At 40.3% G+C, this 72,089-nt stretch overlaps 2 protein-coding genes across 2 annotated transcripts; one reads left to right on the forward strand and one right to left on the reverse strand.

The window, feature by feature from the left end:
* The first annotated feature begins 25,091 nt into the window (after positions 1-25,091).
* On the forward strand, positions 25,092-43,465 carry CTSO (cathepsin O). Its single transcript, XM_054030466.1, has 8 exons — positions 25,092-25,295; positions 30,394-30,502; positions 32,431-32,564; positions 35,472-35,639; positions 36,637-36,758; positions 38,312-38,475; positions 38,985-39,077; positions 41,470-43,465. Exons 1-8 carry the CDS (start codon positions 25,113-25,115, stop codon positions 41,502-41,504), a joined length of 1,008 nt encoding a protein of 335 aa, XP_053886441.1. The 5' UTR covers positions 25,092-25,112; the 3' UTR covers positions 41,505-43,465.
* A 1,498-nt stretch (positions 43,466-44,963) lies between these two features.
* Positions 44,964-59,221, reverse strand: TDO2 (tryptophan 2,3-dioxygenase). The gene is made up of 12 exons (XM_054030464.1): positions 59,119-59,221; positions 58,630-58,738; positions 55,953-56,043; positions 55,060-55,130; positions 52,473-52,600; positions 50,248-50,434; positions 49,838-49,945; positions 48,613-48,724; positions 48,235-48,292; positions 47,744-47,823; positions 46,938-47,028; positions 44,964-45,937 (listed from the first exon to the last, which is right to left on the reverse strand). Exons 1-12 carry the CDS (start codon positions 59,151-59,153, stop codon positions 45,784-45,786), a joined length of 1,224 nt encoding a protein of 407 aa, XP_053886439.1. The 5' UTR covers positions 59,154-59,221; the 3' UTR covers positions 44,964-45,783.
* Between the last annotated feature and the right edge of the window lie 12,868 nt (positions 59,222-72,089).

A 72,089-nucleotide genomic window follows, 5' to 3' on the forward strand; every position in this document is an offset into this window, starting at 1 on the left:
GTACATTTCTAGTTCACCAGGAGAGATTTGATGAGATTATGGCAGTGTTTAAAACCCTGTCATTTTCATATGTTGACTTAATAAAGTGAATTCATAATAAGATTAAAAAGAGGCCCAAGAAAATGTAATAAATACCTGTGCAGGTATTTCAGTGCTGCCAGTATTGCTCTTATGGTGGCACAAAATCATGGCCTTATTCTTCTCACCAGTATTAGGAAATAAGGGGAACTAGATCAGGTAGATGAAGTGGGATAGGTGTGGAAGCTGGTTGAGCATAACACTCTGCAATGTGATCCCCTTACTTGCTGAGTCCACAGAAGCCCCTTCATCCTAATTATGTAAAATCAAGGTTCTGAGAGTCAGAAAGGGACATGACCAGGACAGAATGAAGAGAAAGTGGAGAGAAGCCACACTGCATGGTGCCTGGGGGCCTTGTTACCAGAGGATGAAGCCTTGTTACCAGAGAATATGATGTGATTGACAAAGCTTCTAAGAGAATCAGTTCTCACCTGCAGAGGCTCAGAGACCCAGTGGGTTGGAAGCAGTGATCCTTTTGGGTCCCTGGGCTCTGCAGATTTGGTGCTTCATAACCCCCTCCACTGAGGTTAGGAGGAAACCTCTACTCCTCGCTGAATTTCCTGTTTCCTCTATCCCTCTTTCATGAATTTTCCCTGGGAAGGGGATAATATAGACCTCAGAAAAGAACAAACAAGTCAATTTTATTTATGTCTGCAATTCATCTAAGATATTAAGCCTGGTACAGTACTAGAAACATTTTTAGAAAGCTCACTGATCACACAGACCAAACAGAGAGGCATATATGGTAAAATCAGCTACTGTAATGCCCAGCAGCACATCTGAGATCAGAATTTAAATCAAAACCTACAGGTTGTTTGTGCTGGTCGATCAAGCAAGATCTTTAAAATAAAGAACTCATTCAAAAGCAAGTGTGTTGTCCATGGAGGTAGAATATTGAAAGACAAAAAGACAAACCCAATGAGTCATAGGTTCTAAGGCTAGAAGGGACCATTGTGATCATCTACTTTGATTTCATGTATAGCACAAGCCATAGACCTGCCCCAAAATAATTTCTTAAGCAGATCTTTTAGAAAACCATCCAATCTTGGTTTTAAAATGGTCAGTGATGGAGAATCCATCCCAACCCTGGATAAATTGTTCCAATGATTAATTAATTTCACCATTAAAAATGTTCACCAGTCTGAATTTGTCTAGCTTTAACTTGGAGACATTGGATCATGTTATTCCTTTCTCTTCTAGATTGGAGAGCCCATTATTAAATATTTATTCCCTATGTAGGTACTTATAGTCTGTAATCAAGTCACCCCTTAGCCTTCTCCTTGTTACGCTCAATAGATTGAGCTCCTGGAGTCTATCAACATAAGGAATGTTTTCTAATCATTTAATCAACTTGTGGCTCTTTTTCTGAACCCTTTCCAATTTATCAACATCCTTCTTGAATTGTGGGCACCACAACAGGACACAATAGTCCAGCAGCAGTCACATCAGTGAAATTTCAAAGGTAAAATAATCTCTGTGCTCCCACTCAAGATTCCCCTGTCTGATTATCCACTATGACCCCCAAATATTTTTCAGAGACACTGCTTCCTAGCATAGAGTCCCCCATCCTGCAAGTATGGCCTACTTTTTTGTTCCCAGATGTGTACCTTCAGACTTGTCAATTTTTAACGTTCTCTCTAAGAAGTTCATGACCTTAAAACCAACCATTTCAGCTGCAAAGGGTTAATAATTTGTTTTCCAGACCTGTTTAAAATCCACAACATAGACTTCATTATTTAACTATTATTGACCTTAAAATGCATTCTAGTTTGAACATGGATAGAGTTAAATGTGAAAAGACTTATATAACACTTAAATGTTCTGGCTGTTTTAAAACTCCAGTTATGTAACAGTTTTCTGAAAAAACTAACACAGAATGCTACAAGAATAGTGTAACCTTTTCTCGGCAGTTTCCATAGCAACCCACTTGAACATCATTTTAAACAAACTTCGGTATTCTTTTTATTACTTTGAAGTTTATCTTACTGCTTTGGTTTATAATGCAAGATAAAATGTTGCAAAATATGAGTTAGATAACCCTGCTACTAAATTTTATTTGCATATAAACAATAATTCACTGATGTCTACACAGATATAGTAAATACACAGATATCTGTGTATGTAAGAAGCTATGTGTATGTATGCTTGTATATATAGCAGGTGAGAACAGTATGGCATTTTGACCCCCACTATTTCCTGAGTGGAGCATTCAGCATGATAAAGCTTAAAGAAAAAGTACTGTATACTAGTCAGTCAGCTCACATCCATCCCAATGAAACTATTTTAACAATAATTTTATATCCTCTTTAGATCATTTTTAACACACTGGGAGATGCCACTTACTGGTAATTCTTCTGCAAGTTATGGTTAAAATATATAGTTTTTATAGTACTTTGAAAACTGGCAATCTGAATAGTAAAAAAAAATGCTATCCAATGGCCTTTAATCGGATTAGTACTATTAAACAGGGGGAAATCTTTGCCCATATATCACTCACTGAAATACAATAATTATTCAGTTCCTGTTTCCTGAAATAGTACTGGACATATTTTTGTCTCCTGCTCTCTCACAAGTTCTTGTTCAAAAGAAGCTGAAGATAAATCATTTACAAATCAGCAACAGTGTTTCTAAATCCAGTCCCAGCGAGACTCCATCATTTATTGAAGGGCTGTCCAAAAATGCATTACCAGCTCTAATTTGATGTTTTACTTTTAGGTAAGTACAATCTAAGCCATTACTGGGCCACCACAGTTTGTCAAGTTAACTTATTCATACAGAAAGTGTTTTTCCTAAAAATGAAATAGTAACAAAAAAGTTACAAAATATAATCATTCCTTTCAATTATTTCTCTCACAAGTTACTATGAGTGTGAATAAATATCTTACAATGATGTGCATATTTAGCAGTATGCAGGACACATTCAGCAGATATAAGTTTACACTACTACTATGCTTAGGCCTTGGCTACACTTGCAGCTGTACAGCACTGTGAGATAACCTGTCTTCATAAAGCTGAGTAGGGAAAAGCGCTGCAGTCTGTCCACATGGACAGCTGACAGCGCAGTGGCGTGGCCACACTTGCAACATTTGCAGCTGTGTTGGGAGTGGTGCATTATGGGCAGCTATCCCAGCATTCATGTGGCTGCAACGTGCTTTTCAAAACGGGGGCGGGGTAGAGTGTGACAGGGAGTGTGGGGGGAGAGAGTGTGCTTTTTGGAGCGTGTTAGCACTCTATTTTGCAAGTTCCGAACTCCCGGCCCCCTGCTCATTCATTCATTCACTCACTCAAAGCATACAACAAATTGTTTGCTTTTTCTCTGAAGTATGAGCTTTGAAACCGGCACTTCGCATTCGTTTACACTCACACCCATGAGTCGTAGCCACTCCGCTGTATCTCTTATGCTTCTTGGGGAGGTGGAGTACCTGCACCGGTATACCCAGGGAGATACAGCGCTGTAAGTGCCCTGCCAGTGTGGACATGGAGTGAGTTACAGCACTGGGGGAGGCTTTACAGTGCTGTAACTCGCAAGTGTAGCCAAGGCCTTAGACTCATGGTGATGCTGCTGCATCCTCAGACTCTAGAATAGATGCAAAGACCCAGCTGCACTGGAAAGGACCAAAGTGGGATATCAAAAGCCATGTAATCTCCCTAAGAACAAATCACTTGCAACTAATCAGTATTCTGGGGCTAAACTTGCATTTGAATCACTCTATTTTTTCCTTACAGTTACTGAAGACCATTTCACAGCCTGGGGCCTAACTCTGCAATGAATTGAATACATTCATAAAAGATGCTTGATGTGTCAAGCAGTGTGTGCATATTAGATTGTTATGGTCTCATCAGATTCCCCTTTCTAGTGCACAAAAGTGGTGTTTTAATAACAAAAGGGCCATTCCCACACAAAATGATTATAGGCCAAAACTCACTGAAGACATTCTTAATGTACTTTAGGAAAGCTAGACAGGCAAAGTTGAGATATATATAACTAGGGTTACCATTCGTCCGGATTCCCCCGGACATGTCCGGTTTTTACATGTCCGGTTTTTTGAGCTAAAAATAGCGTCTGGGGGGGAATTTTTAAATGTCCGGACTCCCCCCCCCCCCCATGCAGGGCGCGCGCGGCTAACAGGGCAGCCGGACGGATGGTGTCACTTACATGGGGCTCCGACAGCCAGAGAGACCCCTCCTCCCCCCGCAGCAGAGCTTACTCCCTCCCTCCCTGCATTCCCTGCCTCCGGCAGTCTGGAGCTCCTCCCCGACTGCTGCCCAGCGTGCCGGGACGAACGGCTCAGGCAGTTCCTGAGCAAGTTCACAGAGACGTTAGGCGAACCGAAGGCCAACAACAAGGGGACCAAGGGGGTCGGAGAAGGGGCAGGGAGGTTCTGGAGGGGGCAGTCAAGAGATGGGGGGGGGTCGGGAGTTGGGGGGGCTTTCTGGGGGTGGGGGTGTGGATAAGGTTTTGGGCAGTCAGGGTACAGGTAGGGGGTAGGGTGCTGGGGGGCATTTGGGGGGGTAGTTAGGGGACAAGGAACAGGGAGGCTTAGGTAGGGGGTGGGGTTCTGGAGGGCAGTTAGGAGCAGGGGTCCCAGGAGGGGGCAGTCAGGGGACAAGGAGCGGGGGGGGTGTCAGGGGGCAGAGAGCAGAGGGGTTTAGATGGGTTGGGATTTCTGGGGGGGGGGCTGTCAGGGGGTGGGGAGTGGGAGTCCCAGGGGTCTGTCTGGGGGTAGGGGTGTGGATAAGGGTTGGGGCAGTCAGGGTACAGGTAGGGGGTAGAGTCCTAGCGGGCCAGTTAGGATTGCGGGAGGGTTTCAGGAGGGGGCAGTCAGGGGACAAGGAGCAGGGGGAGGGTTGGAGGTTCTGAGGGGGGGGGAGTAGGAGGGGCAGGGGCGGGGCTAGGGCAGGACAGGGGCGGGGCTAGGCCAGGGCTCCTCCCATCCTCTTTTTTGCTTGCTGAAATATGGTAACCCTATATATAACTTACCAATGACTTACAGACCAGTCTCTGTTTAAAGTTTGCCTTTGCAGTTAAGCACCATAACTGAGATTGGGCAAGAGTCACCCTTATGTCTATTACAAATTGATTCGTCCTTCAAAGAGTGTTAATCTATTTCATATTTTGACTTGCATAAGAGATTGAAGAATTCTCCTCTTCTCAAGACAACCAAAAAAATTAATCAATCAAAAGTAGTATTAGTGAACCTTTTAATTAGTGCTGTAGAAAGTCCAATTGCATTTCATGCAGATTTTGCAGTTAGCTTGCAACAAAGATTAGTTTCAAATTGTAAAGGATTGCATTAAGCATAATTAGAAACATCACACTCCTAAAAAACATAGCAAAACAAAACAACACTTTTGAAAGAAAGAAAGAAAGTTATTAGGAAAATTTGAACATATCGGTGGTCTGAGATGGCAATGATTTTTAAAACTCTGGCTGAAATGACTGGAGTGAAAGTCCAGTTTGAGACAAATACATTAGTTTTATGTATATTTGAACAAATATTGAAAAATGTTTCCCACAAATATTTGTTCAAATCTTCTAAAGAGGTTTTGTTTTTACTTCAGACATGTTGGTGCCCTATTTGTGATTGTTTTTCATAAACATTTGTGCAAATGAACTTGGCTACCACAAATGAACAAGGAAAACAAATTTTAAGCTTACATGCTCAAATGTTCATATCAAGTGAATTTAAAAGTTGGTTTCTGCAGGAATTTTTGCAGAATTGGAGTTATAGAGGGCAGAGTTGTGATCTGGGAGTCTTAAGTGGAAGAAAAAAATCTTATGGCAACCTTAATCAGATCTGCTTATAATGCATCTTAAAAATATTCTCCATTCTCAGAGCTGGGCTTAATTAAGTACCTCTTACTAGAGCAGTTATTTTTCTTCTGGCCTGACCCCAACAGTCTTTAGTTCCACATGCTTCAGGATAGAATCAGCTCCAAATTACAATGCACAGTTAAGGCAAAGAACATCTCAATTATTTAACTGTTGGGGCCAGTCAGTCTGAGCTTTTAATACTAGGGTTACCATACGTCCTCTTTTTCCTGGACATGTCCGGCTTTCCGGCACTCAAACCCCCGTCTGGGGGGAATTGCCAAAAAGCCGAACATGTCCGGGAAAATGGCAGCTCTGCTCCTCCCAGACTCTTCGGCTCTGTTTAAGAGCCGGGCTGCCCGAGCGCTACCGGCTTCGGGCAGCCCCCCTGCCTCCAGACCCTGCGCCCCCAGCCGGGCACTTCCCCGCCCGGGCTCCGGCGGCGCAGGGTCTGGAGGCACGGGGGCTGCCGGAAGCCGGTAGCACTCGGGCAGCCCAGCTCTTAAACAGAGCCGAAGAGGAGCAGAGCCTCCAGCCGCAGCTCTGCTCCTCTTCGCCTCTGTGTAACTGACACGGTGTCAGTTACACAGAGCCCAAGAGGAGCAGAGCCTCCAGCCGCAGTGGCTCTGCTCCTCTTGGGCTCTGTGTAACTGACCGAGCGCTACCGGCTTCGGGCAGCCCCCGTGCCTCCGGACCCTGCGCCGCCGGAGCCCGGGAGGGGAAGTGCCCGGCTGGGGGCGCAGGGTCCGGAGACATAGGGGCTGCCCAAAGCCCGAGCGCTACCGGCTTCACGGTTTGCTGGGCAGCCTCCAGACCCTGCGCCCCCGGCTGGGCGCTTCCCCTCCCAGACTCCAGCTGCACTGGGGAAGCGCCGGCTGGGGGCTCAAGGTCTGGGGGCTGCCCGGCAAACCCTGAAGCCGGTAGCACTGGGGCAGCCCTTTCCCCCTGGCTGGGAGTGGAAGGGAGGAGGGGGCGGAGTTAGGGTGGGGAAGGGGCGGGGGCTAGGGGTGGGGGAAAATGGGCGGGGCCAGGGCCCGTGGAGGGTCCTCTTTTTTTATTTTTGAGATATGGTAACCCTATTTAATACTGAAGAGAATGTACAGGTCTGTTGCATCTTAGGCGCATTTAACATGTGCGATTTCAGCTTTACACGGTCGGCAAAACCAAAACAAAAACAAAAAACAAAAAAGAGAAAAATAACAATTTAAATACTTTTTCTGTAGTACGGGCAATTCTGCCCGCCATTACACTCAATGTAATTTTGACTATAGGCGATTTTTGCTTTAGGCGCTGACTGCGGAACGTAACCCCAGCGTAAGATGAGACAGACCTGTATTCTGTATTTTAGGAATTACCTATTCTTCCTGCTAACCGGAAAATAGGGGTAGATAAATTACATCAACATTTGCTATGATTCATGTTGACGTAATGGTAATAAATTACTCAAAGTACATTTAAATTGCACTCAAATAAATTCCACTGCCTAGCATCTAGTGTAGTCCCTTAAATCTATATGATGTGGGTGTAAAAAATCTGATTTGGAAGCATTTTACACCCACTTTGCATTCACTTTATATGGGGGGAGGGGTAAATGATGACACAAAATGCCTGGCAGTGGAAAATCAGCCTCTTAATATTTAATCAAACATTGAAGATATAGCAAAATCATGTATCATCAAACTTAAATACTACTACTACTACTGCACTAAGACATTTATTAGAGCAAGTTGTATCAGACATAGCTGCAGAGGGTTGAACAATAAGGTGAGCACCCCTCTTCAGTTCTTAGAGGCCTTGAACTGATGACGTCTGAACAATCCACAGAGCTGATGCATTGTTTCAGGGTTAGGAAGTATCAAAATTGTTGTTGCACCACCTGCTGCCACCTGAGCTAAGGAGTGTTATTGATATTGTTTCAGGCCAGTATACAACACTCTTCTTCAACCATAACTAAGAAATTCAAGTTACATTAAATTATACAATAGGAAATCTAACACCAGAAATGAAAAAGAAACAGTATCTCTACACGGTAACCTGTCAACAGACAGAGCAGTGGCTGAGTCAAAGACAGATGGCCACATGCCATGAAAAATAAAAAGAATGCTTTATCTTAAATAGACAAGCAGGAATGTATTCTGATCATAATTACACATTAACACCTGTCCACATAACCAGACAAGCCTGATGTTAGGGTGCCATTTTTGCTTAATTGGCCTCTCAGAATTGGTAAGACAACTCCCACCTGTTCATGCTCTCTGTATGTGTGTATATATATTTCCTCGATATATGTTCCACTCTATATGCATCCAAAGAAGTGGGCTGTAGCCCATGAAAGCTTATGCTCTAATAAATTTGTTAGTCTATAAGGTGCCACAAGTACTCCTGTTCTTTTTGCGGATACAGACTAACACGGCTGCTACTCTGAAACTTGACAAACGAAGAACACTCATACAAATACATTTCCATAAGCAATATGCTCCTTCAGGTATACCTGTGTTAACTAGAGCTGTTTGGAAAACAGAAAACATGTATTGACAAAAAAGAATTTCTTATTTTTAACTGAAATTTCAAACATTTATGACCACCTCTAATATTAAGGATTTTCCCCCTCAAAACCTAGCATCAGCGATTCTATGGAAACAAATGTGATGTTTCAAATGTCAAATTATTTTATTGCTGCCCTGAAGCATCCAATAAGATGGACTGAATGGAGTAACCTCTTGTTTTATACTTTGTTTGGCAATTAAAACATACAAAAAGAAAAAAATTGAGACAAAAAATGAAAATATCAAATTATTTCTCTATTAAGATGGATATATTTCTTGAAAACCTTTTTTTAGGAATGACCTTTTTTAATGTTCTCCTAAGTCTCCCTCAAGACAGAAGGTTGCAACTTTAATAAACTCCCAGCCTCTCAGCTAGAGGACCCAATTGCAACAAACCTGAAGTAATAGGTTTCTTCTCCATCATGGGAGGCATGTGCAGAGACAGTTGTTCTTCTAATTTTCCATCTGTTCAGTTATACATCAAAACAGCAAATAACGTGAGCTGATTGGTGCTGAGAGCTTTTGAAAATCTGGCTACATCATTTAGGAATCTAAGTGGTAAAAGAGCTCTTTTGAAAATGTGACTTTCAGAGCCCCTACTCTGTGGGCAAAGCCAAAGAGCAGTGCAATATATTCAGGAACCAAAACAATGCTGATGGATCTAAGTTTAAGCTTGATAGATTTGACAATATTCCTTTAAAATTGGGATTTTAAGACCTAGTAACATAGGAAGGGTGGAATACATTCTTAAAATGTTTAAAATAATCCCAAATAGAGTAAATATTCCTCAGTAATTAATGGAACTTTGTTTCTTTGTGGAATGGTTTCTGACATCATCTAATTTTTTCAAAACAATGTAATTTAATCTTCTGGGAAACTTCACTTGCACTACCATTTAGGGAATTATACTGAAAGCTGAAATTGCTGTTTTGTAAGAGAAAGACTAGAGGCTGTAAAAAGATTTTACCCTTCCCCCTAACAACTGAAGCTGCAAGCCAAGGTCCATAACTAAATAAATACATAAGACCTGATTCTACTCTCTAGGACGGGGTAGGCAACCTATGGCACGCGTGCTGAAGGCGGCACGCAAGCTGATTTTCAGTGGCGCTCACACTGCCTGGGTTCTGGCCACCGGTCGGGGGGGCCTCTGCATTTTAATTTAATTTTAAATGAAGTTTCTTAAACATTTTAAAAACTTTATTTACTTTACATACAATAGTTTAGTTATATATTATAGACTTATAGAAAGATCTTCTAAAAATGTTAAAATGTATTACTGGCACACAAAATTTTAAATTAGAGTGAATAAACGAAGACTCGGCACACCACTTCTGAAAGGTTGCCGACCCCTGCTCTAGGACATTGATTTTACACCAGGGCAATTTCATTGACATCAGTGGAGCTATTTTTGTTTTACAGCCATGTAAATTCAGAATGAGGCCCACAAAATAATTGTGAGAACACATATTTGTTTACAGCATTGGAAAATGCATCAATTTTACAACACAGTCAATGTTTCATTTTTAATCATTCTGAATATTGTTTAAATCCAAATGTATGCAACAAACAAAAAAATAACCCCACAATTGATTTGGCTGAGTGGTTTTCATGCTGTTAAAATTTATATGAGCTTAGTTCATTGTGGTACTTCCTTCTGAGTTGTAGATACGCTCAAATTCTTATTCATAAAATGATTGCATTCATTTCAGTGAAGGAAAACCTATCTCAGCCCCTGGGAATTCTGCCTTTCAGTATAGTAAATGAATATTTGCCTTTAATTTTGGCTCCCACTTTTTAATCAGTGTAATAATTCTGAGCTCTTTGTATGAGGTGCATTTGTATTACTTGTTTTTTCCAAATAGCAACACTTGAATAACGAATAGCCCAAAATAAAGATGGCATTCAACTGAAAGCACAGTCATTGAATAACAGAAATAAGGACCTGAAGGTACCTCATGGGTCATCTAGTTTATTTCCTCACCTCTCAGCAGGGTACTATAGGTGTAAATGAATTGTTGGGGAAAGTATGGTATTCAATAAGAAATTTTCAATAGTTTTTTTTAATAGTTGCGGTGGCTGTAGTGCCATAATGTAGATTCTTCCTACAGCAATGAAAGGGGGTTTTCTGTTGTTGTAGGTAATCCACCTATCCAAGTGGCAGTAGCTAGGCTAACAGAATAATTCTTCTTTTGTTCTAAGTGTGTATACACCAGGGTGAGGTTGGCATAGCTGTGGCTCTCAGGGGTTTGAATCTATAGCAAGAGCTAAACATTACCAGATCCACAGAGGTCACCCTAACATCCTTTCAGTTACAGCTTTAATTTTAATCCAGATCCATGTACTCTGGCTAACCTTGAAAGATATTAAAACACACAAACAAAAAATCCACCCTACATTAAAATACAGTATAGTATTAGTGCATGGATGGCATGCTTGTTCTCAACTTATTCTCAAAGCACAGTGTCACCCAAACACAATGGTATGGGTTAAGTTTGGAATAAGAAGCCTTAACTAAGAATTTCCTACATTTAAGTCAGATGTCTAGTGTTCGTTTTTTAAAATTGTGTTTAATTAGAGATACACTACAAATGACGCTCATTGAAACCAGTAATTTCTTGCTCAAGAACAGTCAGAAGAAACATGTCTAATATAGTTGTTCAACTGCAATTACCTAACACAATGTAGAACTTAAGTAGAGCAAAAAAAAAAAAAAACCAACAACCTTGCAGCAGCAAGTCGGAGTCCAAGTCAAAAGACTCGGGCTCTCAAGACTTGAGCTGTGGGGCTAAAAATAGAATAGACATTCAGGCTTAGGCTGGAGTCTGGGGTTGTGATGCTCCCCTCCTCACCAGGTTTCAGAGTCCGGGATTAAGGTTGCCAACTTTCTAATCGCACAAAACCGAACACCCTAGCCTCGCCTCTTCCCTGAGACCACGCCTCTGCCCCAAGGCCCTGCCCCATGTTCACTACATTCCCCCTCCCTCAGTGGCTCACTCTCCCCCACTCTCACTCACTTTCACTAGGCTGGGGCAGGGGTTTGGGGTGCGGGAGGGCTTTAACAGGTGGTGTGAGCTCTGGGGTGGGGCCAGAAATTAGGGGTTCAGGGAATGGGAGGGGACTACTGGCTGGGGAAGCGGATTGGGGTGCGGGAGGGCGTGAGGGCTCTTGGGTGGGGCTGAGGGTGTGAGCTCTGGGGTGGGCTGGGGATGAGGAGTTCAGGGTGCAGGAGGGGACTGTGAGTTGAGACAGGGTGCAGGGGGGTTGAGGGCTTTGTCTGGGGGTTCAGGCTCTGGGGTGTGGCTGAGGATGAGGGGTTTTGGGTGCAGGAGGGAGCTCCAGGACAGGGGTGGGGCAGAGGAGTCCAGGGCCTGGGAGGGGGCTCTGGGATGGGGGTGGGGGAAGGGCTCCATCTGGGGGTGCAGGCTCTGGGGTGGGTCCGGGGATGAGGGTTTGGGGGTACAGGAGGGGGCTCCAGGCTGGGGGATGGAGCAGAGGGGTTTAGGGTGTGGGAGGGGGCTCTGGGCTGGGTGAGGGGTTTGGGATGCAGGGGGGTTGAGGGCTCCATCTAGGGGTAGGGATGAGGGGTGCAGGAGGGGGCTCCAGTTTTGGTGGGGCTCAGGGCTGGGGCACAGGGTTGGGACGCAGGCTTACCTCCACGGCTCCCGGTCAGTGGCATAGCGGCGGGACTAAGGCAGGCTTCCTGCCTGTCCTGACTCTGCGCTGAGCCCCGAAGTGGCCAGTGTGTCTGGCTCCTAGGCAAAGGCATGGCAGGCAGCTCTGCGCGCTGCTCTCACCCTCAGGGACTGCCCCTGCAGATTGCATTGGCTGTGGTTCCTGGCCAATGGGAGCGCAGAGACGTTGCTTGGGGCGGTTGCAGTGCACGGAGCCCCATGGCTCCCTCTCCCCCACCTAGGAGCTGGATTTGCTGGCTGCTTCTGGGGCGCAGCGCAGAGCCAGGACAGGTAGGGACTAATCTACCTTAGCTCCACAGCACCGCTGACCGGAATTTTAATGGCCTGTACAGCAGCACTGACCAGAGCTGCCAGGGTCCCTTTTTGACCAGGTGTTCAGGTCAAAAGCTGGACACTTGCTTACCCTACCCAGGATCCAGCCCGAGCAAGGACTTCTACACTGCTATTTTTAGCCTGGGAATGTGTGTGCCCCCATATCCAGTTGACCTGAGGCTCTGAGACTCGCTGTCCCGGGTCTTTTTTTGCTGTGTAGACATACCTATTAGTCTTGTCTACACTGAGAATAAGTCCCCGTCTCAGCTTTCATTCATGATTCATATCATGGAGCTTGATATTGGGTAAGTGTCCGGGATAAAATTCTGACCACATCTAAGTCAATGGCAAAACTCCCATTGACTTCAATAAGGCCAGGATTTAACCCCAGGAGTGCAATTTTGGTTTACCTTGTGTACACTCAGAATTTATATAAGTGCAACTGCATTGGTAACTGGCATAGGGCATATTCTCAAAACAGGCAAGGCATTAGGCCTGGTTTACATTACAGAGTTAGGTCAATGTAAGACAACTTATGTTGACCTGTAAGTGTCTGCACTACAATGGTGCTCCCGCCAAAGTAAGTTGCCCACCACAGTGACTTAACTCCACCTCCACAAGAGGCATAGTACTTAGGGCGATGTATTTAGGGCGACGAAGTGTCTGTGTAACACTGCATTACGTACATCGCCAGTTGGCTTTCAGCTCCGCACGGGGTTCACAGTTGCTCCCATTCCACCCTGGTGCTGACAGCCCAACCTGGGGTGAGGAAGGGGCAGCTGTGAGCCCCGGACCCAGCTGACAGCTTGGGCTGTCAGCACAGGGTTGGGGGGGAGCCCCAGCTAAGAACCCCATGTGGAACTGACAGCTGAGGCTGTCAGTCTCAGGGCTGCCAGGCTCCAGCTGTCAGTGTCCCACAATGCCTCACTTCAGTCGGTGGAAGCGCTTCTGGTGAGGATGTGTACCACCCACAGAAGGAGCATAGTGTGGATGTGAACCACCACTTTAATTACTGTGGTGGCTGTACGTCGACCTAACTTAGGTCGACTTAATTTTGTAGTTTAGACAGGACCTTGGACTTACTAACTCATTACAACAAATATTCTTAGGAAAAATTGCTCAGGGCTTGTCTACACTTGGACAGCTGCAGTGGCACAGCTGCAACAGTGCAGCTGCGCCACTGTAGCAGTTAGTGAAGATGCTGCCTATGCTGATGAGAGAGCTTCTCCGATCAATGTAGGTACTCCACCTCCCCGACCTGCAGTAGCTATGCTGAAGGGAGAAACCCTCCTGTCAACATAGCACTGTCTACACTGGGGATCAGTGTAGATAGATAACTATCCATACCCCCGAGTGATGCAGTTATACTGACATAAGTTCCTAGTGTAGACCAAGCCACAGTTTGCCTCCAGGTGTGTCATTTGGGAGTTTGCAGGTGGACATAAAATGTCCCTTCTTAAAGGTTGCCAACAGTACAGTACAGTACAAAAAAAAGCAATTTGGCAAATTTTGCACATTATTTTAACATCTTATTTCCATGAGATTGCTGTTCATAAAAGTTAATAGACCTGGTTACTGCTGCTTAACTCTCTATCAGAATTGAAGGTAACATTATCTCACCAAGTGCCTTAAGCAGTTGCTATTTAACACAGCTCATTATTGGCTATGGGTTTAACACCTTCTAACAGAGCATATCTCATCATCTCAGACATAACTTACTGCATTAATTTGTAAATCTACCTTTCTGTGTCATTTGCTATGATAAAGTAAAAACTGCATATAATTCTTATCTTTGATCTCCTCACACTCTGGCCATTAACAAATCTTAGCTGAAACTATTTAAAGCTCTGGGTATTTTCTAAACAGCAGCATTTTAAAAGAAAATAGGCTACAAAATATTTATTTTTTGCCCTCTGCTGATGTGGAATTGCTCCTCTTCCCCCTCCCCTCCACAATGCCCACAACAACAACACTGTTCTGAGGTTCAGGACAAGACAGAAGTGGGTCCTTTATGTCATCAAGAAGTTGGGCATTCCCCCTTTGTAATCAGACACAGTGCTTGGCTCACAGCAAGGTACTAGCCTTAAAACTGTAACATCAGCTTTACATGTTCCTAAAATGTAATATTTATCAGGACTCTCTCTTTCCACACTATGAAGCTGGACCCCTGAAGTGAAGAGGACATGGCTTTCCAGGAAGGTGAAAGGATATGGAAAAACACCAATAAGATCAATTAAATGCTGAAACCAACCAAATATAATTTTACACATTTCTTAAACTAGTTTTTCTGTAAAATATTGTGACATAAAATACACAATAGAATGGTACAGTAAAAAGGTTTTAATGGTGCTTGTTTGGGATTATCTGTGTAATTGATGCATGGCTTTCCTATGTAATACAGTCTATACAAACTCATGTCAAGAAGATTTTATATCACACCATTATGTAACCCTCTTTATGGGTTTGATTCTGCTCTTACTTATACTAGTGAAATTCTTTTAATTTCCATGGAGTATGTCCAGATTTACACTGGAGTAACTCAGTACACAATTAAGTGTTATATCTGTATCTATCTATATCTATAAGGAAAACAGCCTGGAAAAATAAAGCATTGTGAAGCAGATCAACAAATCAGTACTTTGCTTTGTCAGTCAGTCCCCTACCTTCTGTTATTTGTTGTTCTTCCATTCTCCCAGATAAAACTGAGAGTCATCAGAGAAGGGCACAAGCATTATTATTAACACTGTCTCTCTGTCCCCATGAGCAAGATAAACTGACACACCTGTTTAGCGCACACAGAGGGCAAACCCAGCAGAAACACAGTTTCCTTCTGATCTGCCACACAGAATTTTTATTGTAAATTAGCCTGGGATACATGTACTTTTCCAATAAAGGCAAGTTTTATAACAGCATCTTCTACAAGTATTTTCAAAAGTCCTTTGCTGCCCTCATGTGCTAAGTAAAATATTTCCTTCATACTGAATCTTGAGATTGTCTGTGCATGAGTTAGTAAAATATCTTTCCTCAGCAGGACAACTGAGGCATATATTTAGAACAATTGTGTGTAGTCATCAGGTAGCGCCAAATTGTCTATTTTAGGGAGAAAAAATATATTAAAATTAAGCAAATATAGTTAAATTTGTAAGCATCATTTGCAAATAATAGGAGTACTTGTGGCACCTTAGAGACTAACAAATTTACTAAGGTGCCACAAGTACTCCTGTTCTTTTTCGGATACAGATTAACACGGCTGCTACTCTGAAACTTGCAAATAATAGATTCCCAGTTGTACTGGTATAAAGCCAAATGCTCTGCTGGCAAAACTTCATTGAAGTCAATAGTGTTAGGCTGGAAGGGAATTTGGCCCACGGTATTCAAGACATAGTGGAACAACTTTAAAGTTTCCATTAGAATTAATTTCAAAGTTATATTTAAATGTGTACATCTTTGTGCTGTTTCTGAAGTAACTAGCAAAACGAACTGTCATGTGCAATTATATTATTCAGTGCAAAAATGATGTGAATGCTATTTTAAATCTGAGATTTTAAACCCCCTAGTCAGGAAATTCAAAATCAAGATTCTCACAGAAGCCTTATCTCTGACAGTTATAATTACACTACCAAGTAACATTGGGTCATGTGACATAGTAATCAGGAAAGGTTGATTTTATAAATATTGATTAACTTTGTGGAGGTAATTTAACCAGATGGGGGGTGATGCTGAAGATATGTAATGCTTGTTATATCCTGATGCTGAATAATGCAAATGTTAACCCACTGTTTTCTTGCAAAAATTTCACAATAATTATAAACCGTACAATACTCTTATTGAAATGAAATGACATGGCATGAAAATTTTCAAATGAATACTTTGTATATATATTTGTATGGACTGTAAACCATGTATCAGGTTCCATGGCTAAAATATAAATTCCAATAAAATGAATCCAGTGGGCATTTTTAAATGATAAATAAAACCAAACTTATACTTTTTTAAAGTCCTCATTATTTCTATATAGTCTTAAATGCTGAAAATGACTTATCAGAAAGAGAAAGGAAGAAGAAAATAACTTTTCTGAAGATTCATTTGGACATATGCAGCAGTGCTTCTATCTACTCTTCAGTTATTTTAAGTGTGACGGGTTGCATCACAGAAACCCTCTTGGGAGCGGCCACCTGATGTGCAAAGACTACCTCTGCTCCTGTTTTCCCTGCCAGCTCAGGACTCCAGCACCCTGTCTTGCTGAGCCAGACTCTCCCATCTGCTCCAACATGGACCCAGGGTCTGAATCACTTGCCCCAAAGCTGCAAGTTTACCTGAAAACAGCTTACAGAAGCGTGTTTGTCTTTAGCACTCAGATGCCCAACTCCCAATGGGGTCTAAACCCAGATAAATCCGTTTTGCCCTGCATAAAGCTTATGCAGGGCAACAGGGCCGGCTTTAGGAAATGCGGGGCCCAATTCGAACATTTTCGGCGGGGCCCCAGCAGGGATGACTAAAAAAAAAAAAAAACATGTAAAAAAAGCCTTTCATTACTTAGCAACCGGTTCCCTATAAAAAGTTCTGATTTAAGGGATGTGCCACAGTATGTATTTTTTATACCAATAGGGTTACCATATGTCCGTATTTCCTCCTGGATGGCGATTTAAGAACCAAAAAGCCTGACAGGTCCGGGAAAATATGGATGTATGTTAACCCTACCTAAAGTTCTTTTTTAAAAAGATGGTCCTGAACTAGAAATGAGCTCCGTTTCACAGTCCCTGGGGGTGTGCTAGGGTGACCAGATGTCCCAATTTTATAGGGACAGTCCCGATTTTGGGGTCTTTTTCTTATATAGGATCCTATTACCCCCACACCCTGTCCCAATTTTTCACACTTGCTGTCTGGTCACCCTAGGGTGTGCACATATGTGGGTCCCAGCTACTCCCTGCCCGCCTCATTGAAGTAGGTGTGCAGGGTTATGGCCTGGGAACTGCAGGGTGGGGGTGCAGGGCTGGTGTGGGCAGGGCGGGGGTGCAGGGCAGGGGGTGTGGCAGGGGCTGGCTGCAGGCAGGGGGTGCAGGGCTGGCTGGAGACAGAGGCTGGCTGCGGGCAGGGCAGGGGGTGCGGTGCTGGCTGGAGACAGGAGCTGGCTGCGGGCAGGGCAGGGGATGCGGGCAGAGGGTGTGGGTACAGCCCACCCTGTATGGTAAGTGCCCCCTTCTCCTCCTCCCTCCCCCACCAGGGTAGCAGCAGCCCGGGGTTCGGGGGCTATTTAAAGGGCCTGGGGATCCCCTGCTTCTACTGCCCCAGCCCTTTCAATAGCCGCGGGAGCCCTGGGGAAGCGGCGGGGCTCCAACGGCTATTTAAAAGGCTGGGGCAGTAGAAGCAACAGGAGCCCCGGACTTTTTAAATAGCCCCCAGAGGCCTGCAGCCCTACCCCAGGGCTCCAGCAGTGGTGCTCTGGTGGCAATTTAAAGGGCCTGGTGCTCCCTGGGGAAGCCGGGCAACCCGGGTACAGCACACTGGCTCTTGCCGGTACGCCGTACCGGGGCTTAGGCGCGGGGCCCTCTTAGGGGCGGGGCCCAATTCAGGGGAATTGGTTGAATTGGCCTAAAGCCAGCCCTGCAGGGCAAACTCATAAATTGTTCGCCCTCTATAACACTGATAGAGAGATATGCGCAGCTGTTTGCTCCCCCAGGTATTAATACATACTCTGAGTAAATTACTAAATAAAAAGTGATTTTATTAAATACAGACAGTGGGATTTGAGTGGTTCCAAGTAGTAACAGACAGAACAAAGTAAGTCACTAAGCAAAATAAAATAAAATGCACAAATCTATGTCTAATCAAACTAAATACAGATAATTTCCTCACCAGTTCCAGAGCACTCCCTTTTACAGGCTAGCCTCCTTTTAGCCTGGGTCCAGCAATCACTCACACCCCCTGTAGTTACTGTCCTTTGTTTCAGTCTCCTTCAAGTATCTGGGGGAAGAGGGGTGTGTGGAGAGGCTCCTTCTTTAGCCAGCTGAAGACAAAATAGAGGGGTCTCCCACAGGTTTAAATAGACTCTCTCTTGTGGGTGGAGACCCCTCCCTCCTATGCAAAGTCCAGCTCCAAGATGGAGTTTTGGAGTCACCTGGGCAAGTCACATGTCCCTGCATGACTCGGTCTTTACAGGCCGAAGCCATTGTCCACATGGTATCTGGCATGTTTCCAGGAAGACTTCTTATGTGGATTGGAGCACTCCAAGATGCATTATTCCCCAAGTGTTTCCTGATCAGGTACTTAACCTGGCGAATTCCTTCCTAAAGAAGCTGACCAAATGCCTCCCAAAGCTTACTTAGAAACCAAGCAAGCATACAGCCCATATTCTTAACCTTAAGTAGAAAATGATATATATATGTACAAATAGGATGAATAGATATAGTAGACCATAACCTTTACGGAGATATGTTACATGGCACAGGCAGCACAAAACATATTCCAGTTATGTCAGACATACATTTATAGGTTTCAGAGTAGCAGCCGTGTTAGTCTGTATCCGCAAAAAGAACAGGAGTACTTGTGGCACCTTAGAGACTAACAAATTTATTAGAGCATACATCCGAAGAAGTGGGCTGTAGTCCACGAAAGCTTATGCTCTAATAAATTTGTTAGTCTCTAAGGTGCCACAAGTACTCCTGTTCTTTATACATTTATAAGCACTTCCTCCCCATAAAGCCTTATGGGGTACACTGTCACATTAAGAACACTATGATCTGCTTGAGCAGATATAGCATTATGTCCTCTATTTTTAAAATACTGAGAATTGATAAATGCAAGTGATTTTATGTTTTTAAATAAAACAGCATTGCACTTAAACCAAAAAGTTCAAATGGCTTCTGCATTGTGAGCTTGAATTCAATTCATTCCACTGTAGAACTGGAGAGGGGAAAATATACAGAAAGCCAGATTCTCTCCTATGTTGGGAAGAAACCCTCAAAGGAGGCAGGAAACTCCTTGAGTTTTAGGTGCATAGTTTCTTCATGGTTATTTCATTAGAGAGTCAGGGCTGCCCTAAACTCCCACAAAGAGGACAAAATGATTGGTAAATCCCCTAATGCAGAGAATCCTGTCTGATTAAAATCATGGTTATAGACTTTGGTTGTTAAGGTTCAATATTTCCACTCTCTGCAATCAGGGCAAGAGACATTCCTCCAGCTCCTTCTCCCTGTCTATGGACATTCCTTTCTTGTAATTTCTACTAATGTGTCCCATCTAATGGATTAAAAATATTGTGATTTATGCAACCTGTGGGACAGCAACAATGAGTGCCCGAATTGGAACTTGATGATATCGGGCTATTCAGATCATTACACCCTAGAAAACAAAGATTAAGAAGAAAAAAACTTTTATGTATCTATTTGCTTACTAGCAAGATACAACCAATTGCTCAGGGAACTGCAATAAGTTGAATTTGCTAAAGATGTATCTTTTCAGACCAACTGCCTTGTAATCCTTTGATTAATAATTTCATTGATCTTGTATGTGGTGATTAAATTCAGTCTGTTCTTTGGGCCAAGATCAGGAATCACATTATGCTAAATTATCTCTGATCTGGAGAGATGTGGATTCTCTTCAAGCATTTTTTGTGTGTGTGTGTGTGTGTTCCTGACCAGAAAGTAGACAACTAGCTTATGAGCCAGGACACCTTCCATCATAAAATCTTAGCTAATTGTCTACATTCAAATCCAGCTATCTACTAGGTCACATGGATCAGGCATTTTTTCTGCCCAGTGCAAAATATCTACTGGTTGAATTAGAAAAAGATAATTACATCTTATACTTATCAGTTCAGAACTCATCAAGTTGTCTAAATGATGTCAGATTCCATTGAGCCCTTGGAACATCTTCCAATAGTATTTCTAAAAGCAGACACTGTGGTTGCAATAATTGATTGTTCATCTGTTTAACCTTTGCATCTCTACATTTGCTATCACTGATACTATTCCTGATATCCAGTTCCCATTCTAATCCTCTATTATGTGTTCATCCATGTTGTGTTCTCCATTACACCACTGTAAATTAGTGGTAACTTCACTTAAATCAATTCTGGATTTACATCAGGGAAACAACTATCAGAATCTGAATGGTTCAAACTCTCCAAGCTCTTGCATGTGCCTCAAGATATTCTAGCCAAAGAGAATTAGAGTACCAAAAACAGCACTGCTCTAACTTAAGCAGCTGGAATGGTCCCCTGACAGCTGTTCCGCTGGGCCAGAATCACCGGAGTTTGGTGAACTCTAGTCTTACGCTTTCCCACCCATGGTCACAACCCTGGCCCACTCCTGAACACTGCTTATGTGGAGGGTAAGGAAAGAGGTCATAAAGTCAGATATGATCACTTTACAGCACTGGCAGATGCGACAAGAACTTCCATGGATTCCATTGTGATTACTGGTTTATTCTGAGGTGTACATGTAACTCTGCATTCCAGGTCTAATATTAGGGTTCTTTTCAACTGTCTCAGCCTTACTTTTTAATTGCAAATAGTAAGTTAATCTTCTTCACTATTAGTCCAAGTATGTCAGAAAAATTGCAAACTACAAAATCAACTTTTGTTTATCAACTTTCTTCTGAGATGGTGGAATATTACTCATGTTACAACCAAAATGTGCTCAACTTAGTTAGAAAGTTGGTTTTGTCAGGTAGCTTTCTTCAACCAAACACAAAGATCAGAAGAAGAGGAGAAAGGAAAAGGAAAAAAGAACAGATGCTTCTTTGGCAGTCTGGTGGGAATTAGCTGGCAACCATTGTCAGCTGCAGGCTGAAGTGGTGGCTTTTTCCTCAAGTAGCCAGGATCTCTGAACCAACTAAAATCTGATTGGAAAGGCTGATTTGGAGGTGTAGTCACATGGATAGATAAAGTTTCTCTCTCTCTCTCTCTCTCTGTGGTAGGAACTCGCAGAGACAGTGTCTGAGAAACAGACAAAACCAAATCTTGGACTGGCTATGGTACATTGATAAAACCCGAAAAACATGCTGGCCTGACATTCAATAGGTTTGATACTTATAATATGGATCAGAAAATAAAGACAAGCGGAAAAGGACAGATACAAAACACAACCCACCAAAAGTAAAAACATAGATAAAATAAGCCCTTGCCCACACTTTGGGTTATTCTGGGTTTTATGCTACACATTCCATGGAAATCATCTAAATTGTTTACAGCAGCTTGTCTAGCATTTTCAATAATCTTTGTAGTCCAAACAATCTTAAATCAGAATAAGGAAACCTTGAACAAACTCAAAATATGCATGCCTTAATACCCCTACAACATATCGACAAATATCCACTTCCTGTAACAAAGTTCAAACAATGTTCCAGCATGAACTGGGCTCTTCACAGCATGATTGGGTAAATGATTTTTAAGCTTTTTCTCAAAGTTTAGGAAAATAATGCATAGTTCATTGGTCTTAAATCCATTACAGCATCTCTATGGAAGGTAGGCTAATGTATTTGATCCCATTGTAATGATGACACTTATCAGATTAATAATAGGAACTGGCAAGTCAAAGGAGATTCACCAGCTAAAGAACTACAGAGATAGACCAACTGGTAGCTGAACTCCCCACAGACTTTCAGCTACCAGGCTCCTCATCTGCCTACCCCTACAAAACAGGTAGCTGCACTTCAGTGAGGAGTACAACTACAATACAAACTCCCTCTACAGTTCCACGGTCAGCAAATCATCAACCATTAGCTGACAAATGGCAAATCAGACCAATGTTAGCATTGAGGAGAGTAAGAATGTGGCAGTTGAAAGGACATAAATGAGCGTACATACTCTCTATTGTTTTCCGCACAGACACATAGCTTACCATTACCACAACTGGTGTACACCACAGTCCACTAATCACAACCTTAACTCTGCCCCCACAGGGATAACATCCCTTTCCAGGACCTCTTACCCCATCCAATACACCAAAGTATTCCCCAACCCTTCCTTCTAATCAGTGGTAGTAGAATTATGCCCTGTATCATTGACTGACGGTTTTCATTACTTTCATTATTTTTTTTCTGACAGTTTTCTCAGTTACCCTATTCTCCTTGTTTTCCTACCTTTTGGGGGCAGAGAGGAGAGGAAAAGGCAGCTATTTTTGATTGCAACATTTCATCTCAGCATAACTGGAGGTGCTACTATGACAAGTAACTTCTGACTTTTGACGCCTGAACAAATGCTTGTAAGTAGACACTTTTTATATAGTAGTCCAAAACTGAAATTTACAAGTCTTACGTTGCATTTAGATAGCATTTTTTTTAATTTATGTTTATATTGTCAGCAGAAGCACTGAATGTCACAAATGGTCATCAGCATTAACACTGTAGTTTGATTTTTGAAAGCAGGTACTATGACACAAAGTTTGTAGTTATATTATAGTGTACAAGCAAAGGTAAACAGCTTCATGGTTCAGACCATTCACCTTCAGAGTCGGTAAAACAACCCTACTTCCTATCCACAGAATCACGAGATTGACTAGGTGTGTTATGGCCAGTGAGGCAGGAAAGAGAATGCCTTTCCACATTTTTATTATGCTTTAACAAATACATAAGGGAAGGAGCAGAAATGTTTATGAAATCAAACCAGCGGAAAAGTAATGCAATAAATGTAATCATGTAAACATATTACTTATTTATAAATAAAACCTGAGATAGTTAATGACAGGTTTCAGAGTAGCAGCCATGTTAGTCTGTATCCACAAAAATCTGTTAGTCTCTAAGGTGCCACAAGTACTCCTGTTCTTTTTGAGATAGCTAAAATGTTCACCTTCTAGAGCTTAAGTGATAGAAATTTACAAAAGGATTTTTATCCTTTTCACATACACTCAGAGTGTAAACAGTCATAGGCATCAATCCTGTAAACACATACCTACATGCTTAACTTTAAACTCCTGACTAGTCTCACTGAATTTAATGGGACTGAAGTCCTTAATGTTAAGCATGTGTATAATTGTTTGCAGGATTAAGTGACAATCCAAGATAACCAGGAAAAACAAAAACCCAAACAAACAAAAAAAGTTGTTTAATCAAGACAAAACCGTATAAAGGTCAAACAAAATTGTGCAGGAAATCCTAAGGCTCTTTTAAAGTAGTTAGGAAAGATGAGGGCCTATTTAGGAACATAGGACTTGCCAGACTGGCTCAGCCCAATAGTGCAGCAACTATCTCCGTATCTTGTCCCCAACAATGGCCAGTCCCAGACCTTGGGAAAAGCTGTAAACCCCCCACAATAGGTAGAATCTAGATGTGTGATAATTGACCCATGGGAGAATCTCACCCCAAAGAGGAGTCCTTGTGGCACCTTAGAGACTAACAAATTTATGTGGGCATAAGCTTTCATGGGATAAAACCCACTTCATCAGATGCATGGAGTGGAAAGTACAGTAGGCAGGTATAAATACACAGAACATGAAAAGATGGGAGTTGTCTTACCAAGTGGGGGGTCAGTGCTAACGAGCCAATTCCACTAAGGTGGAAGTTGCCTATTCTCATCATAGGACCTAATCACATCAGCCACACTATCAGAGGCTTGTTCACCTGTACATCTACCAATGTGATTTACCATCAATTAATTCCAGTTCTTCAATTTCTCGTTGGAGTCTGTTTTTTAAGGTTTTTTTGTCGAAGAATTGCCACTTTTAAGTCTGTTATTGAGTGTCCAGGGAAACTGAAGTGTTCTCCTATTGGTTTTTGAATGTTATAATTCTTGATGTCTGTGTCCATTTATTCTGTTGCGTAGAGACTGTCCGGTTTGGCCACTGTACATGGCAGAGGGGCATTGCTGGCACATATCACATTGATAGATGTGCAGGTGAATGAGCCCCTGATGGTGGGGGCTGATATGATTAGGTCCTATGATGGTGTCCCTTCAATAGATGTTTGGACAGAGTTGGCACCAGGGTTTGTTGCAGGGATTGGTTCCTGGGTTAGTGTTTTTGTTGTGTGGTGTGTAGTTGCTGGTGAGTATTAGCTTCAGGTTGGGGTTCTTACTTAGACAGCCCACCAATCTGAAGCTAATTGGCCTCATTAGCACTACAAAAGTGATTTTCCCTCCTTTGTCATTCACCCCTTCTTGTCAACTGTTGAGAATAGGTTTCAGAGTAGCAGCCGTGTTAGTCTGTATCTGCAAAAAGAAGAACAGGAGTACTTGTGGCACCTTAGAGACTAACAAATTTATTAGAGCATAAGCTTAAGAAGTGGGCTGTAGTCCACAAAAGTTTATGCTCTAATAAATTTGTTAGTCTCTAAGGTGCCACAAGTACTCCTGTTCTTCTTGTTGAGAATAGGCCACTTCCACCTTAATTGAATTAGCTCCTGTTAGTCTCTAAAATGCCCCAAGGATTCCTCCTTGTTTTTGCTAATACAGACTAAGATGGCTGCCCCTCTGAAACCTATCACCCCCAAAAGTTATCAGCTGGATTAAGGGCTGAAACATGAGGTTAGTTGTCCCTTCCTACAGCAGGGAGTGGGACGCTGCAGGGCACTTGCTGAAAGTATCAGTCAGACTAAAGCCAGGAGGGTGTAGAGGGGGTGGCTCCAGTGAGGCGCACTCCCACCAGCAGCGACAGGAGGCGGAGTCTCTGGAGCCCGGAAAGTGAAAGGGAAACTAGACCCCCCTCCTCGGCTGGCGCGGCGAGTAGCCCGGGCTCCATGAAGCTGCTGGGGCTCTGGTTCTTGTGCCGCCTGCTCCCCGGCGGGCGCGGCTCCTTCCCACAGCCTTCGGGGATCCAGCCACGGGGGAGCAGCGGCGGCCGCACTGAGTTGCCCGACTCCTGGAACCTCACTCGGGCTCGCTGGGGCAGCGGGGATGGGTGGGAGGAGGCCGCCCTGCGGGTAGGTACCGACTGCTCCTGCGCTCACCCGTGGGTGTTAAAGAAGGGGTTAGATCGGCTCCTGCTCTGGCCGCACCCCCGCCCTGTCTCTGCCTGCAGCTCCCCCAAACAGCCTCCCCGTCGTGCACCCTGCCACCCCCAGCGCTTCCCTGCCAGCAACCCACCCTGCCCGTGTACCTCCCTAGAGCCACCCGCCCTGCCCTGGCCCCTATCCAGCCCGGGGCATCCCACCCGCTGCCTCTGCTTGCCAGAGTTGGTCAGGAAGGGGGCCCACTATGTGCCAGTCACCCCCTCCTGGCTGTAACTCAGGCTCCATACTCCCCATCAACCCTTCCTGCCAGCCACCCCCTGCCTCCATACCCACCACCAATCCTGCCCGTTGCCCGGCCTCCATGCCTGCCATCCATGATCCACCCTGCCTGTCTGCTGACATCCCTCTGGCCTGCCGGCTGGCCGCTAAGCCTCCATCCCTGCCAGGCACTCCTGCCTGCCAGCCACCCAGTCTCTATAGCTGCTACCCCCCAGCCTCCCATGCCGCCTCCATACCTGCCAGGCACTCCTGCCACCCAGTCACCCATCCCTTCTCCCTGCTAGCTGCCCAGTTTCCATAGCTGCTACCCCCAGCCTGCCACTCAGCCTCCATACTTGCCACACAGATCTCTTACCTGCCAATATCTCAGCCTTCATATTCACCACTCACCCTTCCTTTTGGTGCTCCGCCTCCATATCTGCCACCTACTGCCCTCTCCCCACCTCAGCTCCCAAAGCTTTCTCTCTGCATGGTCATAAACTGCTACTAAAACATTCCCCCAACCCTACAGGCTCATATGTTAAGGGTCAGCCTCTTTCAAGCACCAGACTCCCCTTTCCTCCTCCTCCCCCCACCATCGTGAATATCTGGCCATTCTCGATTCTATAGCTGTCAGGAAGGAGTATAGGTAAAATTCAATCAGTGTTATGTGGTGCGGGGATTATGTAGTATGTGGGGAAATAGGGACAAGTCTTATGTGCCTCACACATCTTTTAAAGGTAATATGGAAAAGGAGGAAATTGTGGTTTTTTGCTTTTAGATGTATAAAGAAAGAATTAAAATTTGTTTTAAATTGATGCCTGGCTTTTCACATTAAATATATGCCTTATTCTCCACTATCTTTCACCTTGTGTAATGATTTACAAATGTGTTAAGTGGGTGTGAAATATCAGCAAATCAGAATGGTTACAGTTTATGCATTCTTTGCATGGATATAAATAGATAACACCAGCCAAAACATAGTGGAGAATTGGACCTATCATGTCTTGTCTACCCTGTTTTTTCTGGAATTTTATGGATGACTGGAGAATGAGTAGAATTGTAACATTGCAAGTGACAAGTGATTACAAATGGATCAATTCAGGAAGGAAAGGATATTTAGTCAGAGGATTGAAAACACTTTGGGCCTCATTCACCATTGTGTACTAAAGTTTGCATTGACATTTTAAAGAAAAGGAAAACTGAAATCTTCCTTCAAATAAAAGTAGAGGCATAGCAATGGATTTTCTGGGCCACAAAACCCTGGCTCTGTTTGGAGGAAAGCTTTCCCCAAACTACTACCTGTATTTTTCATTTCCCCCATAAGGTGTCAGCCTTGATCTAACAAAACCCTCTGAATTTGCCCAGTTCTCAGTCAGATGATGGTGGCATTTGTTACTCTCCTCTTCTAGTTTCCAGGTTTGATGCAGAGCAGACTCCTTTCATAGTTTGGAATTTCATAGTCACTCCCAGTGTGTAAGGTTGTGGGACTAAATTCTGTATACTTGAACTCTGCCAGCTCCCCTCTCATTGGCTTGAAACCCTGGACTCATAGAGGCCACATAAGAATGGCCATGCTGGGTCAGACCAAAGGTCCATTTAGCCCGGTATCCTGTTTTCCAATGGTGGCCAATGCCAGGTGCTTCAGAGGGAATGAACAGAACATCATCAAATGCCCTGTCACTCATTCCCTGCCTCATATTTTCAGATAATAGTGCTGTTTTCCTTTATTAACGCTAATAATATTTTACATGTACATAGGTGCCTTTCATCCCAAAGTACCTTGCAAACTAATATTTTAAAAAATACGAATGTAAAAAATGACCAGCAGTTTTGCAAAACCCCAAAATGATCAGCTAGAAAGAGCAAATTAAATATTACCGCAACCGTAGCCCAAAACACCCTCGTATGCCCATATATCATATATGCAAGCCCTTTTCAAAACCCCTCCCTTTCTAAAAGCCTTGGTAAAAAGATGCACTTTGCAGCATGAGCTGAATGTCAACAGATTTGGGGAGGAGGGATGGAAGAAATGCCAAAGATGAGGGCCTCTCACAGACAGTGTAATGTTGGCAACACCTCTTCTATCAGAGGGTCTCTCCAACTCCAGGGGCTCTGCTGACCAGAAGTGTGGCTTGGAGGGGGAGGTGATCTCTTCGATGCTGTTTGTTTTGTTGGTTTGGAGAGCAGCACTACGCAAACAGTGAAAAGGAAAATCCTTGTTTTTATGGAAAGTGGTGCCATGGGTTCTTGTGTGTGTGTATGTGTGTGTGTGTGTGTGTGTGTATATATATATATATATATATATATATATATATATGTATATGAGGCAGAATCTCAAATTTTTAAGGTTTCATCCTAAAATTTGTGGCTGTAAAACAAGTTGAAACAAGTCAGATTGTTTTACTAAGTTTTGTAGTTTATAAGGAGATTCTTTGATGCAAACCTTTTAGAAATTCACATTTCCTGATCATTTGGGGCAGATTTTTCGAAGTATTTAGGCATCTAGATACTTTTAAAATCTGGCCCTTAGTTCCCTTCAAATGTATGTAGCGGTCAAGGAGCCCTCTTCCTGGTCCTTTGGGGCAGCTGTAGTGAGTGTCCTGTAGCATGCTTTTTTCTTCCTCAGAATCTAGGAAATAGGATATAAAATGTATAATAATTACATGTCCCTTGCATTTATTTAATGTGGACTGATGCTGTCCAATATTTTTAAATACTTTTGTAATGTTACATACAGTTGAGCAGTAACTGCTGCATCTTTCAGCATAAATACTTTTCACAATATTCTGTGGTGCAGAATTACTACTTTATATTCTGATGCATCTTCAAACTGTTGAGTATTTTGATTTCTGAGGTATTTTAAAAAAAGAAATGACCTGTCATTCCAATTTGATATTCTTTCAAATAAGTAGCCAAGTCAGCTGCTGGATACTCATAAGTTAATAAGTGAGAAAGTACCAGAGATGACATGAATGTTTGTCATCAGATGCAGCAGTTCTTGTTCAGCTTTTTCAATTTGCAGACCACTTTGTCCTTTTGTGGCCAGCTTCCCCTTATAACACCCTTTTGTGCATTGTTTATTCCTCTAGGCTATCAGAAGCTCCTTGGGCAGCAGTTTTAGGAACCCAGACCTACCAGAGGAAATATCTGCAGTCCATTTTGTATTAGTATATAAATCTGCATTAGGCTCCACAGGCCCTACTTTGCCCACAACCCTTTTTTGAACCCTTTTTTTGCCCACAACCCTTATGTTTGACCATAAGTGTTTGAAAATTTGCTTGTAAAATATGCTGCTTCTGCAAGATCCTAAGAAAATAGAACCTTACTTCTAGGAGGGAAAAAAGCATGATTTTAGATTCAAAAATTCTTCTAAAGATCCACTGCTTTTTCAAGTCCACAATAGAAAAAACAATGAAAAATATTTTGAAAAAGTTATTTAAGATAAACCCTTCCACTGGTTCTCCAACTTTCTTTCTATGGTTGTCTTCTATACCATAAACTCTTCAGGACAGGGATTGTAATGATAAATGGGTCTTGAACGTGAATGTGCTCACTTAGAATGCTTAATAAATAATAAACAGATGAACAAAGTTTGAAATATTGACTTGCCCAAGTAGAGAGCTTTCCTGTGTAATTGTCATCAGCTTCTCTGGTACCTTAAATCTCTAGTTTTAAATACAAATTATGTTTCCAACCATGTGGTTGCATAGAAAACCTTCCAAATGTGATCTCTGTACAAAGTGATGCAGTATTTTCCTGCCAATCTACAGATTAGATTCAGCACACTGGTAAGACTCTCAGCAGATTGGCAGAGAGTTGGCTTTTCACTTAGGCAGAGGGACTTCCTTCATGTCAGCCTTTGTCCCTTTTAGGTTTTGTTCTCTGGCTATTTCGTTTGTGTTAAACTTTTCTAGTCCATTGTGTGAATGAATACATTGGTTGGATGCGTAAGTGGGAGTGGGCAGGGGAGAGATGAGGAATTGATGGGATAAGTTAGAAGAGAGAAGATTGTGTGTATATGTATGTGTGTATGAGAGATACAATCGGTACATAAAATGTTAGAAACAAGAAAAAAATTACTTCAAAAACAATTGCCCATCCATAATATTAAAAAATGCATTTCCAGTAGCCCACAGCTGAATAAATTGAGCCAAATCATGTATAGAGTATAATATCTAAACTCCAAACAAAGGCATACAACCACTAAACATAAACAAACAAAACATCAGCAACTTCCATACCAGATAACTTACATCTTCTGTTTTTCAAAATGGCCATATTTGCTTGACCCAAAATAAAGTTTGCAAAGTATTCTAAATATCTATATGTGAACCTATACTTAGAGAGAGGGAGGGGGTAGTGGAAGAAGAGAAAAAATATATATGGGAGGAGAGAATAAAAGAGAGAGTGGTATGTGATGTAGAGAAAGAAAGAAAAAAGATGTAATGGTTTTAGGAAGAGAGAAGGAAAAGAAAAAATGAGACCCCAAAGGCAGCAGAGGAAAAGATATACTGTGCTCTATAGAGGAAAGAAAAAGTAAAGTGAAGCCAAGAATGGAAAGAAACTACAACAAAAGTAAGAGACAGTTTAAAACACAGAAAGTTGATAGAAAATGTTACAACTAAATACAACACATAATAAAGATGACACAACTTTGTTTTGTCCCTAAATGCTGCAAGCACTGGTGGTTTTCACCTTGGTTAATATGCTTAGTACTCAGACATGTAGATGTTGGGCAAACTCTACAAGCCCTGCAAAGATGGTTACATTTCTTAAAGGAATAGGAATTTGTAATTTTCTTTTCTAGGAAAGTATTAAAAGAATTAGGAGTTTGAATTCTTTATTATCAGATGACAACACGACTGCTTTCTATGGAATAAATCAGTTTTCTCACTTGTTTGCTGAAGATTTTAAAGGTAAAGAACTAGCATGCTGCTAATCTCATATTTTTATTATTTTGCTCTGTAATTTTTGCCCTTCCCTCTTCCTGTGTCATATTAACAAACTGTTTCAAATTAGCAAAATGTTAACTATATTTAGTACTGATTAAAGTCTCTGCTTGTAAGTATGTCTGAATGCTACAGCAGTGCTCTCCACACTCGCTTGGTTTTGCAAGGTTGGATTGTCACAGAACTTGAACCTGATTCAGAAACCATACAGTTGTCTGTTTCTTTCTGTTGGTTATTAAGAAGGTCCTTTAGCTACAGCTGTCAATTGAAAGGCTGATCTGTTACACATGAAGTATTAAAAGAATTGTGCTGAACTGATTTTTATGCTGAGCGAGAAAACATCTAGGTATTCTTAAAGACTGATTGAAAATACTTCTGCATTGTGATGGTCCTTAAAGAAACACACACATTTGCTATATATGCTGGTCTAGCTGTGTTAAATCATGTTTAGGCTTTGTAGGACTGACTTTCCAATTTAATGCCTGATCCAAAGCTCACTGAAGTAGAGAGAGACTACCACTGACATCAATGGGCTTTGGATCTGACCACACTGGGGTGACACAATGGAATTGCCAATCTGTGAAAGAGGTTTGGATGAAAGGTCCATTGCCAACCCTCCAAACCTCTGTCAAGCACCACCACACAAATAAAACTATATGTCAAGTGGAAGGTCATAGAGTATGGTTTTATGTACAGACATACAAAGAAACAGTTTTACAAAATCTGATACAAAAAAGAGTAAAATTAATGCCTGTGACTTTTTAAAAAATCAGTCTTCTTTTGCCCTAAATCTTAAACTGTCTTGACTGTTACCTCTTTACAGCACAGTAATAATGCCTAGCTCTTCTACAGTACTTTTTATCATTAGCTGTCATTATCCCCATTTTTCAGGTGGGGAAACTGAGGCACAGAGAGGCAAGGTGATTTGTCAAATATCACCCAGCAGGCCAGTGGCACAGCTGGGAATAGAACCCAGGTTTCCTGTGTCCCTGTCCACTAGGCCTGGATAAATGTGTGGCTTAAGTGGCTATTGCCTATTGCATTAATAAATGTATATGTTAAACACTTCTGGAGTTAAATCCTTCCCTTGTGAAGCTATTCTTCATCACTTTATGCAACTGAAAACTGTGCATCATCTAAACTGGAAACAACTTTGCCTTGCCACAGCTGTACTTGTTTGCAATTAGATAGATATCTGTGGTGGCCAAAATCGTGGTGGGTTTATCTATTGAAATTTGTGGGCTGTTTTTTCAATCCATCAGCCTTTTGGAAGGAAAAATGATGGCCTAGACTGAAATGATGAGTGAAATAGACACTGGCACTGGCTAGTAAGATCTAGAACAGATCAAAAATATTTTTGCTGAAAAATGAGGCTTCAATTGCAATGAAAATTTTCATTTGACAGCCATTTGTTTTTCAGTGCTTATTCATTGTTTTTATTCCCTCCCTCCTTTTTCCAGTGAGCGGGGGGGAAGGAGGGAGTGAAGGGAAAAATTAAGAATGAATGGGATTTTTTCCACCAAAATGAAAAATAACAAATTTTACGAAAAATTTAAAAGTGAAAAAAATCAGGTTGTTTTCCAAAAATCAATTTTTGGCCAATATATATATATATTTTTTACCAGCTCTAATAGAACCCCTTAATAGAGAGGCCCACACTCAAATTCAAGAGATTTCCCCTTTGTTAGAAATTCAAAATATTTTAAAATAGATCTAGAATATAGTGATTGTTTTGGATTACTTGAATTTTATCTTTATATGTTTGAAAAGAATTTAAAATGCGGTATGGTACTCAAAACTACAGCTCACAAATAGATTTTAATAACTTTCTAGTGTTCTTTTTGTAATGTTATAAACAATTTTTAAACTGTAATAGCTTGTTTGTCTCTCTTTAGCTATTTATTTAAGAAGCAGACCTTACAGAGTTCCCAGATACACAGAAGTGCTGAAGAGAAAGGAAACACCGTTACCAACAAAATTTGACTGGAGGGACAAGAATGTGGTCACCAAAGTGAGAAATCAGCAAACTGTAAGTTCTGGATTTTCTTTTCTTCCTAACATCCAGTATTTTATCGTTGCACATATTATGGACTGGGATTAATACATTTCTCCTACCTGGACTGTTCCTGGTAGCATGCTCAGGCTTGAAAATGAGTTCTACATGGCATATGATGCATCTCAGCGTACATCATTGCCTGATTAATTTGTAGAGTGGCATTGACTGAAGGTAGGCTTAATCTAAGGGTCCTGTTCAAATTCAAATGATAGAGATTATATTTTGCCTACCTAAAACTCTCACGTAGTGTCTGTTTATTTGCTGTACACTAATGTTGCTGTGCTCTGCTAAAAATATCGGTGTATTCGTCCTCAGAGATGGCTGCTTTTCAATGGTGGGTGGTGTTATTTTTATGTATAGTATTTTAGGATCCTTCTAGATGAAAGGCACTATTAAGCTTAAAAAGGGTACTATGATCATAGCGATCAGAAGGGGATATACAGGTGGACAGGGATCATTTCCCAAAACAATAAAATATTTGGAACTGCCTTAATTTCATTAAATGATGTGACTACCATGTATCGACATACTAGAGCTAGCTGGAAATTTTCTGTCTAATGGTTTTTCGACAGAAAAATGTGGCTTCTGCAAAACCAAAATTTTCTGTGAAGAAAATGTTAATGTTGCCAACATTTTTTTATTTTCCTTTGAGAAAATCTAAACAAAATATTTTATTTCAAGTTGGTCATCCTAAATCAAAACATGACCAGGGAGTCCATCCCACAGAGAGCAAGTGGGTCATGAGGCACCCTAACCCTGATATGCTCCTGTACCTCAGATGGACGCAGCTCAGTGCAGAACTCGGTTAAAATGAAATGTTTTGATTTGTTGTGAAAAACTGAAATGAAATGTTCTGATTTAGGAGTGTTGGAATATTTTGTTTCAATACAAGTATCAAAACAAAACACTTAAATGCTTCTGAATCCAAATTTTTCAGAACTTTCTGTCTGTGAAAAATGTCAATATTTTATCCGAATTTGGGATGGAAATTCTGATATTGAGATCGGTTCTGCTCTACACTGTATGAGTTACTGACTCAAGAGCAGTTCTTTGAATGCAGTGCTGACATGCAACAGTAAAGCCTCTTGAGATTTAAACAGTTTGTTTTCACAAGTGTATGGGAGGGCTGGTCTGAAAAAAATAACAACATAGACCCAATAAATGTGTAAATTCATTAAAAAGAGGAAATCCAACTGATGTAAAAGTATTGATAAGACAAAGCTCTAATTAGCTAGATTTTACAGCATAAAGAAGTTTCTTGGAATATATAAAGGACTTCTAAACTTCTTTGATTATAGGCAACAAACATTACTTTTTAATGTATGATCAGAACAAAAATACCTTATATAATATATGTTTTGCTTATGTACTGCTTTTTAAATTACACCAGTATAAGGAAAAGAATTACTCCCATATACATTATATTTGAGTACCTTTACCTGTGTAGAGGTCAGTTAAAATGTCTACAAGCTATAGAATTATATAAAAGTATGTACTTGATACATCTATGGTTTTTAAATCTCCAGTCTGATTGACTAAAACTATTTACATCCCCAGATTTACATGCTCAAGCCTTTGTATTTTTCTAAACAGAATGAGAAAGATTTACTACTCAGCCTTGTTATTTGCATCTATTAGTGGCTCAAAAGGGAGCAGCTATTGACCATAGACCCTCTGCTGGGAATTCCCTCAGTGTGGGGAAGTCTCCAGTGGATGTAGAATTCAACTCCAGTGCCTCTCTTTCCACAAACCCTACAGGTAGTCTGTTGGGAGCAGGCAGGGACATATCAGTGGCAGGGCAGAAGGGTAGTCAGAGCAAAGTTGGCTCCAGCTATCTCCAGCTGGTTACAGTCCCTTGGAGACCATAGCTGGCTGAAGCAAACACTAGGCTGCTCTAACCTGCATCGAAGACCAGGAGGAGAATCAGGGAGTCATTATTCACTCTGATGCCCCTCATTCAGTGCTGCATTATCTGTAACTTGTATAAAGCTGAGAACCTGGCCCAGTACTATTCTCTCTTTTGACTCTTCACTAGTATGATAGACCCTATGGGTATGTCTGCAGTGCAATAAAACACCCATGGCTGACCCAGGTCAGCTGACTCGGGCTCGTGGGCCTCGGGCTGCGGGGCTATACATTTGCAGTGTAGATGTCTGGGCTTGGGCTGGAGTGTGGGCTCTGGGAACCCGTGCGTGGGGAGGGTCTCACAGCCCAGGCTCCAGTCCAAGCCTAGACATCTATGCTGCAATTTTAGAGCCCCCGAGCCCCGTGAGCCTGAGTCAGCTGATCTGGACCAGCCACGGGTGTTTTATTGTGATGAAGACATACCCTAAATCATGCTCCTCAGATCATTTATGCCTGGTGCCTCACACTTTATGAGTTGTCCTTTCATCCTTTCACCTAGTTGTTGCTTTTCAAAATATAAACTAGTCATAGCAACTTTCTGTAACAAGAATTATTTAAACATAACTGTTGAAAATAGCGTAACAAAAGAGTCAAAACCCAGATTAGGACAATATTATTCTAGGACAGAGAGTGGTTTAGGTTCTGTATACTGAAGAGATTGTTTTAGTGTTAGCAAAGACAAATTGGGGTGGAGTATAGAAAGAGTTCTTAGAATAGGAAATTAGGAATGCTAAATCATGGAGAAGAAAATTCACAGTTCTATAACAAATAGTAAAAAGACTAAATTAATTTTAAAACATGATATTGGATACAAGGAGACACTGTTTACAGTGATTTTTGGCTGATGCTTCAATAATTAAAACAATAAGAAGAAACATACTATATTTAAACTACTTCCTTTTCTTTTTTTGTTTTGTTTAGCAGTTATAGGCAAAAAACTGTTCAATGACAAATATTGGATTTTTTCCCCCCCAGTGTGGAGGCTGCTGGGCTTTCAGCGTTGTGGGTGGAATAGAATCTGCCTATGCAATCAAAGTGAATATTCTGGAAGAACTCAGTGTACAGCAGGTCATTGACTGTTCATACAACAATTACGGCTGCCATGGTGGCTCTACTGTTAGTGCTCTCAGCTGGCTGAATCAGGTCTGAGTCTTTTCATAAATCTTAAACTGTTCCTTATAGATTTTCCATACTAATGTATTTTATAAAAACAAAAAACAGCAGGTAGCACAAAACGTGCATGGATTACAGCATGTCTAACTTATTGGAATCTAGTTAGTTTCACATGGAATCCAGAGTTACCAAAGTTTGAAGCTATGTATAAGTGGGAAGATTTAAATGCATTGCTTATGAATTCAACAAATCAGCCCCCAGGGATGCACTGTGAGCAAAACAGCATCTGTAATTCAACAGCATCTTCATTTCAATTCACCCTGAATTTTAGGGCCTGATTTTCAGTGGTGTTAAGAACCTAAGCTCCCATTCAGACAAACAGAAGGGGCAGGCATTCCATGCCACTGTAAAATAAGCCATTTATTTAACTGTCATAATATGGATTTACATGCCTAACTATTCTATTTAAAGAGCTCTCCCATCCTGAAGAATAAGGTGGATGTGAGCCAGGATAGTAACAGCTCCAGATGAGAAATTTAATTTTTCATTATATGGAGTGTGCATCCCCATTCTGCATGGGCTCCTTGCATAGCAGCTCAGGAAGCTGAAATGCATAGAGACATTGCTGCATAGATCTTCTGCCCTCCACCAAAGGCATACAAGACGTACAGATGGTGTTTCATTAGCCAGTAGGTGGAAGTAGCCTGTGTAGAAGGTCCACAGCTGCACTGTGGCTGGAGAGGAAGGATTCCTCTGTGAGTGCTCCCCTGCCAGCTAAGCCCCAGCTGTTCAGATGCTGGTTTGAGGTTTTGGCCATATAAGATGAATTGTTTGTAAATACAATATTTTACAGAGGTTCTCATGAGGGGTCAGTGATTCTTAAAACTTCAGTCGGGGGTTAGTGTGCATGAATGCACAGGCTCCACACCACTTGGAATTCTGCAATGCCAGGAGATTACTGAAGACACCAGCTTTTATACCCTCTTTGGCTTTAGCACCAAACATTCATTAATATATCTTCTTACAGACACAAGTAAAATTGGTGAAAGATTCTGAATACACTTTTAAAGCTCAAACAGGACTGTGCCATTATTTCCAGCCCTCTGATTTTGGAGTTTCAATCACAGATTATACTGCGTATGACTTCAGGTAACCACTATTCATTCTTTTTATTTGCTGTACCTTTTTCCTGTGTCCATGGGCTATGAAGTGAAGTCAGAGCCTTCACTGCATTGGGCAGCCAAAGGTTATTTTTACTGATGGCATTAGTCAATCATGCAGGTATATGTTAATCCTGCCACCGTATATAAAATCATATTCATTTGGGCATTTGTGGTCTAGATTTTTTTAAATCACAGTAAGAGTAAAATGCAGTTGTTGTAGCCATGTCATTTCCAGGATATTAGAGAGACAAGGTGGGAGAGGTAATATCTGTTACTGGACCAACTTGTTTGGTGAGAGAGAGAAGTGTTTGAATTACACAGAGCTCTTCTTCAGGTCTGGATCAGAGTAAAAATCATTTTCAGCTACTAAAAAGTCAAAGTGCACTCTCTTTCTTTGGTTTCAATTTTATGCATATACTTTTTGAAAGTTAAGTCACCTATACCTCATGAACAACAGATCCTAGTGCTGTCATCAAACTTCACTGAAAAAAAAAAACCCAGTAAGCATTTGATTACTTCAGTCCATATCTATTTGCATTCCTTTCCACTGCAAACATCCCTCACTTTCCAGCCTGTGACTTGAGCAAACACTGCTATTGACTGAAATTGGTAAAGACAACTTGTTTTCTTTTTAATTTTGTACTAAGTTGACTTTCTAATTTTTTTTAATTGTCAGTACAATACAATTTGCTTTCAGAAACAACATATGAAAAATCATTCCAGTAGCAGGAGGATGACAACCAAACATAAATAGCTAAAAATAAGTAATTCTATAGCTTTATTACTGAATAATTTTGGTAATAACCAAATTAAACATACTTAGAGTGGCTGAGAATATTTTAGGACCATTGCATAACTCCAGTAAAAAAAAATTGTGAGAGGGTGTTAATCACTTGATTTAACTGATTTTGTTCTGAGAGCAGTACATTTAAAATAACCATAGAAAAGTGTAAGTGGATAAACTAATTTAGAAATTCCTATTAATGATTGACCAGTGATGTTACCAACACATTCATTGTATAGCATATCCTTTTACACTAAAATATTTAGTTATATTTCATTAGAATTGCTCATTTTGTTAGCTAAAATGTAATGTTTAATACATATTCTAATACAGCCTTAGTTACCAGTTGTCCAAAGCCTACATTTTGGGCAGAAAGCTGCTTTGAGCTTCAAAAAACATATTAAAGACTCATTAAGGTTTTCTTTGTAGTGTGTTAACATATTTCATGGATTGTCAAAAGCCACATTCTAAGTGAGGAAGAGGAGAGTCGCAGCTACATAGTACCTGCTGTTCCCCTGCAATTGTACCCAAAATCTACTTAATTATCATTTCTTTAATACAGGCAAATTCTTCGCTTTGTATCTCCTACCTTACCCTGTTTTCATCTCGACATATAAACCTGTGAAGTTTAACTTTTACAGGAAACAGCTTGGTTATTTGAATATTAAATTGGACAGAATCAGCTGAGTGACTTGGAGATTGTTTTGACACATTAAAGTTTAACAGTTTTGGATTATGACTTAACTTTTTCATAGTGGCCAGGAAGACGAAATGATGAAGAAGCTTGTTAACTGTGGACCTTTGACAGTGACAGTAGATGCAGTTAGCTGGCAGGATTATCTGGGTGGGATCATACAGTATCACTGCTCCAGTGGAAAAGCAAATCATGCTGTTCTCATCACCGGTTTTGATAGAACAGGTAAAAATTTCATTAGCTAGAGTCAGAAAACTGTGGCTTTTATATGTATTTTGCTTCACTGAATAATGTTGTCTTTTATTTAAAAAAAAAAAAGAGGTTAAGCTATCTATCTTAAAACAAAAAATAGTTAAATGTTGAGCCCATCTAGGCTCTGTACTTGCAATGTGATCCATGCAGACAGACCCCCAGAGCATCCTTGCAGAGCATAATTGACAACATAGCAATAAAAATAGAGGTTAGCACAAATTCTGTTAATCTAGTATATGATGTAAGTATAGTGTTTCAATATTAGTTCCTCAAGAATGAGGCTATGCTGTACCAGCAGCAGTATGACATGAGTTTGTTGGCTATACTGCTAATAGTAGATTCCACTATCATTACATCAAGTCAGCATAAACTGTGAAACATTATAATGACTGATAAATTAGACAATGCGTTAAGAGTTTTATCAGGTTTCCCAAATTTGCTATTTTCTGTAATTATTTATGAAAAAATCTCTCTTTTTACAGGTAGCATCCCTTACTGGATAGTACGCAACTCGTGGGGGCACACATGGGGAATAAATGGTTATGCTCATATTAAAATAGGTAGTAATGTCTGTGGTAAGTCAAACAAAACATTGGTTTGAACAGTAAAGGCACATGCTGGGCTATATTTTTCCATATAAGTGAAAGGATCTGGAAAACACTTCAGCTAGAAGTTCAGATGATAAAAAAAACAAAATCACTTTATTTATAAAAAGAGGACGAGATGAGTGCAGGTAAAAAAGAACACGTAAATAAAACAAAATCTGTGCTAAAAACAATGAGGAGTCCGGTGGCATCTTAAAGACTAACAGATTTACTCGGGCATAAGCTTTCGTGGGTAAAAAGATTCATCTGAAGAAGTGGGTTTTTTACCCACGAAAGTTTATGCCCGAAAAAATCTGTTAGGTTTAAGGTGCCACCAGACTCCTCGTTGTTTTTGTGGATACAGACTAACATGGCTACCCCTCTGAATCTTTGCTAGTGGAGCTAATTCATACATTTAAATGATTAGTTAATATTTATAAAGCACTTTGGAAATGTAAAGCTCTAAGGCATAACAAGTTAAAGTACATGTTAGTTTAGTTAAATTACATGGGCACAGATAATCTTATTATGCAAGGATTCAGTCCTGCAAGCAAATCTGCAAACATGTTATACTTGTGTGCAGCCCGGTGATTCTGCAAAGGAAACAGGGTTCTTGCCTGTAGGTTTTCCTTCAAGAATAGTCCCTAAATTACCCTTCACCAAGTCTCCTGACAAAGACCATCTGCCATTTTTATTTTGAACTTTTTTTAGGGTCTGATTCTGTGAGGAGATGAAGTCTCGTCAGCAGCTCACGAGATCAGACTCTTATTCCCAAATGAGGGTCTCACATCTGATTACAATAATTGAACTAGTAGTTATTCTGTCTACCTTTTGTACAGGAATCCTAACAGCAACTAATGCAATGTTGGGTTTGTTAGTCTGTCTCAGCTTCGGTGTGTCAGTTTTTTGGACTTACCTACCATAAAACCCCATATCTCACACGTACAGGTCCTGATTCATGATTGCTCAGTACCTTGGCTGGTCAATTACTCATTTTGCACTAGTGTATAAACAAGTATCAAATCAGACTGGATAACATTTTGCACCCACTTTGCAATGATGTGATTACACAAAGATCAGGGCAACACGAATTGGGCCCCTAAGACCCAGTCCCACTTGGAAGGAAGTTTGGGCCCTTATTTAGATGTTTAAATTTGATAATATTCATTTATTATTGTATGAACTAGCTACCTGGTAACACTGTTAATTTGAGTCATGATAACTAAAGCAAGCCGGCTGTAGAGGTGGACCAAGAGAACAATCAGTAAAATTAAAGCTCACTAATTCAATAATTCTCACATTAACCCAGTTGTCTCTTAACCTTCTTCAGCAAAGAAACAAAACCAAATTGCCTGTGCCCTAAATTCACCAGAGGGGAGCAGTAGAAATTCTGTGAATCTATTAATCTTAGTTTTTCTCTGTTCAGAATTTCTCTTTTTTTGAATTAGACATTAGTTCTGATTTAGGACTAGATTGTGATGCAGAAGCCTTCCCTTCTATCTCCCACCCTCCTCATTTTGGACACGAGCCTGTCACAATTGCACTCAGAATACAGGGACTGTTCTTTGGTGCACCCTTGGGAGAAGTACAGCTACTCAAAGAGGGTTGAAATGAACAGGGGTGTGGACTTTCTGCACTCTGGGCATCCTCAGGAAGGATTGCTGAGTCACTTTCTCTCCTGGAGCTTTTGGTGGCGAAAACGTGGCATGCCCACCACTCACTACACATGGCTGTTTAACTCACCCTATCTGTCCACTACCTTTTTCCTGGAGGATGTTTAGAAGGGCTAATAAGAGAGTAGGAAAGGAGGGACAATTGTAGTAGGGCCCCTCAAATATCTGTAACTTGGATGAAATGGGGGTAAAATGGGAGGGTGGGGCCCCAGAAAACATGCTATACTGGGGCCACAGATTTCTCTGTAATGGGCCGTGCGTAATCTGTGGAGGACCTAGAACATGACAGCACGTTGGAATGGTAAAATTTTACCAACAGTTTTTCCAGTCCGTAGGGGAAAAGGGAAAGGATTTTGAGTCTTAGACTAGGAAAACTACAGCTCACATTTCAACATCCTGTTGTGCTAACACATTGTAAGTTCACCAGAGTTGCATTAAATTCCCCAAGAAAAGAACCGAAGAGCTCTAATGTGAAAAATAAAGGGGGGGGGGGGAGGGTGAGAACTGTAGCTGTTTTCATACAATATAAAAGAGTAAAAGGCAAAACAGTTTAGTTTTGTTTCCTTTTTCTTTGCATTTCACCTATACTGGCTCATGAAGTAGGACTTTTGGGGGTTAAGTTTCAGTTGGCTATGAACAGCAAGTTTAGTTTGAAATAAATGCATTCTTAATACTTATTCAATATCTAGTTTGTATTTTACTTCTTCTAGGTATAGCAGATACAGTTTCATCTGTGTTTGTTTGACACCGACTGGCCAAACAAAAAAACACACTGCTGGCAGTCATTTGGCAGATACTGGTATTCCGTAAATTTATACTTATTCAATATGAAGAAATTTTACTTCAAAATTTTTAAAAACTATTTTAGTATGAGGGATTGGTCTGCTGGGCATTACAGACATGGCGCATCCAGAATTCAGGAAGATACTTCAGCTTCCAGAGTCTGTGACCCTAAATCTGATTGGGGTTGCACAGACAACTCAGCAGAATACCATACACTTGACCCTCGGTTCTGAGAAAGAAAGATGAAACAAGAGTCACGCTCTGGTGGTCAGTTTGGAAGTTTGAGCTTTATGCACTGCCTGTTGAAATATTTTAAATGGGAACCCTAGACGGAAGGCATGGAGCACTGGAAGTTTCTCGGTCCCAAATAATGCCCACTTACAAATCCTGGCAGCGAGTCCTAGAATGTCACTAACATCACAATTGGTTCAGAATGAGGAACAAGGGAAGAATTGACAGGAGATAATGTTGTTTGCTGAAAGTTTTCAATCCAGAAATCTAGCGGTATGGCAGGGTGCAGTCTGAAGGCACTTTAATGAGAGGAGAAACATGATGTGTCTTTCCATTTCCTCTTGTCTTTCATTTTCAAAACCCTTGTGTGAAATGACAGTTCTTTGTTATCACTCCTGCACTTTCTGAAGTGCCTGAATTGGCTTTCTTGTAACTTTGTTTGACAGCAGGTGCTGTTTGCACTAGCATGGACTTTCTCTCTTCTGCTTTCTCTGCCTCTCCTCTTCAGTTTTCTTATGGGCCAGTCTGCATTATATACCTAAACAAGCAGGTTGCAACTACATTATAATCTCTCCTAACAGCTCACTTGTATCGTGAAGGCTAAAAGAAGCACGGGGAAGGAAAGAGAGCACACCACATAGTGATGGAACCATCAAAATGTATATATGCCTTCTTGTGTAACCATGTAACTTCATCTCTGCTCACCCTCTTCCTTTGAGCGTCTTTGACCCTCGCCTCTCATGTCTTATTAAATCTAGTTTTTATGCTCTTCAAGGCAGGAAATTTTTTTTTGGGGTGGGGGGGTAGTGCCAGGGCATTTTAGAGAATTCAGAATGAATTAATAGTTCTTGTCTTCCAATGTACTTGACTACCTATTAGTTCAGAGAGCAATAATTAACCTGAGATATGAAAGCATATCTGCTGTACCCTCTCTTTGCATGTAAGGTTGCAAATGGGCCATTTTGTTCTTTAAAAAGTGTTGGAGTGGCACCTGCTTCAATCTCCTCTCTCTACCTCGATTAATTACACTTCTGCCAAAGGCAAAAGGGAAATTCAGACTATGATTGCCATAGCTAAAAGATGCCTATAACTCACTAAATTTGTGTTCTACATATTAATATCAGTCTTCTAACAGTCCATCCTTTTTCAGAGCTAATCATCAATTGTTGCTAATTATTAGCAGGAGAATAAAGAACGGCTACTGAGATACCTCATTTTCTCTGTATTTCCCCAATTAGCACCTTTAACTGGCTTGTCATAGAGATCATCCCTCTAGCCATAGATTGCTGGATTAGTTTCCATACAAAACCCATTTATCTCTGCCCTTCTCCATGTGTTGGTCAGAGGAAATCTCTGAAACGTGATTATAAAGGCATTGAACTTTTTGATCTGTAGAACATAAGAGTAGAAAGCAATGTCATTTCTGAATTTTAAAACACTCCAGTATCATTTATTTATTTAGTAACTTTTGCGAATTTTTGTTTTTCTTGTCTGTGGTAGTCAGTTTTTGCTGTGTAGAAATAATTGTGAATCAATGTTTACATTTTTTATAAAAACACATTTGTAACTTTTAGTTGAATTGTGAAGAGATTTTACAAATATTTTGCACTGTTAAATTTGAACAGTTTGCTAATTACAATGTTGAATATGTGTTTTAACAATATTCTTTCTAAATAAAGAATTTTGAACATTCACTTGTATCCTATTCTTATATTCCAAGTGTACTGAAGGGATAAGAAAAGCTTTATGAAGTTCCAGTAATGGCTGCTGTTTCTGTTTACTTACAGTTTTTTGCTAACTCTCCCCAGTTTATCCTGTGTCTCACAATATTTGCTGTTTGTGTTGATGCTATGCTCCATTTGTCATTCTGGTTTAATAAAGAAAAGGTTAAGGGGTGACTTGATTAGAGTCTATAAGTATCTACTTTACTTATAAGAGGAACACATATTTAATAATGGGCTCTTCAACCTAGCAGAGAAAGGTATCGCATGATCCAATGGCTAGACGTTGAAGCTAGGCAAATTCTGACAGGAAATAAGGCATAATTTTGTATCAATGAGTAAGTATTCATTAGAACTACTTACCAAGGGTCATGGTAGATTATCTCTCTGACCATTTTAAAATCAATATTGGATGCTTTTCTGTGGCCTGTGTTATTCAGGAGGTAAGACTAGATGATCATAATGGTCGATTGTGGCCTTGGAATCTATGAATCTATTAATCAGATCTTGGATTATCAAAATATAGGAGGGAAAATTCCTAAGTGCAAAAGTAGTGTTACTTTAAGTTGTCTTGCTGGTAACTTGTTCTGCTAGCAAAATTGAGTTAGTAGCAATACATGTGTCTAGGCTATTAAGAGGGAGGTTGCAACTTCACTTTTGTACACCAGTGAGGTAAGGCCACTCAGTGGAGATACTAAAAAGGGTTCTAACTACAGGCAGTTACTATAGCATCCAGTTTCTGAAAGGCAGACTTTAGAAACTAAAACACAAAGGAGGCGGAGTACAATGCCTCCATTTGGAACACTTTTCTATTGTTTCATAGAATTATAGAACCAGAGGTTAGAAGGGACCGCAAGGGTCATCTAGTCTAACCCCCTGCCAAGATGCAGGATTTATTGTGCTTTCTAATGAAGCCCATTTGCTGTAAGAGAAGTTTTCCTTGGATATGAAAAAGACTGGTGAGAACAATTAAGCAGTAGCATTTATTACTTATTGGAAGAATAGCATCAGTACAGGTTCCATCTGAGGTTCGATAAGAGCAATAATGAATTTTTTTGTGTTTGGGTCTTATGTTTAAAAGTTGTTGCCATCTGACTGCTATTGATAGTCTATTTCCCAGTGAACAAGCATGAAGAGTATTAAAAACTTCACCTGATAATTTGTGACTCAATCTCAACAGGCTGTAGTGTTCAAATACAAAGATTTAATAGACAGAAATACCTACTGTCTCCACGCTCTATAAGGTAATGTGTTTTAGTCCTGATTTGAGGCAAATTAGCAGAATGGTACGATGGAACTTTGTATTACTGCTATCCTTACTATACCAGTACTTTGGATAAATAAAAAGGACTTCTCTTTCTAATGCCTTCATTCTGGAACTATTTTATACAACTAAATTCCTTTTAAAATAAAAAGAATTAATAATAAGAAATAAAGAGTTTTACGTTTTTAACAGCCATTTATTTGAAGTGAAAAAATGAAGTATGAGACAAAGATAAAGTATATAACAAGTATTTAACAGAATATCAGATATTTATTTTGTTACTGTTTTATAGTTATTACACTTTTATTATGACATAAGAATCGAGATTTTTCTCTTTTCATATAAATTATTTAGGAACACTGTCAGGTCCAATTTAGCTCAATATTTAGACTTTCTAAAATGTAGCTGTATAAAAATCTCAGTACAATAAAAATGCCCAACAGGGACATATTTTAAAAGTAAATAATAATCATCCTCAAGCATTTGCTACTGTGTGAAAACCTGAAAATTGACTAAACAAAAGTAAAACTGATTAGTCCACTTTCATTGTCCGAGCTGCCAGAAATGCAAAAATAAGCATAAATATGGAAGAGTAAATTTAGTTTAAATAATCCAAAGAAATTTTAGAAATCCTATGTGATTTTTGGTAACAGAAATATTTCTGTAAAGATACTGAGCAAAATGAATCCCTAGCATTAACCACAGAAATCCAACTGATCCAGTATTGCTAAATGTCATTAATATCTCTGTATATTGTTTCCTTTAGCAAACTCTGCCTTTTTATTTCTGTAATGTTTTAAAAATACCTCAATATGCAAATGTAGTAGTTAGTATCAACTCTAAATCATAGTATTTTTAATGTGTCCAAAATTTCATCACATGCTTTAAATCTTACAGCCTGGCGTGCATAAATATATATACATGCTTTGTAACATTTAATAAATTTAAGGGACCTCACAAAAGGTCAAAACCAGTTCATATGACAGTTCAAAGTTCTTTAAAATGGATCACCATGGAAGGGTTCTTTAATCTGAATCATCACTACTAAAGTAGGAGCTGTCACAATATTCTGCTGTGTAAAGGAATTTATGAATAGTTGGGTTCATCTTTGGTATCCAGTGTCTCGGCACCAAAAATGTTGAGAGGTTGAACAAATCTACGAACACCTTGTATCTGTCACTGAAAAAATAAAATCAGATGCATTAACTTTAATATGGTAGCCTAGAGAGGCCATAATTGGCTCTACAAAGCCTAATCTTGGTTCAGATCTATCAAATTACATTACAAAGGGTCCTGGGGACTCCCAATGTGTTTGAATGATATACTACACAAGCTAACCCCCATGATCTTCTAATGGAAAACATCCACTAGTTATGACTTCAGATTTTTTCCACCAAGTGTGGCAGTTCAGACTAGAGCTGAATGACACAAAGTTGATTTGGATTCATGTGGTTTCAATCTCCATGATTTTTCATTCTTAAATGAGCCACAAAGTGAAACTCAACCAAAACTGCCTTCATGTCAAAACCATGTTTTTTCATGGCTTCTACTCACAGTCATTAGCTGATTTAGGCTTGAAGTTTAGGTTCACTGGAAAGCCTAAGAGCCTTTTGTAACCCTAGCCCAAGTTACATTTGTACTAAAACCCCAAACCTGGTGCATTTCTACTTTGACTGTTTGATGAAAATTACAGACAATTACTATCTCAAACATCATTTCAGAGGAGTGAGCTAAATCAATATGAGAGCTGTTGCCAAAAGCAACAGAGTGTTTGAAACTAATAGTTGCATAATACCTTCTACCAAAAAAACAAAACAAAAAGATTCCAGCTCGAGGAAGAGATGTTTTCATGTATGCTTCAAACAATATAAAGTGTTTTTTGCATTTTGCTCTCCAGGCACAAAACTCAACTGTCAAGGTGTAGGTACTATTTATATAAAGACGCCAATGTTCAAAGTGTCGGTAGACACTGGTTATGTAATACTAATTGAAAATAAGCAATATGTTTGGGCCTATACTCTTTTTTTTTTCTGGAATCTTTCACTAATACTAAAATACTTTTTACATGGATCTGATGAAATGAAAAGTATTATTCATATTAATGTAATGTACTGTATGCAGATTAAGGAGTGGTAAAGAATAATATTGTGAAGTTTAAATATTTTTTCTTCATGCTTACCTCACTGTTGAGCGCAAATACTGATAGCCTGATGATCCTCCAGTGCCAGCCTTGCTGCCAAGCATTCTGTGCACCAGGCAGACATGGTTGTCTAAGCAACAGAAATCAATAGAATTTGGCACTTATAACTTACTTTTTATATTAAGTTGCTGCTTTAGGATACAAACAAGGGTTTGGTTATAATGGTGTTGACCACTGAAATTCCAATTAAAGCTGGCCAGATAGAAGTTGTATTGTATCACAGTTTCATGTGAGGTACTGAGGTTCAGGGGAATGCTTATGACCATTTTCCTGGGACATCAGAGATAAAGGTCATAGAGAGAGTGACCCACTAGGTCATCAGGGAGACTTTATCACTCTTCAGCATGTTGCATATTGAGTAAGGAGTACTGTTAACTGTCATCCCATAGATTGCAACATGTTTCACCCTGTTATGTAGACAGGGGGTAAGAGAGTGCAAAGAATGTTTGGGTAGAGAAGAGTCATGAGGGGAGGGGAGAAACTGGGAAATATACAGTAGTTCTCTTAGATAAAAAGATGTTGCCCCAATTTTAGGCACATCATGGAGGTGATAGGTTTAGCTTCAAAAGGAAGGCAATAGCTGTTCCATGTATATGCATCAACAGCTAAGGAAGTGTCACACCTGCCCTCTAGATCAAAGCAAAAGCAGTTGTCCTTAGAATAAGAAGGGGAGGAGGTCTTCTGAATTCTAATTGAACACACCTTGGTTACAACTATAGTAATAAAGGGAAAAACAATCTTGTACCTAAAAGAGATACTACCACGATAAAGAAGGGGAAACTTACATCTCCATTTGGTCATGAGTATATCAATATCCATGAGAGAAGAAAGAAGCTGAAAAGGAACCTGAAAGCGAGGCTCCTCTCTTGAAAAATGAAATACAAGACACAAAGAAAGTTCTTATTACCTTACTGATATTTTCTTATTGTGCCATGTTTGTCAAAGTACCACTTCAAGTGTGCATAGCACTGACTTTGGTAATTTCCCCACCGCCCCCAAATTTCTTCTACCAATACAAATACAAAAATCAGTATTCTAATAGGTGCTTTCACCCTCCTAAAATGTGAGTTGCATTGTGTTCCATGTTTATAGCAATTTGGCCTTAGGAGAATTTAAGGACCCTGCTAAAGTACAGTATATGATTTAGAATAGCTTTTCAACAAATCGCAAATTGTGTACATACACAATTTGTGGTGTATAATACATCATCTACCCTTGACTTCTTCCTTTTGTCACCATTCCCACTAAATCTTGCAGAAATATCACCTTACTGTACCTGTAGAAGTAGATCATTAAAGCTCCTTTCAATGCTTTATAAGAGAGTCTTCTTTCTCCTGCAAAATTACAGATGTTATTAGTTTTTGCGTTAATTTTCCTGCAAATGTCCAGAGTCCACTATAGTATACAAAAATATATGGTAGGAAAAAAGTATACATTATAGTGTTTAGCTATCAGAGTTGCTTCAAAAGTAGCTGTATACAGAATTCCACCATTACCTGGAAAATTGCCAAATCATAAAACTCAAGATTTAAAAAAAGCAAATCACACGTAACTTTCTAAGATAACTTTCTTCCTTGTATTTTTAAACTTCTTTTCACAAGAGGTCCAGTTACTGTTATCAAATTATCTTTTTCCAGATGAGAACATAACCTACCTTTACTAAGAAGATGTTCATGGCGTTTTTCATCAAATAATGAAATAAGAATCTCTTTTTGTTTTTGAAGTTCAGCCAGTAGGTCCTCTTTTTCCTCTGACTCTTGTTTGGCCTTTAAAATATAAAACAAAATAATTGTTTTTAGAAGAGGCCTACAGTTTTTGAATTATTTATTATACAGTTGCAATTTTCAGCATCATATCTCTATGAATTTACACATTTTGAGTAAGGACCAGGTTTTCAAACAAGTTAGATATACCACTGCCTATGCAAAACACAATTATTACAACCAGTGCATGCACAAATGTACCTAAATCACCACATCAGTTAGCCAGTTTTCATACCTAGTTGAGATCAATGCATGCACAAGATGGGAACACAATTACATAATTCTTTTTTTTTTTAAATCTGTCCTTAAGTTCTTTGAAGTCTGATTTTATAGTTTCTTCATTTGAATGAAGAAAGAAAAAGAAACCCAACATTTAGAAAGACAATCTTAGAGCTGGTCAAAATTTCCTGGATTTTGTATACAGAATTATTTTTTTCATTAAAAATGTGATTTGACCTAAAGAAATTCATTTCCAAAAATGAATTCTCAAAACTCACGAGAGAATTTTGTTAGATACATAATCATTCACATCTAGATATTTTTTGTCCTCTTGAGCAACTAAATTATTTGTTTTTAAAAGCAAAACATTCTTCTCATGCTAATATTCATATATAGTTCAATAAGTTCAATATCAGTATGTGGAAATCCCTTCTTGTCAAACCCATATGTACCATTTAGTAAAGCTATGTGAAACAGCACAGTTCCACCTCACAATGGTGTATGCAAACATTTCCTTCCATACGGATTCCCATGGGCTTGTTCTTAGAAGAGCTGCACTTTGATCTTCAGACTCAAGTGCCTGGGGTGAAATTCTGGCCCCAGTGAGGTCAATGGCACAACTCTTATTGATTTCACTGGAGTCAGGATTTCAACCCTGTTTTTTGCAATCAAAAAATCACTCAAATAGCACATGTTTTAGAAGTCAAATTATAAACTGGCCCATATATGCCCGAAACAAATGCATAGTTCCATTGCTCCTTAAAAACAAAGTTTGTTTAAGACTGAATGAACCAAGGGAAAGGAACAGTGATTGGGTTAAAATGTTAACTAAAATGGCAGGATTTTCTTTTATCACATATCTTCTGCTTATTGATAGACTAAGGATACATAATTTACCTGAACCATTGCCAGTTCCTCTTCTAGACTTTTTAACACATTCACTTCAAATTTTCCCCAGAAATTAAATCCTTCTGGTTCTAGTCCTGGTGTTCTTTCCAGCCATGCCTTAAAAATAAAATAACATAAAGCAAATAGGTGATACAGATCATGAGTTACTCTTAAATTATCCCAGAGTTGGAAGACAAACTCCGCACTTCTAATCCCATCTAACATTGACTCCCTCTGTAGACCCGGACAAGTCACTTCAGCCCAAAAAAGTGTTTAGGCATCTCACTCCCATTGATTTCAATAAAATGCCTAAATACCTTTGAGAAACTGGGAATTTCTTGCTCAAATCAATTTCTCCTTCCAAAAATAGGGTAAGAATACTACTTTAAAATAGGGCAGGTCTAGACTTAAACACTTACCTCCACTAATTGCAGAAGTGTTGGCTCCTGCTCTGATTTAAGCAGCAGTTCATTCTCATGTCCCTTGAAGTTATCACGGTAATGCCTTCTGTTATAAGGGACTCTCAGGCTCTGTGGGACACCAATCTTATTCTCTAACAGGCGAAACTGCAGGCTCTGAAAACCAGATGCTGGGCTTAAGTAATCTCTTTGGGTATGGAAAAAGATAGAGTAATGACATATTATTTCAAAAATAAGGGTATTTTGTGGTTTTCCTATCCATAACTAAAAAAAACTATATAGACATTTCTAACATTAAAAGCATATCAAATAGACGCTCTGATATACCGCAACATTGACATTTCCTTTGTTGCAACCCAGATATCACAATGAAAATCTGATTTCTTTATTTTTAAGTAAATAACAACAAATATATTGAAATCAATATTTAAAAAAAAAACATGTTCAGAAGGAAATTTAATATGAATATTAATTTATTTCTAAACATACATAGCCAAACAGGTATTAAGAAAGGTGTCTTGAGTCATTAAAATTAAAATAAACTATAATATGTTCATTGGTGTTTAAATTATTCCATAGATCAGAACAATGTTTTGTCTGGTTTTTTTTCTGGACAAAAAGATAAGGTGTTGGTGTCACCATGGCTAGTTTTTTATTATGTGGGATCGATGTAAAATTAAACCATGTTGGCAAGTTGGAAGAACTAATTAATAAGGATAGCCAGGATTCCCATTTCCTGGCAAATTTAGTGGTTCAAAAATAAGGGATACTGTGGTTATAATAATGGAATTGAAAGTCATTGACTTGGTTGTATAATTGCCTATTATACAATAATACATTTCTGAAAATTGCATTTGAGGATCTCTCAAAATAGAAGGTTAATCCACTTATTTTCTCTCTCCCTGTGTTTTTTTTTTTTTTTTTTTTTAATTTAAAAATGGGAGAAAAGGATTATGGCAACCTTTAAGGACCATGAGTGATGTTTTCTGGGGTATTATGAAGTGGTAATAAAAAGTGGAGAATTAGAAGGCAAATATGTAGGTTTCCAAAAAGATTCATGAAGGGATGGGAGCTGGATGACATGACCACATGTGACCCAAGTGGAAACCACAGGAAAGTTAGAAATGGGGGTGCATGGAGCAATAGTGGAGCTTGGGTGTGAAATTAGGAGTTCTTCCCTGGAAGCAAGACAGGCAGATGGATCCCAGAAGCCAGGCCAGCAGCCAGAAAGAGCTATACAAGCTTCCAGGCAATACTGTCTGCTTCTATCGGTAGATGGAGAGGAGAAATTCCTGGTAGGGAAATGGGGAAGTGAAGAGAGATGGAGGGTCAGTGGCAAAAAGCTGGCCGCAACATGCTGCTTCCCACAGACTTTGGAAACATTATATTTCAGTGATCCAGGACCACTGCAAACCTTTTGAAGTTTAGATGTGTGAAGCCCCAGAACCAGTGGGTTAAAACATCTAGCTCATGCTCTAGATGTGGAACATGGGTTTCTCTCACCCACACAAGTTTATGAATTGACATAAAATGTTGCAGAGAACATGTGGCTGTGAATAGTGTAAGGAAATTGCTAAGTCTTAACTTGGCATTAGCAAATGACAGGACATTTTGATTATTTACATACTGTTATTTTAGTTTTGTAATGGTGATCTCAGCTAGCAAAGTCAGATACAAATAATTAAGACAAACATCTGTTTAAAAACCTCAGAATACATTGGATTTGCAATCAAGTTAGAGACCATTATTGATCTTTATCTTTTATTAATACAGCTGCTTCTCTTCGAAATACACACTCATTGTGCTGACCAGGGACGGCTCCAGGCACCAGCGCAGCAAGCAGGTGCTTAGGGTGGCCAACGGAGAGGGGCGGCACGTTCGGCTCTTCGGCAGGAATTCGGCCGCGGGTCCCTCAGTCCCTCTCGGATGGAAGGACCTGCTGCCAAATTGCCACCAAAGAAGAATGAAGCAGCGGCGGTAGAGCTGCCGCCGAAGTGCCGCTGATCGCAGCTTTTTTTTTTTTTTTCTTTTCTTTTTTTCGCCGTTTGGGGTGGCAAAAACGCTGGACTCAGCCCTGGTGCTGACCTAATTGATTTAGTTCTTCAGCTGAGTGGTAGAGGCTCAGTCTTTCAGTTCTGAAAGTCCTGGATTCAAACCGCACTGTTAGCTCTAGTGAGGACAGTTACATAAGCATTGATGCTAATCAATAAATAATAAATATTTACCTGAAATCAAAGAAGTCCAATGCAGTCATAGTTTCTAGAACCGAAAATTGCTCCACAAGTAATTTAAGGATCATTGAAATTCTGTGCATTCGAGCAACAACCTTGAGCATGTTTCTCTCATCTCTCACCTTATTAGAAAAGAAATATTTATGACCAGATTGAGAATGTTGATCTGATAAGCCATTTATACCTGTGTGTTCTACCCATCAATCTCTTTTAGGATGTTATTCACCCATCACTGCAGTGTCTCAGTGTATTCCGTGTAAAAATCAATAGCAAAGTTTGTATTTAATGTAGACTCACGCATATAACTAAAATCATACGTTTTAGGCTTTATATATACACAAAAGATCAACTGTGAGGGCTTTTTGCTCTGGCTGCTTACTCATTCTAACTGGGTCAGTTATAAAGGAGTTATTTTTCCCATGTTTTTAACTCAAAAAGTTACTGAAAGAGTTGTGACACCTTATAGACTAACAATTTTACTTGGGCATAAGCTTTCATGGGCTAAAACCCACTTCATCAGATTCATGGAGTGGAAAATACAGTAGTAAGATATATATAGCAGTACACAAATCAGATGTCAAGAATTATACATTCAAGAAACAGTAGGAGAATGCTTCAACCTCCCTGGACACTCAACAACAGACTTAAAAATGGCAATTTAAAAAAAATACCCTTCAAAAAACAGACTCCAATGAGAAATGGCAGAATTGGAATTAATTTGCAAACTGGACACCATCAAATTAGGCCCGAATAAAGACTGGGAATGGATGAGTCACTACAAGAACTAAAAAATAAAACTAATTTCCCCATGCTAATTTGCTCCTACTGTTACTCGCACCTTCTTATTAACTGTTTGAAATGAGCCACCCTGATTACCACTACAAAAGTGATTTTTCATCCTGTTGATACTAGCCCACTTTAATTGATTTGTCTCAACTCCCCACTGGGTAAGACAACCCCCATCTTTTCATGTACTGCTATATATATCTTCCTACTGTATTTTCCACTCCATGCATCTGATAAAGTGGGTTTTAGCCCTCAAAAGCTTATGCCCAAATAAATTTGTTAATCTATAAGGTGTCGTTTTTTTGCTGATACAGACTAACACGGCTACTACTCTGAAAACTGAAAGTCTAGGCCAAAGTCATTCACAGTGTAATTCAATTAGAGACAATGGAGAAGCAGGCCAGAGGAAACAGGAGAGGTAACGTGGCTAAGAAAGTGGTGTGGCACAGCTGAGAAGATGCTTGCTAGCAAACAGAAGAGGGGATAAAGGAAGAAATAGGAGAAGTGAGTGGGGAAGGAACTGCAGAGCAGTTCCCAAGTCAACTTTGTGTCAACACGGCCATTGCCTCCAATGGGGTCAGGCTTCCACTTGAGATTGCTAAGGCAGTCAATGAGTATAACCAAGAAATACCAAACGAGGGATGAAAATGCTACATTTTAATCTTTTTCATAATCCTCCCACTGGTTTCTGAATTTCAATTTTTCAACAACATTTTAAATTAAATTTCAACAAAATATTACTTTCATGGAGAAACATATTCCATTTTAGAGATGGTTAAAATTTTCTGAATTTCAGATTTCAACAAAAAATAATCAACATATTACATTTCAGAAAAAAAAAAGGGGGGGGGGCTAATTTTTCATGAAACTTTTTGCATCTTTTTCCCCACATTTTACTACAAGGTCTACTTCCAAACAATGCTACGTGTCTTTATAATATCCACAAGTGCTGGATTTTCATTTACAACTATCAGTTTATTATTAAAGTCCCATACAGCAGCCATCTCTGATTGACAATGCATCAGAGGAAACTCAAGAGTTTGTCATTACAATTCATAAGTGTATAAAGAATTTCACTTTGGGGCAGTGTTAATAAATGCTCAAAATATTCACTTTTTTTTTTCAGGTTTCATCATATAACCATCTGCTGTTGATTTGATAATTCCCCTCACCAGTTTCATCAAATCACATCCAAATACTAGAGATTTTTTTCCTATTTTATTTACCAGCAATTTATATACTGATGGATAAAAAAAACATTAAATATTTTGCATAATATTTTCTGGACCAGAAATTTCAGAGGTAAGGGACACTTTCAACATACAAATAATAATTTTAAATAATTTTGCTATTTTAAAAAAATATAGGCAGATAGATGGCCTATGGGACATTGAATTGTATAAAATTGCTGGTATATAAAACAGGAAAAAGTCCTCTAGTATATTATTTATAATTTTTCTCTTAGCCATGCTTTTTTGGCAGTAAAATAATTCTAGGTTAGTATTTGCAACCCACACAGATAACCATCATCAGAGCTCTTGAGTAGTTTGGCCAAAGTGATTGCTCCTGAAGAGTGATCTGTGTGGGTCAATTACTTTAGAGGATACAGTCCTCAGAACAGTGCATGATTTTACAGATCAAAATATGTGGACTATCATAATGGCAAAGTGGTATCACTAAAGAGCTGAATTTCAGCCTTAAATCTAATTTTTGGGGTATGTGTTGATTTGGTAAAAATCAAACTTTCAGAAAGAGGCTTGGGTTTTCATACAATAAATATTTGTATATAACTTACACGGCCATTCTGAAAGATCACCCGAACTGAGTCCAGTTCCCACAGAATCTGCTTAAACCAAAGTTCATAAGCTACAATAAAAAAGGCATTGTTAGTGTTAATTTCATTGCCATTGCTGGTATGTAGAAAGAAGTTAGGCAAGTAGATTAGGAGGTTAATTTTCAAATTTATTGTTAAACCTTAATTTAAAATTAATGTTCTATTTCCATGTGATTGGGGTGTAAGAAATACTGATTTACAAATGTACCTGCTGTTTAAAGAATCTCTCCCTTCTTCAGACCATTGTTGCATGGACTAATTTAGCACCTGAGACTGTTAACAGAACTAATTACAGTATATTCACTTTTAGAACTCTAGGGTGGCATATACCATATTAACAACAGTTGGGCAGAGGGGAAAACCTGGCCAGGCTACCAAGACAAACCAGTCCTCTTACACAAAGCACCATGAGATGTGTAATGTCCAAACAGCTAAGACAGAACCTCAGTTTTAGGATGTCTTCTAAAAAAGACCCAAACACAGTAAACAACATAGTACTCATTTTACTATTTTAGATGGCTGAATCTGCTCCACCACAATTGAAGCTACAGTTCTGAGGAGTCTAGGTGTTCTAAACCTGAGACTTAGGTCACTAAGCCATCTCCATTCTTATGTATAATTAATTATGTTGAGGGGTATTCTCATTCTCTACTAAAACTCTTCAGGTATGGATTATGGACTCACACACACACACAAATACTGTATTGGCATGGAAATGGAAGAGAAAGCTGGTATTCGTGTAGGAATTTATAACTATATCCAAAATCAAAACAATTTCTGTGCATGTTTTAGCACCAAACAAACAAATGGTGTGATTGCACCAAACAACAACCTTTTTCTGTCCTGTAGCTTACCTTGATGGGTCACAATGAAAAGATGCTCATCATGGATCTTGTTTCCTTTTTTTTCACTCTGCAGCTCTTGAGCATTCAATATTTTGTCCAGCTTTAAAAGAAAGAATTTTTGTAATAATCTCAAACTCCACTGTTGGTTTTCAACAAAATGTTCCTGATGGGAACTTATGTGAATATTACAAAAAACAAACAAAAACAAAAAAAACCCACAGGTTTTTAGTTGCATTTTATTTATTCTGCACTTTAATAGTGAACCAATCCATTGATTTTTTCTGTTGTTTATATCTGGGAGTAGATGAAAGAAATATGATTCTCCCACCCTCAGTGGAGCTATTGGCAGAGTAAGGTACTATTTGGAAAACATACCTTATGAGAAGGGCCTTCCCAAATTCATGGCCATGAAAAACATGTCACGGACCATAAAATCTGGTCTCCTCCCGTGAAATCTGGTCTTTTATGTGCCTTTATCCTATACTATACAGATTTCACGGGGGGAGACCAGCGTTTCTCAAATTGGGGGTCCTAACCCAAAAGGCAGCAGAAGGGGGGGGTCACAAGGTTATTTTGGAGGGTCACAGTATTGCCACCCTTATTTCTGCACTATCTGAGAGCTGGGTGGCCAGAGAGCAGTGCCCATTAGCCAGGCACCCAGCTCTTAAGACAGCATTCTGCCAGCAGCAGCGCAGAAGCAAGGCTGGCAATACCGTATCATGCCACCCTTACTTCTGTGCTGCTACTGGTAGTGGCTCTGCCTTCAGAACTGGGTTCCTGGCCAGCAGCTGCCACGCTCCAGCTGCCCAGCTCTGAAGGCAGAGTGTCACTGCCAGAAACAGCACAGAAGTAAGGGTAGCAGTATTGCAACCAACTGTACAATAACCTTGTGACCCTCCCAACTCCTTTTTGGGTCAAGCCTCAAAGGGGGGGGGGGGGATAGATCAGTGGTTTGAGCATTGGCCTGTTAAACCCAGCATTGTAAGCTCAATCCTTGAGGGGGCCACTTAGGGATCTGGGGCAAAATCAGCACTTGGTCCTGCTAGTGAAGGCAGGGGGCTGGATTCAATGACCTTTCAGGGTCCCTTCCAGTTCTATGAGATAGGTATATCTCCATATATTTAATTATAAATCCATGAAATTTCAGATTTAAATAGCTAAAATCATGAAATGTATGATTTTTAAAATCCTATGCTTGTGAAATTGACCAAAATGGACCATGAATTTGGTAGGGCCCTAATTATGAGAGATACTGGAAGTCTAGACGCTCAGTCTATTTAGTTTATCAAAGAGAATGTTAAGGGGTGATTTGATCACACTCTAAATACCTACATAGAGAAGAGAAATTTGATAGAGGGCTCTTTAGTCCTGCAGACAAAACTATAATGAGATCTAATGGTTGGAAGTTAAAGTTCAACAAATTCAGATGAGAAATAAGGCACAATTTTTCAACAGTGAGGACAATTAACCATTGGAACAAATTACCAAGGGTTGTGATGGATTCTTCATCACTGGAAGTTTTTAAATCAAGATAGGCTGTTTTTCTAAAAGATATGCTCTAGTTCAATAACTACTATTGAACTTGAAGCAGGAATTAATTCAGGCAAATTGCCTGTATTATGCAGGAGGCCAGATTGGATGATCACAATGGGTACTTGTGGTCTTAAAATCTATTAATCTTTAACATGAAGAAAAATGGCAAAATCTAGCCATCTATTGACTTTTAGATACTCATGCGTTCTTTCAGGCAGTATAGTTCAGAAAGCCATTTGAACAGCTTTTTCATTTGCTTTTTATTAAAGAAGATAAGGAAGGGATGGGAAAGGAAAATAGCTAATGTAGTCTATAAATCATATGTGAATGAAATTAATTTTCAGTGAGGCAGAAGTCCTGTAGAAAAAAATGCTCTGGTGATCATCTTATTAAAGACCGTATTGTATGCAGACACACAAACATGCTGAATCAAAGTTGCCCGGGAATCATATTAATGGCATTTCCTAAATTCTGAGTGCTTGACATTGTTCTTTTAATGAAGGTTGTTTTTTTAAATGTAATTATATAATTTTTAGGACAAATTCTGTATAAGTCTAGAGTAACTTAATTTATTTCAGTTTACATCAGTGCAACTGATGAAAGAACTGGGTCCATGAGCTAAACTTACAACATTTTACAAACACAAACCTTTTTTTTTCAGATTACTGCTCAGGGATTTAATCACAATGGCTAATGAGAACTGCAGAGCCCCTGCTGAGCATACTGAAAGTTTGCCCTGGGTAACCATCTGCCAAAACAATGAATCTTCTGCTTTGCTGTGATTTATCAAGGTGATGTGTTATATGCATCTCAGTGTAACTCTCTACTTGAACCCTTCTCCATTCACAATTTAGCTGCAGGGCTAAAATAATTGTTTTCTCAACAAGTTAAAAAATAATCAAGCATCCCATTAATATTAACGGGTATGTGAGCTGTCATGGAATCTGGGGTGGGAGTTTGTTTAACTCAAAGGACAAGAGATATAGATGCCTGTGGATACATCCTGAGAGCTGGGAGTGGAACAGGGATCAGAAGGACTTGCCTGGATTGTTGGCCTTTGCTGGCAGAAGGAGGGAAAGGAAAGTGCCATATGTCAACATCTCAAATTGTAACAGGCATCAGGGCAGTAACATAATCCAATCTTCACACTTACATGTAGATAGTCGCAATAGATAAGTCCACCTTTGCTGGCTTTATTCAGCCCTTCTTGTGACTTGTCTTCTCCTTCCTCATCCTCCAAAGACAGTTTATTAAAATTAAATCTAGGAATAAAAGAAAATTACTAAATAAAATAACAGAGCTAAAAATGTCAGAGCAGTAATTGTGCCTAAAATTTAAGCATTGATCTGCTTCGGTGGCTCAGTTTCGCGAACATATATGATAAGCAAAATAAACCGCATGTATCTATCTTCAACCTTTATAGCATACACATCACTATAGTATCTAAGTACTTTCATATCTACTATATCCCAATAGCCAATACTCAAAAGAATTCTTAGTCCAGCTTCCTTCATTCAGTGTTGTCTATATAGTTATTTAAATCTTGGTAGTTAATATCCTCCTTTTGAATTTTAAACTTAACATTCACATTGTATCTATCCTGTTAACTGACATTATGCAGTAAATAAAGAAATATACTCACTGATATTTGTTCCCCCAAAATGGGCACCCACTCATGGCTCCAGAATCCAATAACTCGCTGAGCAATGTTCCCCAGGGATATATTCTACTAACATTCCCAAACCTGCTGTAGCTGCCTTTTATGTAACCTGATCTTAGTGTACAGGCCAATCCCCTACTACTCCATCTGCCCAACCCTGTCATTCAGTAATTATTACAGAAGGTACCCGGACACAAACCTCAGTAAGTATTTGTTTTATTAGCTGTTTAGTTAGTTGAGTCACCCAAAACAAGAAGAGTTGCAATGCTCACATTGGTCAAATGTCACATACTGTGAGCAGCTTTCACTAAAGTTCTTCTGACCTTGGTCATTTTCAGTCAGGCACATACTCTGGGATCAAAGCTAATACAAATAAAAAAAATCAATGGGAATTCTGTGCATGAGTCAAGGGCAGAATATGGCTCTAAATATTGAATCTCATGGATTACTGAAACAGGATTGTAATCTTTAAACCCTAAAGTCAAAATTTGAAGGCACTTTTGATTAAAAAAGAGTGAAGTCTGTATTGGGCAGAGATGGACTATATCCCAAAGATGGCCTGAACCCCTTCTGGAATTAACTCCAAAAAAATTTTTTTTTAAAGATTACTTACACAGTCACTTGCCAATTAAAAGCAAAACAATTATTTTATTAATAAATATCCATGTAAATTCTCATAGGACAAATAACTTCCCAGTGGTTTAAATATAGTAGGGTTTCTTAACTCTTGAAATATATTCCCAAGTAAAAATCCCATTCATATTTGTTGACAATGGTTACTCAGTTCTGTTTAATCATCAGCTTAACCACAATGGAGTAACGTACACATATGTTGGAGTAGTTGAGATATGGCTCTTTCTGCTCTGTGCCCCCAAGTTGCCAGGATTTTCAAGAGAAACATTATCAATGTTCTGTTTTATTGCAAACACTTCGGCCACTCCCCTAAGCATCAGAGTCTGCCTCTGATACCTCATGACAACCCTCTGGTGCCGTCAGCTGCTCTTGCCCCTGTGAACTAATACATTTTCATACCTGGGGTGTGTGGTAATGGAAGATATAAGCTTCCAAATCAAGTGACTTTAAAGTCTTTACAAATAAAAGGATAAATTGTGCTTTTAACACATTAGCCATGTAAAGAGAACATTGAGTGACTGGAGCAACCAAGGAGGAATGATGGGGCATTCTGCTGGTGCAGTGCAAAAACCATCACAGTACTTTGAACACTTTCTGTTCTGATTCAGCAACAGCTGAACAATCAATCACATAAGGTATAGGTCAGACAGAAAATTCCTCCTGACATCTCCAAAATGCTTAAACTATGATAAAGGGCTAGGCATCTGATGAGCCCCAAATAGCTTTGGGAACCCCACCACCTTCGTAACACCCATAAAGCATAATAAATGGAAATGGAAAATATCACAGTACTCTGAACACCACTGTCGCCTCATTGACAAAGATTTATAATTTCCTTCTGACTGCTGGCCCCATTTGGCTCCTCAGTTAGGTGTGTATTTTTGAGGGATGATGCCAAGTACTTTCCTGTTTATAGAGGTGACTCTTGACATTTCAGTGTAATGATGTGAGAATGGTGGATACATTTCTCCATGTTTTTGGATGAGACATATGGAAGCAGGAGTGTGCCTGCCAGAAGTTGCCAAACAAATTTTGTGGTGCACAGGGGGAAATATCCTCCACTTCCCAATAACAGCAAACAAGTAGCTTGTTTGTATACTGCTCCACTGTGGCATAGCTCAGAAAACATTCAATTCACCACGTTTTCAAATGCCCTAGTTATGGGCAGCGCATATAAGAGGCTTGGGGAGGCTAAGCCTCCCCAAAATAATTTGCCCAAATAATCAGGAAAAAGAGGCTGGCCATGAAGGGGGGGGAATGCTGGATGCGTGTCACCTCCCTTTGGAGGTTTATCATTTGCATTGTTTTTCACTTTTCAGCAACCCTCCATGCTATGGCAGGGGGATGCCCCTCTTCCTTTTCCTGCCTTTGCCGGGTGGGTGGCCTGGCTCCCCCCTGTCCTGCTGCCTGCCCTCGGCCTTGCCATCCACCTGCTCATGGGTTCAGGCTGCCTTCCTGCTCCAGAGGGAGGCTTTGGTGCTGCCTATGCAGTTGGCCACCGCCCCTGCATTCGAAATCTGTCAGCAGTACTAATTTACTAGAGATTTCAAATGAGCTTTGGAAAGCAGGAAGCCCACCACCTTTGCACGTGAGTCTTCCTGTACATCATTTGGTTTAGTAAATACAAGGCAAAACTATGGAGTAGCATCCCCAAACAAAAGACTCACGTGCCACCTATGGCCTAGTGTCCTATATCCTCACATCTGCATCTTCCAGCAGTTTCTCTAGTATTTCACCAGCAGCCAAAGATCTCAGTTATGTAATAATATGAAATATAAATGTCCAACAAGATACAAAATAATTATTCCCAACATCTTCAAAAGATCACAAAGATATTGGCCAAAGGGCTGTATGAATGGCTCATCTCAAGCGCTATCTGGGCCACAAATAAAATCTGCTAACCATGCTTAAGGTGCATCATGCTGATATTAAGAAAATATACATGAGAATTCTGCAGACTGTACATTCAGTATTGCTGCATCAATGCAGAAGTGTGGGATCCCCAGAGCCATAAATCAACAAGATGTTCAACCAGACCCCAGAATGACAGAATAATCTGAGCACCAATAGTCATTACTGTCACTTAGTCTTACTCAGCTCCTTTGGCTGTCACCGATCTATCCATGCAGTCACATGAACTGACATTCAGAAGACACAGGTACCTAAATTTTCAAAAGTAGCTAGTGATTTTGGATGCCAAAGTTGACATACTTTAAAGATGATGGATTTTCAGAAGGAGCATGCTCAGCACTTTGAAAAATTGAGGCCCTTCTAGAGGGGATCAAATTGAGTAGCCAAAAACTGAGGCAGCCAAAATCACTAGCACCTTTTGAAAACTTAAGTCTACATGTGTTTTATGAATCCTAGTGCATGTGGCTGCATGGATAAATCTTCACTTTTGAAAATTTAGGATGTAATGTTTAGAATAAGAAAATCATTAATAGATGGCTCCCTCACATACAGTGTTTAAAAATCAGTATGACGGCAGAACTCCTTCCTTATTTGACTTCTTGGCTAGGTGTGCGATTTCAAGGGATGATGCCAATGACTTCTCTTCTCTGCTCTTGAGTCTTTATGCTGAAAGGTGAATCTTTTGACATTTCAGTATAGTGCTGAGAGGAGCATGGATACATTTCCCCTTGGTTTCACATGAGATATTAGCAAACCAGATTGTATCCTTCAAAAGTGGAGGGGTGTCAGTGTTGCAAATGTCATTTTTATGGTAGAAAGGCTTTTTCCAAAGAGGAAGTTTTCTGACCATCAGGGATGGTCTAGACAGTATTTGGTCCTGCCATGCGGGCAGGGGACTGGACTCGATGACCTCTCGAGGTCCCTTCCAGTCCTAGAATCTATGAATCTATGAAGCATTTTCCCAAAACGGGATTCACCTGATCTCTTCTGGAAGATTGTTCCATAGCCAGATCCCCTCAACCAAGAATTCAGAATCCAGGCACACAATAGACTGGGAAAATCACCTCTGGAGAATATCAGAGATATAGGACTGTTATATTTATGGGTGTGACGGATCTCAGGCCTCAAACCCAGGCCCACAGGCACTACTCAGGCCATAACTGCCACCCAGCAGCTCACCTGAGTAATTAGGGAATGGTCCAGGGAAAGGCCAGCTTGCAGAGGGGCCATCTGCCCCAATCATCAAGGGAGTACTATATAAACCAGGAAGTAACAACAAGAAGTTTTCTGAGCAACTCGAGGAATCCTTGGCTGGTGGCAAATATGAATCCCACTGGCTTACCTGACTCCTGAGCCCTGTATTCCTGACTGCTCCCAGTTCCTGCTTCCCTGCCTGCTCCCGGTTCCTGTCCTCCCATTGCAGACCCCATCTACTCCCAGTTCCTGCTGACCTGCCCTTAATTCAGGACCCTGCTCCTCCGCCTTACCTTGATACTGGCTCTGACCCCTGGCCTGGCACCTGATACGGTCTTTGGTTTTGACCGTCTGTTCTCACTAGGGTTGCCAACAGTCCCATATTACAAGGGATGTCCCTTATTTCTTCATCTCTGTATAATAAAATCAGAAGTTGCTGAGTGCTGCAAAAAGCAGAAAGAAGTACCCCTGGGGAATGTAGGTGAGTGCTTCTTCTTCTTAATAATAAATAATAAGAATAAGAATATTGAGAGGAGGGGTGGGGCAAGGGTGCTAAGAAAACAGTCCCTTATTTTTGAAATGTTGTTGTTCGTCCAAGTTCGAAAATGACCAGGACATCGCTGATTGGTTTGGTTTCTGTGAACACATGAGTAGCTGATCAGGCCAATTTGAGCTTTGAGCTGTCTCTGGCACACTGAACAAGAAATGCCACTATGGGTTATTTGATTAACTGCGGACATGCTGCTGTTGCGAGATTTACGCTACTAGCACTTCTGCTCTGCCTCAGTAGTTCTCCTCTGCTCAGAGCATGTAGCTCCAGTATGGACGAGACTTCACCCGGTAGAACAATGATGAGCGAGATCTTCCCAAAACTCTGGATTTATGTTGAAATGCTCAAAGATAACTTGAGGGAGTCCTTGAAATGTTTCTTTTGGCCTCCCTGAGAGCACTTTCCCTCACCATAAAAGATCTTTGGTAGTCATATATGGAGATATACTTATCTCATAGAACTGGAAGTGACCCTGAAAGGTCATCAAGTCTTGCCCCCTGCCTTCACTAGCAGGACCAAGTATGGATTTTTGCCTCAGATCCCTATGTGGCTTTTTCAAGGACTGAGCTCACAACTCTGGGTTTAGCAGGCCAATACTCAAACCACTGAGCTATCCCTCCCCATCTGATTTCCCTCATCTGACATCCTGGTAACATGGCCTGCCCATCTCATCTGTGATTTCATCTTCATTTCATTTTTGAAATACAGGGTTGTCAACCCTGGTTCTGACCATTAGGCCTGACTCCTGCTCTGACCACTATGCATGACTGCCCACACCCTGATTATTGCAGCTGGCTAAAGTAAAACATAGAGGTTTAACTAGAAGTCTGACAGTCTTAATAGCAGCAGAAAGAGTTTATGAAAAACCATCTAGAAAAAAAATATTGGAATTACTACTTAATAGTTTTTGTTTAACAGTTATTTCAAAATATTGTTTACAATATTTTTCTTTGTTTGTATTAAAGATTTGTTTACTAGCAAATTTTGCAGTACCCTCTCTTTGAAGATGAACAGGAGTTGTTACTAACATATAAATGCAGCGTTTTGAAAACAAGTGCCTGGGGTTGCCTCTGTCTAATACTTTCTGGAAAGTCCTGAAAAGACAGAATTCTGGCCTGTGCTTGAACAGGAGTTAAGGTGAGGTGCAGGAAAAGGGAGTTCAATAGTGGTTGTACATTATTCACCCCCATCCTAGTCATTATAGTAACACATAGAAAAGGACTGCTTCTGCATTCAGAGGTAAGTTGCCATTTCTTTGCAGATTTCAACTGAAATAACACTGAGATGACGTTTTGGTGATTAAATACACCATGTTTATTCTCGAAGGTGCACAATTTCAGCCTTTCCAGCAGGACTGGTTAGAAGTAGTTTTGTGTTTAACTTGAGGGAAAAAATACTGATTATTGCTCTTTCTGTAAATTACTGTGAAGATGAAGAGTGTGGGACTTAAACTGGCAAGTTGGTATTTAGCCAGGACAGTTCCAGTAAATTGCCTGCTTTGTAAAACCAGCTGGTAATATAAGATGCCAGTGCTCACTGCACCCATTTTTAAAAAGCCTCATTCTCACTCGTTCAGACAGACTAGTTTTGTGCTCCAGCCAGTCAAATTCTAGCCTCCTTCACTCTGCCCACCCTAAAAGTGAAAAAAAAGGGGGGCTTAAGTGAACAGTTGGAGACCATTTTAAAACAATAAAAACAAGAGTAAACAAACTGCTGTCATTCCTTGATTGTACGGGCTAACATCAATGGGACTTAGTTGTGATCTAAGGCCCCGATTCATCAGCAGCCCGTTCTGAGATCTGCACAGAGTCCAGGACAGTGGAAGGGAACTGGCTTGTCACCAGGTGGCAATCATAGGGTTACCAGGTGGTAGTTTGGCCAGTGGTGAAGTTTAGAACAGCCCTGAAGACTGCTTTAGATTGTGGGCCAGCTACAATGGCCCTGTGGGCCACTGGCGAGTAATGACCCAGTTATGCCTCCTTATGCCTTTGAAATACAACCTGTGCCAAGGGCTCCTGTGGGGTGCTGGCTCTGCTTTTACTGGAGAGGCCCTTATAGCTGGCCAGGAGGTACTTCATGGCCCCTTTACTCTAGCACAGTGGTTCCCAAGCTTTAACAACCTGTGAACCCCTTTCATTAAAATGTCAAGTCTCGCGAACCCCCTCCTAAAAATGAATATTTCCAGGGATTTTCTCCTTTACCTGAGTATAAATTATAAAAGCAGTGATCTTGGAAATATAAAATTTGTTTTTATGACTTGCTTATTACACACTATTATTAATTATTATTTATCATTGCAGTATTTCTATTACATTATGAAAATGGCAACACTCTTCCAAGATCTCACTTTCGTAGCTTGTATCACTTTGAATAAGCCTGTTATAAGACAAGGCTCCTATGTTTCATCAAGGAGTATCAGATGTGAAAGCACATGAAGGTATTTAAGAAGCCAACTCAAAGAATTCCTCCTACACAAGCATTCAGGTCTTGAGCAGTCCAGGCAAACAACGCACATTACAACAAAGCTTAAACTTGTTCTTCATAATAATTTAAAAAACAAGACTAGCTACCTATTTAATTTTAAAAACAGCAAAAAATATCCACCTCCCTTTCCATTTCTTATAAGGAGTCTTGAAGTTTAAATCTCCTCAGTGTGATAGATATGCTTGCTTTGGTCTGCTTAGCTCTTGGAAGTCCAGGGGCTCCATGCTGCTCGCCCCGTGCTGCCTGGGGTCCCTAGGGACAGCTCTGTCCACCATTAGGGAATTTTTTCCTGAGAATCCCCTGTAACATTTTGCAAACCCCCAGGGGTTCACGAACCCCAGTTTTGGAACCACTGCTCTAGCACAACCACAAATGGGCTCCAGGGTATAGATAAAGCTCCCTTATGTGAATACATCTCAGGGCAGAATTTAACCGTCATTTTAATTAATAGTATTACCCTTTGCTCTTGAATGTGACATCTTCCTCTTTCCCATTTTCATGTCTGAGACCCAGAATCATTCAGGGTCTGATGCAACAAAATATGCAGCTGCTACTCTTGCTGTGGGAGACTAGGCAAGGCTGTAATGGAAATCAGCTTTGAGTGCTTCCCCCTAACCTTGTTCAGGTTTCTGCAGTGTGGAAGCCAGATGCATTCTGGGATGAACTGAGATCCCAGTCAATAAATAACTCTAATTGTAACTGTACAGTAAGAATGTTCTGTTCCATCATGAGGCTAAACTCAGACTAGGAAAACACTGACATTCTTGGAACTCGACTGTGTGGCCTTCAACTCAACTGCCATGTTCTCTTGGGCAGGGCTTAGAGTTATGATGCTATAGCATCTGGAAACAGATGGCTGGACAGGGGAATAGGCATCCAATTAACAGTGTCTTCTGTCATCCCCACCCCTCACTCCTTCCTGGTGGCTGGATTAGCTTATCCTCTCTCAGTGGTGATAATGTTCAGGCTGATTCAAACGAAATCTGGTTTGTTTGCTTGGACTGAAAGCAGCACCTCTGGTAAGCAAGTCACAAAGGGCTAGATATACAAAAGGACTTAGGCACCTACGTCCACCATTTAGATCCTCAAAACTCCTGCTCAACTGCCCCCTCCCTTCTAGGTGCCTACATTTCCAAAGTTAATGCTCGCTGGGAAGCTGTGTTTCTGTCAGGAGCATGTTGACATGCTGTGTTTCTGTCACCGCCACCTCAGTCTGGGCACCTAACCCCCACCAGGATCCCCAAGCTAGATGTTCCCCCACCTATGTTGACTACAGGATCAGGACCCATAGGCATGTTCAGAGCATACCTGACTCAACACAGAATAGCCAGGGGTAGATGGAGGAGGTGGAGGATGCCTCTCTTATAATGTTTAGCCCAGGGGTTAGGGCATTCACCTGGAATGTGGGACAGCCCAGTTTTGTTCCCTCCCGCCTGCTCCCCAGCCTGACGACAAGAGATTTTATTCCTCTCAGATGAGTGCTCTAGCTTCTGGGCTATGGGATGTTCTGGTGTGGGTTTCTCTCAGTCTCTGCTGTTGCTCTTTCACGGTTTATAAATAATTCATATGCATTGGTCCAGAGAGTGGGAATGATTCTATTGTCCACTTCTTAGGGTACTCACCTGAACAGTGTGTAAATACCTTCTCCACATCAGGTAGAAAGGGGAATTGAATCTGGGTCTCCCATATCACAGGTGAGTGTATTAACCACTGAGCTAAAGGTTATATGGAAGGCTACAACCTTTCTCGCATGAAATAGCTAACTCCATGGAATAGCTAATTCCAGCAGAGGGGTCATGAATCCATGTGTAGGTTGGCAGCTCCCTCCAGCCTGGACTTAGACACCTAAGTCCCTTTGAGAGGTGTGGCTTAGGACCCACCCCTCTCTTCATCATCTTCTATTGGCTAGCTTAGGCAGCTTTCTCCTTAACATGCTGGCTTTTGTGGTTCCTATTTTAAAACCCCTCTCCTCCTCAGGCAATATGTAGGGAGCCTAGGCACTTAATTCAGGGCTGTAGATTTCACTGGGTGGAAAAGCATTCAGAAATAAGATGCTGCAACACTGAGCATTAACAATGCCTAAGTCTTTTTGTGGATCTAACAAAATGCCAAACGGGAACCTCCCTCTGGCCCAGCCAATTGGAACTCTGCTAGACTGGGGTCAGCCAGAAGTTATTCTTGGCACATTTTACAGTTGCTGGAGTGAAGTTTACAGAACACATTTTTCTGTGTGGTGTTCTAAATGTAAAATTTTAATGTACTGAAGATAGAGAAGTAACTAAGACCCGCTACTTACTCTCAAGTATCCACTTGGAATTCTTTCTCCTGTTGGAGCAGAACTAGTTTAACTCATCTGTCCAACTTGGCCTATGGAAAATACATTAGAAAAAATATTTTATATATGAAAATGACCTGACCACCAGCATCCTGGTTTCTATACAGAAATTATCATTACGATTAAAAATTTACCTGAACTTAATTTTCATTTGCTTTCACAAAGTTTCCATATTTCAGCAAAGAGCTGGGAAACTCTTCGGCTATATATAAGTGACACTTCAGGCACACCGTACTTATGATTCTTCCCGCACTACTGGTAACATTTTCTATCATTAGTTACACCCATGCAATTCCAGTGAATTCAATGAAGGTAGAATTTGGTCCTTGGATCCCACAACACTTCCAGCATAGTAAATAGTGGAGAAGCAAGCAACATTTCAGCCACTTCTCAGAAATTCTGTTTCCAAGTTATACATGATATTACTTCTAGAACCTCATTATTCTGTGCTCTCTCAGCCCCCAGTTCAGGCAAGCACTTAAACACATGCTTAATTTTAAATGTAAACATGTGCCTAAGAGCAGTCCTGAACAGGGATGTTCTTCCTGAATTGAGGCCTCAAACACATAAAGCATAAATGTCCTTCTCCTCTTAGGTTTGGCAATTTTGCAACAGAAAAGCTTCAAAAACGGACTTCAAAGAGAAACTGCTGAACTTGAATTAATATGCAAACTAGATACCATTAATTTAGGCTTGAATAGAGACTGGGAATGGCTGAGTCATTACACAGATTGAATCTATTTCCCCATGTTAAGTATCCTCACACCTCTTTTCAACTGTCTGAAATGGGCCATCTTGATTATCACTACAAAAGTTTTTTTCTCCTGCTGATAACAACTCATCTTAATTAATTAGCCTCAGAGTTGGTATGGTTACTCCCACCTTTTCATGTTCTGTATGTATATATATATATATTCTTACTATATGTTCCATTCTATGCATCTGATGAAGTGGGCTGTAGCTCAAAAAGTTTATGCTCAAATAAATTTGTTAGTCTCTAAGGTGCCACAAGTACTCCTGTTCTTCTCCTTTTAGTTTGTATAGTTGTGTTGGATGAGTCAGCATTATCCATTAACTTGTGTTTACTAGGGGTCCAGTCCTATTCCCTTTAACATGCACATTACCAAATTATCTATTTATATAGTTGATTATATTAAAGGAAGTTTCCTTACACACCATCTCTAGTCTTAGGTTCTTTATTATTTTTAATTATTTGTATTGCAAAAGCACCTAGGAGCTCCAGTCATGGACCAGGACTCCATCATGCTACAGTCACAGAACAAAAAGATGGCCCCTTCCCCAAAGAGTTTACAATCTAAGTATTAGACAAGAGAGAACAGACAAATACAGACAAACAGACCAGTGGGTCCTCCTTTTTTAATCTAGTTTCCCTTGCAGGTTCCATGAAAATTGAGCCTAGCATAACTTTTCATTACTATGTATAATGCATGCTCTAATCCAGCAGTTCTCAAACTTTATCAACCCAAGGACCCCCATTTTGATTTAAAATTTTTTGCAGACGCCCAAGTCCCCTGCTCAGCCCCAGGCCCTGCCCCCACTCCACCCAAGATCCCACCCCATCTCTTCCTGTTCCCACTCCACCCTGCCCCTCCTCTTCCCCACCTCTTTCTGCCCCCTCCCCCAAGCACGCCCCATCCCTGCTCCTCCCCCGCCCTCCCAACACCTCCTGCCCGCCACCGAACAGCTGTTCCCCGGCGAGCAGGAGGTACTGGGAGGGAAGGGAAGGTGTTGATGAATGGGGCAGCAGCCCCAGACATGATTCCACCCGCTCCCTTGAGCATGCCTCATCTCCGCTCCTCCCTCTCCCTTCCAGCACCTCCTGCATGCCACAGAACAGCTGTTCCCCAGCATGCAGGAGGCGCTGGGAGGGAGAGGGAGGCATTGATCAGCGGGGCCCGCGGATGCCCTGGGGTACCCTCGTGGACCCCCAGGTGTCCACAGACCCCAGTTTGAGAAACGCTGCTCTAATCATTTACGCATTACCTCTTGTTTTGTTTTATTATGTATAAAGTTGTGAATGAAAGATAATATTAAATAACAATGCTTGATGATGATTCTACTAACAAAGACTTTAAACATATAATCTTTGATCTGGGTTTGGGCAGGAAAAAGTACTTTGACAGATCAATTCTGTCACAAAACATCAATATATAAACTGCTGTGCTATTAAATTCACATCAGAAGCAAAAGTTCCCATGTGTTCAATGAGTATTTTGTAATTTCCGTAGCTTGTAGTGCCCTTTGCAGTTAACCGTCACTTGCAATTAATAGTTTGTTTTAAGTCAAATAAAGATTAAATAACTCAAGGTTAGACAAATAAGGAAAAAGGTTGACACAACATTAATAACCCAATCAGCCATTTGTACTTTGTGGGAGGAATAAAGTTCAAGGTCGTGCAAACTACTAAACAATTGCTTTGTAAAACACAGTGAAGAAAGGTAGGACCCAAGAGGATTTTTTTCAACTGCTGCATATGAGTGGCCTTCTAAACACAATGGGCTGTTGTCCCTCCTCAACGTTTCTATCATTATTTCCAAAGTATATTCAAAAAGATATCCTCACAGTTGTTAACAAAATTCCCCTTCTTCCCCCAGTTAAGGACATCAATGGCAATGAAAACAGTACCGACAAAGATAAACCTTAAATAGATGCACAAACTTGTAGACTTTTACAGCACTCTGCCAAGCTATTATTTTGGAGGAGGAATCTCATTTCTTTCTCTTAATAACTGCTCAGGATCTGTGTTGCAGTGACTCTCTCTCCAGCTGAGGAGAGCTGGCTGCCTTTCCCTCCCAAACCTATGGATGCCACTCAAAAGCCATGTCGAAGGAACTAGAGTGATATAAGGGACTCCCATCCCTCCCCACATGGCTGAGCACATGATGCTGGTTGTTTTGTAACACAGTCAGCACAGCTGACCAAGAGGAGAGACAGGGCAAGACTCAGGACATGAACTCTGATAATGTTGCACCACCAGACTGGCTGATTGGTCCCATATTTGTATTTATCTTCAAATGTTTTGTAATCTCTTTTTTCCTTCTCTGTTATTGATTAATCCCATAGGATACAATTCATCCCTGGAGCAGTAACTTGAGTACATCTTGTCCATTCAGTTTTGTTCACCATGTTCCATGATGCATCCCAACATTTTCCATGTTAAAATGCACCACCCTCACTTTTCTTATTTTATTATCATTCAGTTTGGCCAATCAGTTTGGCCAATTCTTAATCTTCCGCATTCTTCCTTTTTCATTCACATCTCATATATTTCTCAAACTGAATCAAAAACATCTCCTTGTCAAGAGCTCATTTTACACAGTCTGGCATATGACTGGGAATCAGACATTCTGAGTTCTATTCCCAGACCTGCCTGACTTGATATGTCATCTCAGACAAGCAAATGCTTCTCTGTGCTTTATTTTCTCTATTTATACATTTCTCTACCTGTAGGGTCTTTTAAAAACAGATCTGGAATAACTTAATTTATTCATGTTTGTAAAAGCCATAGATTAAGGTCTTCAGATTAAGAGTGATATAGAAATACACAGTATAATAAAATATGTTGCAAGTAAAAAGTCTTTTCTTATGTCCATAGATGTAAGAGTGTGTTTTCTTTTGCAATAGAAAGCACAGAAGACCTGAAATGCACGGTAGATCTGCATATCCATTTGCTCCTCAGCAGCCCATAGGAATTGTTTCAAAACGTTATCACTGTAACAAGGTGATAAGAACAAAAATATTTTAGAACAACCTATGGCCAGGGTCACAACAAATAGGTAGTAGAATTGTTTAAAATATGGGGAAGTGTTTTGCAAAAACAAAACA

Source organism: Malaclemys terrapin, chromosome 5, assembly GCF_027887155.1.
Source record: "Malaclemys terrapin pileata isolate rMalTer1 chromosome 5, rMalTer1.hap1, whole genome shotgun sequence".
In the NCBI taxonomy this organism is placed as follows: Eukaryota; Metazoa; Chordata; order Testudines; family Emydidae; genus Malaclemys; species Malaclemys terrapin.

What these genes read in the sequence shown, in the direction of transcription:
- CTSO (XM_054030466.1), top strand. Translation starts at nt 25,113, where the DNA reads ATGAAGCTGCTGGGGCTCTGGTTCTTGTGCCGCCTGCTCCCCGGCGGG. An exon ending in AAGTGAGAAATCAGCAAACT is followed by an intron (nt 32,565 to 35,471) that starts GTAAGTTCTGGA and finishes TTTCCCCCCCAG; the next exon opens with TGTGGAGGCTGCTGGGCTTT. An exon ending in TATACTGCGTATGACTTCAG is followed by an intron (nt 36,759 to 38,311) that starts GTAACCACTATT and finishes ACTTTTTCATAG; the next exon opens with TGGCCAGGAAGACGAAATGA.
- TDO2 (XM_054030464.1), bottom strand. Translation starts at nt 59,153, where the DNA reads ATGAGTGGGTGCCCATTTTGGGGGAACAAATATCA. An exon ending in TTGGACTTCTTTGATTTCAG is followed by an intron (nt 50,435 to 52,472) that starts GTAAATATTTAT and finishes CCATACCCAAAG; the next exon opens with AGATTACTTAAGCCCAGCAT. An exon ending in TATTTGCGCTCAACAGTGAG is followed by an intron (nt 45,938 to 46,937) that starts GTAAGCATGAAG and finishes TTATTTTTTCAG; the next exon opens with TGACAGATACAAGGTGTTCG.